The following is a 72,089-nucleotide window of genomic DNA, read 5'->3' as shown; positions in this document are numbered from 1 at the left end:
GGTCTGGTGACCGATCAGGAAACACTCAGTAGCACACTGAGTGTAATATGATCGGTCTGGTGAAGATGCTATTGCGAAGAGAAGAGGGAAGGATCGGTCATGGAGACCGATCCAGCTGCGGCCTGATCGGTCTCCACGACCGATCAGGTAAGCTATGGACCGATCAGGATGTGTCCTGATTGGTCCATGGATCGGTCTGGTGACCGATCCACACCTAATCTGATTTGTTCGATGTTCTGCGATTTCTCCACTGCATCTGATTTGTCTGATTCATGTGATATAAACCTCTGTGCTGTTAGCTTTTGAGTTTGCAGGATTACATGCACCATTCCAAGCATAATTTCAAATTAAGTCCATAAGAGGAATACGACAAATGGACTTTCTGCTGTGATTCGTGACGCATGGTGCATTTGAAGCATCAACGGCTACTGGTGAGATCTGGCTGCGATCCGCTTTACTCCTGGTGATTGGTTCGAGCTCAGAAGACACCAGTGAAGACTGTGATTTCATTGGTGTGAGTTCAGAGGACCAGGTAAGGAGGAAAAGGGATTGGCTGCAGCGATGATTTTGTGCAGATTTACCACGATCCATGACAGCAGGGAACAGGGCTTAAGAAGCAGAAAACAGCGAGAGTAAAGAAGATGAAGCTAGCAAGAAAGTGAAAAAAGTTCTGTTGATCGTTCTTGAGCTCTCGTGTGAAAAACTGCGATCTGTGAGTTCTTGTTTCCACTGATCCTTGCGTGGTTGTAAGCTTAGTTCATTCTTCTTTGCCACCGAGCTCTGTAAGTCTTGTGCTTTAACATATATATTTCTTGAGACTTTGTGGAGAGGTAACTCCACCGAGAAGGAGGATCTTTAGACGGAATTTATCCGGGGTGCGATCTACCGAAGATCAAGGATTCGTCCACCTTATGGACACGCCGAGGAGTAGGGGCAAGTTATCCCCGAACCTCGTAAATTCGTGTGTTAGTGTCCTTGTTTCTTTTTGTTTTAGTTTCCTAATTCCGCTGTGCTAACAAGTTTCCTTGTAGAAATTGTGTTTAAGTTTTTAAAGAGGCTATTCACCCCCCCTCTAGCCATCTAAGATCCTAACAAGTGGTATCAGAGCCCGATGCTCTTCATCTGGACTAACATCCAAGGAGCAAGAAGATGGCCATGAAGGAAGGATTCAGCACAAACAGACCACCCTTCTTCGATGGAGCAGATTTCCAGTACTGGAAGAGCCGCATGGAGTATTACCTCAAGACTGATATCTCCATGTGGTTCTCGGTCAAGGAAGGATTCACACCACCGAAGGACGAAGAAGGTAAGGAATTCGATTCATCAAGGTGGTCTACTGAACAAACTCGTAAAGGGCAAGCCGATGCAAAGGCTGTAGTCACCTTACAATGTGGGATTGCCAAGGACCAACTCGTCAAGGTAGGTCCATTCTCGAGTGCAAAAGATTTATGGAACAAGCTTATCGAGCTCCAAGAAGGAACTCGTGATTCTCGGATAGCCAAGAGGGACCTATTCTTGAATCAACTACAAAATCTCACCATGAAGGAAAACGAAACGGTAAGTGAACTACATGGGAGGTTCAAGGAAATCATCAATGGTCTACATTCCGTGGATGAACAAATGGAGAATCGCGATCTAGTAAGGTACGCTCTTAAATCCTTTCCAAGGAATGCCTTGTGGTCATCTATGGTAGATGCCTACAAGGTTTCCAAGGATCTTTCCATTATAAAGCTAGATGAATTCTTTTGTGAAATGGAACTTCATGAACTTGCTAACAAAGGTCAAAAGGAGAAAGGTATAGCTTTGGTTGCAGGAGAAAAGAGCAAGGATGGGAGAAGAAAGAAAGGAAAGAAGAAGGAGAAAGGGATTCTTTCATCTTCATCCTCCTCTGAGTCTGATGATGAAGGCGGATCATCATCAAGCGAGATGGCCAACTTCGTGAGAAGAATTATGAGGAGAAGTCGAAGATACAAAGGAAAAGGTAAACCTAATGATCAAAATATCGATAAGACTAATGTTACATGTTATGAGTGTAGCAAAAAAGGCCACTACCGGAGTGAGTGTTCAAAACTCAAGAAGGAGGAACGGACCAAAAAGAAGGAGGAAAGAGCCAAGAAGAAGAAAGCTCTCAAGGCCACTTGGGATGAATCTTCCTCAAGCTCATCGGAGGAGGAAGAGAAGAAGGAGAAGAGTACTCGGCAATTGGCACTTATAGCAAGGGAGGAGTCCGAGTCCGAGAGTGATGACTCAAGCACTTCAGCCGCGGCTTCATCATCTTCGGATGATGAAGAGGTAACCTCTTCACATTTAGAAAAATGTTATAAGACTATTACACACTTGTCTACCTTGCTTAAAAAATCAAAAACAGAAAATAAATCATTAAAAGAAGAAGTAGAAAACTTGAGGGCCCTTAGGGAAGATGAGGTTGATGACCTACATTTAGAGGTCCTTGAGGATGAGAACAAGGCCTTGAAGGGTGAGGTTGAGAAACTCAAGAAAATGCTTGAAAAATTCTCAACTAGCTCTAAGACCCTAGACATAATTCTAAATGCCCAAAGGGCGGTCTATAGCAAGGCTGGATTAGGATACCAACCTAAGGAGTCTAGCTTTATTTCTTTAGTATCAAGAACCCAATTTCATAGATCGCATGTTTCTAGGGTTCATGAGACTAGGAAGAAGGTAACAAAGGCATGGGTGCCTAAGTCTTTCATTGTAGATACATTAGGTCCCAAGATTTGGGTACCTAAAACATCTATCTTTCGTGTCTTGTAGGCATTGGTAAAGGGGGAGCGTCTATCAACTTGGTTTGTTGATAGTGGATGCTCCAAGCACATGACCGGGGACAAGTCACTATTTTCTACCATTCAAAACAAAAATAGAGGTAATGTGTCATTTGGTAACAATGGTAGTCTTAAGGTTATAGGAGTTGGAGACATTCATATATCCGAATGCCTCCAAATCAAGAATGTCCTTCTAGTCAAGGGGATGACTTTTAATCTCCTAAGTGTCAGTCAATTGTGTGATACGGGTTACACAATTGAGTTTCATTCGAGTCAATGTCTAGTCAAAAACATTGACACACTTGACACGGTACTAGTAGGCACAAGGGTAGATAACATTTATCAAGTTTCTTTTAAAAGTGCTACTAATGCTCTTGATAAGTGTTTCATGTCAAAAGAAGAAGAATCGTGGCTTTGGCATAGGAGATTGGCTCATGTGAACATGAAAAATATCCGGAAGCTGGTCAACAAAGGGTTAGTGCGAGGCTTACCAAGCATCAAGTACCAAAAGACCAAATTGTGTGATGCATGTCAGAAGGGTAAGCAAACTAAAGCGCCTCATAAAGGTAAAAGCGTTGTAAGTACAACTACTACCTTAGACTTATTACATATGGATTTGTTTGATTGCAGTAGTGTTATTTCATTAAATGGAAGTAGATACTGTTTAGTGATTATTGATGACTTTACTAGGTATACATGGACCTTCTTTTTGAAAACTAAGGATCAAACCATAGATATTTTTATTTCCTTTTGTAGAAGAACTGAAAATGAAAAATCAAGAACAATTAAAACCATTAGAAGTGATCATGGTGGGGAATTTCAAAATCATAGGTTCTTAGAATTCTGTCAAGAAAAGGGATATAGGCATGAGTTCTCTACTCCAAGGACCCCCACAACAAAATGGGGTTGTGGAGAGAAAGAACCGAGTCTTACAAGAGGCTGCACGAAGTATGCTCAATGAGTACTCACTACCGAGTTACTTATGGGCTGAAGCTGTAAATACAGCTTGCAAAACCGAATCCTGATACATAGGTTTTTAGGAAAGACTCCCCATGAACTTTGGTTTGGAAAACCCCCTACAATTAAACATCTTAGGGTGTTTGGTTGTAAGGTGTTTATTTTGAACACCAAGGACCATCTTGGAAAATTTTCGGCCAAGGCTGATGAAGGGATACTGGTTGGGTACTCGCTCACCGGTAAAGCCTATCGAGTCTACAATAATAGGACTAAATTGATTGAAGAGTCCTCTGATGTAGCTTTTGAAGAAATCCCTAACTTAAATGATCAATCAAGGGATGTAGGAGAAATTCAATTTGAACTTAAAAGGCTAAGTTTGAATGATCGAAACATAGAAAGAGTCGAAGTTGACTCTGATGTTGATGAGCAAAGGCAACAAAGAACTCAATCTGATCCTTTGCCTGATATTGAGTCCTTGCCTGTGCCTAGTGAGACCATTCATGAGGCACCACCAACACCAAGACAATCTAGGATAGCCACTAGTCATCCCCAAGATCAAATTGTGGGAGACATCCAACAAGGGGTTAGGACTAGGTCATTCTTTAGAAATGAGTTTAATGAAGTCGCATTGATTTCAGAGGTTGATCCAAAATTAGTTGATGAGGCATTGCGCGATCCTGATTGGATCATAGCTATGCAAGATGAGTTAGGTCAATTTGAAAGGAGCCAAGTGTGGGACTTAGTTCCTAGACCTAAGAAGACCAACATTATTGGAACTAAATGGGTCTTCAAAAATAAGTTAAATCAAAAGGGAGAAGTTGTAAGAAACAAGGCAAGACTTGTAGCCAAGGGCTATAGTCAAGTCGAAGGTCTCGATTATGATGAGACTTATGCTCCCGTGGCCCGATTAGAGTCCATTCGTTTGATGCTAGCTTTTGCTACACATAGAGGTTTCAAGCTCTATCAAATGGATGTTAAATCTGCCTTCTTAAATGGCTTTATTAAAGAAGAAGTCTATGTTAAACAACCACCGGGGTTTGTGAATACCGAAGCTCCAAACCACGTGTACAAGCTCAAGAAAGCACTTTATGAGCTTAAACAAGCACCACGAGCTTGGTACGAAAGGTTGTCAACATATTTACTAGAAAAGGGTTTTGTAAGAGGCCAAATAGACCCAACACTATTTCTGCGTAGAGATAGTGAAAATATTTTCGTAGCCTAAGTGTATGTCGATGACATAATTTGTGGCTCAAATAACAAGGGCTATTTGAATGAATTTATTTCTCACATGGAAAGTGAGTTTGAGATGAGTCTAGTAGGAGAATTGACTTTCTTCCTTGGACTTGAAATCAAGCAAACTCGAGATGGAATTTATGTCCATCAAACGAAATACACTCAAGAGATGCTCAAAAAATTCAACATGAATGACTCTAAGGAAGTGTCCACTCCAATGGCGACAAACACTCGTCTTGACAATGATGAGAGTGGGAAACCAGTTGATCTAACGCAATATAGAAGCATGATTGGTACATGCTTCTATATCTCACAGCTAGTCGACCGGACATACTTTTTGCTGTGGGCATGTGCGCTAGATATCAAGTTTGTGCCAAGGAATCTCATTTAACTGCAGTTAAGAGAATTCTAAGATATCTCAAGGGCACAATTAGAGTAGGACTGTGGTACCCTCGTACGGAGTCTTTTGATTTGATAGGCTATACCGATTCCGATTATGCTGGATGCAAATTGGATCGGAAAAGCACTAGTGGGGGTTGCCAATTTTTAGGTTCATCGTTGATTAGTTGGTCAAGTCGGAAGCAACATTGTGTTGCTCTCTCCACGATCGAGGCTGAATACATTGCCATGGGAGAGAGTGTATCACAATTGTTGTTGATGATTCACACTCTAGAAGATTATGGACTTTCATATAAAGAAGTGCAACTGTTGTGTGACAACATTAGCACAATAAACCTAACGAAAAATCCAGTCCATCATTCTAGGACCAAACACATTGAAGTGCGTCACCACTTCATTAGAGATCACGTAGCTAGGGGAGACATTGCACTCACGTATGTTGAGTCAAAGTCAAACTTAGCCGATATTTTCACCAAACCCCTTCCGGTAAATGAATTTAGTCATTTAAGGAGGGAATTGGGAATGTGTTTGGCTCAATAGGTCATTTTGACCACATCATGATCAATAAGAACCATTAAAATGACAAGAGAAATTGGAAAATTAATTTGGGCAACTTGGGGACATCTCACACAAATTATAAGGTTTAACAAAATATTTTTGTTTGCTAGAAATGGGGTGAGATGCTAGGATTAACCAAATTATTCAAAATGTATCATGCATCCCTTGAATAATTAGGTTGAAGAAACATAAATTGAGTATGGGGAAGGCCATTACATAATTCATGTGTATTTGGCTCCTAGATCTTACTCATATATTCCAACCAAGGAATCTTGGTTGGATCTGTGTCTAGAAATCATCTAACCTGGTTGATGTGTTGATTGATACCCTTGATTGATACCTTCTTGATTTTGATTGAAAATAGGACAAGTTGGTGAAGAAATGTAACATATTTTGACAAACTTGTAACTACTCATAGGAAGGATATATCGTGAACCGATAGCCTGAGTCAGATTTATTACCTTGGTTCACTATAAATCATAGTTTCAGCAAACAACTAACATAAACTTCTCTCTTGAAACTTTGAGATTCAACACATTTGTTATGAAGTGTCTGAAACTTTCGAGCCCTTGATAATTCAAAATCATTAGAGCTCATTATTAGGAAATATTCATTGGTATCACTGAATATAATCTGTGGGCTCTTCAGATCCTAGGTTCTGAACTTGGAAGTTGTTGAACCAAGTTTCGTGAGTCGCCGATACTAATTTCGAGAATGAAGTCACCGATTATCAGACACGATCGGTCCAGGACCCATCAGATGATATCTCGATCGGTCTCACGACCGATCGGAGAGTTCTTCGATATCCGATCGGTGCACCGATCGCTGGTTCCGCACGACGCGCCATTCGATCGACTTGATCGGTCTAGGGACCGATTAGAGCTTCCCGATCGGTCTCCACGACCGATCGGGAGGTTCCACTGTGGCACCTCTGATCGGTCCGGGACCGATCAGGAGGCTCGATCGGTCTCCACGACCGATCGGAGACTCATCCACCTCTCGGTCCAGGATCGATCGGGAAGCTCTCGATCGGTCTCGCGACCGATCGAACACTTCCTGACCGATCAGGACGTTCCCTGATCGATCAGGATTTCTCCTGATCGGATAGCCGTCCGATCATTTCATCAACTGTATACCCATCAGTAAACCATTAAAACTTCCCGATCTCTTCTTTTCCTCTTTCACGCAGAACCCTAGCCGACTCCTTCCCTCACCTCACTCTTTCTCTTCTCGTTGCACGCGGACCTCTAGCCGAACCCTAGCTGAAGCTCTAGCACTCTGAAACTCTAGCCAAAAGTTCAATGGCACCAAGGTAACTCTCTACCTCTCTAGAACTTTGGCAGTTCGATTTCATTTCTCACCATATATGTTTTTTTTTGGTGTTGGTGGCTCCGGTGCTCACTCATTGCCCCATTTTACCACTTTGATAACCCTTAGAAAGAAAGTAGTGGGTGAAGGGACCTCTAAATCTAAGTCACCTGAGAAATCCAAGTCCCAGGCACCCTCCCGACCTCAACCTTCTTCTTCTTCAAGATTCCCGAACCGCCAATTTGAGCAAGCATTTCAACAGAGGACATTCAAGCTGCTTCCATGTCGATCTGTGGATCGAAAGTACATGGATGAATTTTGTCCCTCTATATCCGAAACCCTAGCCTATTATAAACTTGACTCGGTAGTCTACTTAGAAAGGGACATCAACCTTGACCTAGTTTCTGAGTTCTATAATAATCTTCATCAGAACAGTGATGGTGTTTATAAAACCCGAGTCGCTAAACGAACTATCGATTTCTCCATCACAGAATTCTTTGGGTATCTAGGTTGTCGGATGTGTTCAGGAGATCTTTTCCCATATATCCTGATTTACCAGAGTCATTACCTCCTCCACTTGATGTCTCACCCGATTCCATCTATGAGTATTTCTTTGGGCACCCTAGACCGGATGGACTAGATGAGCTAGATGTTGACTTCCCTACTTTTGCAGCCTTGAGATTATCTCCTCAAGACTACATTCTTTTTAAGATTGTCACGAACTGCCTTCTACCTATTACATCTAAACCATTATCTGAGATCCGATCATATCATTGTCTTATGCTTTATGGTTTACGTCGGCGTCTCGATTTTGATATCATGTCGAGCATCTATTTTTCGATCATTTCATATTCTCAGCCTAGCAGCTCCACTGTTTATATGCCTTATGGGCATATAATTACAGATTGGCTCGAGACCCTTCAGATTGATGTCTCTAAGGGTAGAACAGTCAAGATGGTCAGACAGGATTGCAGACTTGGGAAGCGGGCATTTTCCAAGTCTGGAATCGTAGGACAAAATGGGGATGTTCGGTGGAAGGATGGGAGAGCTCTAGGTGAGTTACCACGGGGACCTCCATGACAGGTTGCTCCTGTTGCTGCTCCTCCTGCTGCTGACGATGGAGAGGCCGATCCTGATCTGCGCTGGCAGATCGCCGAGCTGGAGAGTCGCTTTGATCGACACGATGAGCTGCTGGCTGCTGAGCTCCATGGACTGCGCGTTCGGATCGACCAGCGCTACGATGATCTACGCAGTCAGCAGCTGGTGACGCGGCAGCTGCTTCTGGGCTGGATGGCCAACTACCCACCTCCACAGCATTACTCGGGCCATCCGCCTTCGAGCTCCAGCATGCCGCCTCAGGGTTACGAGCCTCCCGCGGATGATGATGAGTTTCCTCGTGTTGAGGAAATTGATTGATACATTCTATGTGTTATTTTGCCTGTCTGTATGTTGGATGATATTTGTTGAATATCTTTGTCTGACCTGGATACTTATGATACTCCTATAATTTTGCTATTCATTTGTCCATCTCTCGTTTTTCCTTATGCTTCAGTTCATATTAATATGTTGTTCCTATGCCATGACTTGATTGTATCTTATCTCTTTCTTACTGTCACATAGTACACTTCGAGGGAACTCTAGGTGCATTAAGAAAAGACAGTATGGGTTAAGGGGGAGTCTTTTGAGTCTTATCACCCCATTCGCACCTTTTCGGTGTTTGACAAAGGGGGAGAGATATCTAAGTTTAGAGGTGTATGAAGGTTTGATTTTAGGGGAGAAGATAACGGGGAGGATCTTGATTCTCGTTATTGACTTCCTTACATCATGGTATATTCATCTTAGGGGGAGGATCTTGATTCCCCTAAAATTATGAAAATAAGAACATTTCTGATCTAAACTTAAATCGTGTTGTCAAACAACAAAAAGGGGGAGATTGTTGATACAGTCTGACCTGGCTGTTGTTTTGATGTTGACACTGATTTAAGTTTGTATCAGATGTTATTTGAACTCGGATTGATTACTGATCAAGGTTGATCGTGTGGAAGGGAAAAGTCCAAGTTGGAAACTTGGCACGCGAAGTCGGAGAGGGCTCGGTAGCTCGTTCTCCGGACTAGGTCAGAGAGGGCTCGGTAGCTCGTTCTCTGGACCTGACGGAGTCGGAGAGGGCTCGGTAGCTCGTTCTCCGGACTAGGTCAGAGAGGGCTCGGTAGCTCGTTCTCTGGACCTGACAAAGTCGGAGAGGGCTCGGTAGCTCGTTCTCCGGACTAGGTCAGAGAGGGCTCGGTAGCTCGTTCTCTGGACTTGACAAAGTCGGAGAGGGCTCGGTAGCTCGTTCTCCGGACTAGGTCAGAGAGGGCTCGGTAGCTCGTTCTCTGAACCTGACAAAGTCAGAGAGGGCTCAGAAGCTCGTTCTCCGGATTAGGTCAGAGAGGGCTCGGTAGCTCGTTCTCTGGACCGGACAAAGTCGGAGAGGGCTCGGTAGTTTGTTCTCCGGATTAGGTCAGAGAGGGATCTAAGGGGATACTCCATGGTGCATTGGATCGGTCGGCAGACCGATCCAGTGGTACATGAGACAGTGGATCGGTCGGAAGACCGATCCAGTGAAACTAAGTTCCTGATCGGTCTGGTGACCGATCAGGAAACACTCAGTAGCGCATGAGTGTAATCTGATCGGTCTGGTGACCGATCAGGTAACACTCAGTAGCACATGAGTGTAATCTGATCGGTCTGTGGATCGATCAGGAAACACCCAGCAGCACACTGAGTGTAATCTGATCGGTCTGGTGACCGATCAGGAAACACTCAGTAGCACACTGAGTGTAATCTGATCGGTCTGGTGACCGATCAGGAGATGCTATTGCGAAGAGAAGAGGGAAGGATCGGTCATGGAGACCGATCCAGCTGCGGCCTGATCGGTCTCCACGACCGATCAGGTAAGCTATGGACCGATCAGGATGTGTCCTGATTGGTCCATGGATCGGTCTGGTGACCGATCCACACCTAATCTGATTTGTTCGATGTTCTGCGATTTCTCCACTGCATCTGATTTGTCTGATTCATGTGATATAAACCTCTGTGCTGTTAGCTTTTGAGTTTGCAGGATTACATGCACCATTCCAAGCATAATTTCAAATTAAGTCCATAAGAGGAATACGACAAATGGACTTTCTGCTGTGATTCGCGGCGCATGGTGCATTTGAAGCATCAACGGCTACTGGTGAGATCTGGCTGCGATCCGCTTTACTCCTGGTGATTGGTTCGAGCTCAGAAGACACCAGTGAAGACTGTGATTTCATTGGTGTGAGTTCAGAGGACCAGGTAAGGAGGAAAAGGGATTGGCTGCAGCGATGATTTTGTGCAGATTTACCACGATCCGTGACAGCAGGGAACAGAGCTTAAGAAGCAGAAAACAGCGAGAGTAAAGAAGATGAAGCTAGCAAGAAAGTGAAAAAAGTTCTGTTGATCGTTCTTGAGCTCTCGTGTGAAAAACTGCGATCTGTGAGTTCTTGTTTCCACTGATCCTTGCGTGGTTGTAAGCTTAGTTCATTCTTCTTTGCCACCGAACTCTGTAAGTCTTGTGCTTTAACATATATATTTCTTGAGACTTTGTGGAGAGGTAACTCCACCGAGAAGGAGGATCTTTAGCCGGAATTTATCCGGGGTGCGATCTACCGAAGATCAAGGATTCGTCCACCTTACGGACACGCCGAGGAGTAGGGGCAAGTTATCCCCGAACCTCGTAAATTCGTGTGTTAGTGTCCTTGTTTCTTTTTGTTTTAGTTTCCTAATTCCGCTGTGCTAACAAGTTTCCTTGTAGAAATTGTGTTTAAGTTTTTAAAGAGGCTATTCACCCCCCCTCTAGCCATCTAAGATCCTAACAACCCGAACCCAATTTCTGGCCTTCTCCTCGAGCAGCCTTCCTCCCCGGCTTAACGTCCCTCGAACGTTGTGCACGTTCTTCTCGTCCACCGGTGTACTCTTTCGCAGATCTCTCATCCTTCAGACGCACCGAATTCGTCGGCTCCCTTCCCGTGTCGTCCTTCTCGCCAGCTGCATCTTCCGCTCGACTTCCTGCGCTCCTATGCTCCTGCTCACTCAGACACAGGGATCAAATACAAAGCAGGACCTAACCAACTTGGTTGATCACATCAAAACATCCACGGGGTCCAACACAAAGTTCACAAACTCTTCAACTTCAATAATAAAATCATCTCTAATAAATCTATTTTCTAATTGATTGTACATCCAAGCTTTGTTCATAGACATTTTCACCTAAACTAGTAAATTGAGAATTAAAAATTAGCTTAGATTAACATATTAGCATAAAATAAACAAAAAGACTATATTGTGTTATAGATTAACATACTAACATAACATATATCTAAATTGAACCATATTAAATAACATAAAGTACAATTTACTAAATTATACCTGAAGATTATGTAGTTCAACCAGAGAAGGGCAGCAAATGCTATCCGTTTACAAAATAAAAATAATTTAGATCAAATTTATCATAAAAAAGATAAGTTCAAAGCAGGAACTTGTTGGTCCAAGGTAGGACGGAGGGAGAAGAGGTGAACTGGCTATTAAGAAAAACCTTCCTTGACTTTTAACTCAGATTAAAGGAAAACAGAATAAATGAACAATAAAAAAATGAGGTCAAAAGAGTTACTTGGTTATAATTGGAGAGGTTGTTAATGTTAGTTGATACTCGGAATATCATACCGGTTCCCCTGTACAAAAATTTTGTACAAGTCCTGAACCTTTCTTAACAACCTATTGTGTTCTTTACAAATTAAATTAGGAATCACAAGCGGAACTTAATATTATTGATTCCAAATTTAACTTATATGTTCTTAGAGGTTTAGACTTGGATCACAAACGATACTTAACATTATTGATCCAAATCCACCCATGTTACAAATTTAATTAAATATTAATTTCAGATATTGGCTTTCAGGTTAAACATAGCGAGGCACTAGGCCTTCTTGGGTATGGGAGCATCCATCACTTCCTAGACAAAGTCTTTCAATAAAATTTAATATTTAATTTCCTTATGGTAACCCTAGGTTTAACCAAAAGGAACAATCGAATCACAAGATCGAAAAAAATAAAAGAACACAAACTCGAATCACAAAGTTAAAATCTAGAATCATATGCCTCTTGTGTTTGGTATTTCAAAATCTATACAAAGAAAACTAGTATGATGCAGAATAGAATTACTACTTATACCTTTCTTTGTAAGCAACAACCTCTTGATCTTCTATCGTATTCCTCTTCTTATCTCGGACGTCATGTGAGCGACGATCTATCGAGACGAGAACCACCCAAGCTTCCTTCTTCTCCAAGCAAGTTTCGGCCACCACAAGAACTCCAAGAGAAGATGAGGTTCGGCCACCACCAAGCTCCAAGGGATACTAAGAAACAAGACCTCCTATCTCTCCTTCTTCCTTTAGCAAGATCCGGCCACCAACCAAGCTCCTTGAGATGAAGATACCACCGGCCAAGGAAGAAGAATAAGAGAGGGAGAGGAAGAGGAAGAGAGGGGTCGGCCACCAACCAAGGAAGAGAGAAAATAATAGAAAAGATATTGTTATGAGGTGAGACACCTCTACCCTCTCTTTTATATTCCTTGGTCTTGGCAAATAAGCAAAGTTTTATTAAAACTTCCTTATTCTCTTTGCCAATGAAAGGAAAGTTTAATAAAATTTCCCTTTCAAACTATATATGGTCAGCCACCTTAATCCCTTCAAATAAGGAAAGTTTTAAACATAAAATTAAAACTTCCTAATTTGTTTCCGAAAATTTTTAAATAAAAATTTCTCTTTTGAAAATTCCCTTCATGGTTGGTCGTAAAAGGAAATTTAATCTCTCTATTAAAATATGTGGATGATTTACAAAAAGAAAAGTTTTCTCTAAAATTAAAATCTTCATTTCGATCTACAAATAAGGAAAGATATCAAATATTTTCTTAATCTTTTGTAGAAACTATAAAGGAAAGATTTAATTTTAAAAATCTCTTTTAAAATCATGAGGATGGTTACAAAAAAGGAAAGTTTTATAAAAAATTAAATCTTCCTTTTAACTACAATTAAGGAAAGATATCAAACCTTTCTCTTAATCTTTTGTAGAAAACTATAAAAGGAAAGATTTAAATTTTAAACTCTCTTGTAAAACCATGGCTTCCACATAAGAAAAGATTTTAAAAAATAAAATCCTTTTATTTTAATGTGGTCGGCCACACCAAGCTTGGGTTCAAGCTAGGGTCGGTCACCTAATGAAACCAACTCACCTTGGTTTGGTCGACCCTAGCTTGGGCTCCAAGCTAGGCTTGGCCGGCCACCTTAAGGTGGGTATGGGTGAGTATAATACTTTATAAATAAGAGGCTACGATAGGGACCGAGAGGAGGAATTAGTTTTGGTCTCCCGATGAAATTAAGCTTCCCGTGTTCGCCCCGAACACCCAACTTAATTTCATCAATAATAATTCATACCACTAAAGAATTATTATTGAACTACCGCACCAATCCCAAATTACATTTTAGACTCCTTCTTATCATGAGTGTGTTAGTCTCCCTGTATTTAAGATATAGAATGCCCACTAATTAAATGAGTTACTGACAACTCACTTAATTAATATCTAGCTCCAAGAGTAGTACCACTCAACCTTATCGTCATGTCGGACTAAGTCCACCTGCAGGGTTTACATGACAATTCTTATGAGCTCCCCTTGGGACATCATCAACCTAGATTACTAGGGCACAGTTTCCTTCTATAATCAACAACACACTATAAATAATATCATTTCCCAACTTATCGGGCCTATTGATTTATCAAACTAAATCGCACCCTTTGATAAGTCAAAGAAATAAATATTAGATATATGTGCTTGTTATTATATTAGGATTAAGAGCACACACTTCCATAATAACAAAGGTCTTGTTCTTTTATGTAGTCAGTATAAAGAGAACTTACCTTAAATGGTCCAGCTCAATACACTCTGAGTGTACTAGTGTAATTTTATAGTTAAGATAAACTAATATCAAATTATACTATGATTATTCTAATGGTTTGTTCCTTTCCATCTTAGTCGTTAGCTACTGTTTATAATTTATAAGGAATTGATAACATGATCTTCTAGGTGTGACACCACACATCATGTTATCTACAATATAAATTAATTGAACAACTACACTTAGTATATAAATGTAGACATTTGACCAATGTGATTCTTTATTTCAAAAATAAATATTTACAAAAAGCTAGGCTTTTAGTATACACTCTAACAGTTAATCCAAGGCAAGTAAATGCATCTCCTTCTTTAAAGGCAGAGAAGCCTCTTACACTCGTTGAAAGCTCAGAAAATAGCTAGGAAATGAATATAGCAGTTGTTACATATTTCCTAAGTCCAGGGGTCTTTTTATAGTCCTTGTAAAATCTTATTCGTGGTTGGAAGGCGCCTCCAGCGAGGCGCAGTGGATAAAAATTTATTCACTGCTAACAACAAAATTTGCTTGGTCGAAGGCACCTTCCATGGGTTGGAAGGCGCCTTCTATGGCTGGTTGAAGGCGCCTTCTATGGCTGGTTGAAGGCGCCTTCAACCCAGCTGAAGGTGTCTTCTGCCTGAAGGTCATCGAGTCACCTTCAACTCCTGTTGAAGGTGCCTCCAGCAGCTCCATAGCTCCATTTTAGCTCTTCCGCTGCTTCGATCGCCTTGGTGATTTCAGCCAACCGAAATAGGGGTCACCCGAACCCAATTTCTGGCCTTCTCCTCGAGCAGGCTTCCACTCCGACTTCTCGTCTCTCAAATGTCGCGCAAGTCCTTCTTGTTCACCGGTGTACTCTTCCGTAGCACCTTATCCCTCGGATGCACGGAGCCCGTCGGCTCCCTTCCTGTGGCATCCTTCTCGCTAGCTGCGTCTTCCGCTCGACTTCTTGTGTTCCTAAGCTCCTATACACTTAGACACAAGGGTTAAATACTAACATGACCTAACCTGACTTAGTTGATTACATCAAAACTACCATAGGGTACTAGCAGAACTGCTACCATCGTTGGTATAGCAAGTGTTGGCAGCTGGCACAGGCCGGTTGTGCCGGCCCTAGCTACCTCTTTCAGTGGTGAAGAGGATATTCAGATATTTCAAAAGGATAACAGATTATTATCTCTATTTCTAAGGATTAAATTTGAGCCTAAGTGGTTACACAAATGCAGATTGGGTGGAAGACCTTGATGATAGAAAATCAACAGTTGGGTATACCTTACTAAATGGTGGAGTCATCTCATGAAATAGCAAGAAACATGCTTGTGTAGTGTTGTCAACAACGGAAGTTGAGTATGTGGCTTGTGTAGCGGTTGTACAAGAGACTGTCTGGTTAAGAAGGTTTCTGAAGCATCTGGATATTGCTGAGGACAATGGGAGTCCTGTTACAGTGTACTGTAACAATCAAACTGCTATAGCTTTTTTTCAATAATCTCAAATATTAGAGAAAAGGTAAACATATAGAAATTAAGTATAGTTTTGTAAGAGATATTATTGACAAGCAAAATATAATTTTTGAGTACATCCTTACACGTAATATGTTTATAGATTCTTTTACTAAACCATTAACTAAAGAGTCATTTTAATAACATATAAAATCTTTGGGACTTCGAAGAATGTAACATATTGTAAAGACAATTATATATATATAAATATCATGATCTATTTGGTGTATATGTCTCTGATACATTTGAATAAAGTCTCGATAAACATGTTAGTAAATTGAGATTGGTTCATTCACATGGGCAATCATCTCTATTTGTTAAGTATAAATAGATGTAAAACTGTTACTTATGGGACAACTTATATAGCTGTGAATAGAGACATACCCATAAGTTAAGGTCGCCTTGATAACATTAATATACAAGAACAATATTAATGTGTTGAGACTAGCACGTAGGTCAATTGATAACTTAATCTCACAAGTCATAGATATAAGATATCAAGTTGATATATGGGTATATATTAGAGAATATGTACTGAATTGACCGACCATGAGAATATTTTATAGATTATTATATGAGTGTCATAAATATTCTCATGTGATATTGATATGAATAGTTCTTAGACTTGAAGTCACAACGATTTCTTACATAATGAGTTGTATACTTTGGTATCAACAAACGTCACCTGTAACAAGGTAGACTATAAAGTCGATCACTGGATATGTAATAAATTATGTGAAGATATATGAGTGATGTAGATGGGATGTATCCCTTCTATATGACGGAAGTGATATCTATGGACCCCTTGATTAAGTATGATTACTAAAATGCATAGTCATGCTTAAATAAGTCAATATGAGATATTTAACTTATTTGGTAAAATGAGTCTACTTAGAGATCAAAAAATACAAAGATTGATAAGAGAATGACATGGTCTATGCCTCATTGATCAATTTAGATATCGAGGATAGGAGGACAGAGTTATATAAGATAATAGACACAGAAAGATCAGGTTGAATCTCAACATTCTTGTCACTTGAGTAGCAATGATGCATTGCTAGATGTCACTCATTGCTTATGTATCTAAAATGGTTTTAAATATATTTCTAACGTTATGACAATCTATTGGGTTACACACAAAGAACATGTTGATTTAAAGATAGATTTATTTTAATTTGACTAAAATGTGATAAACCCTAAGATTATTGGATTGAGTTGAGTTAGACTCAAGTGAATCCAACCATTAGATCATTGGATTGAGTCTAATCCGAATTAGATTCAATGAATTTGACTTAACCACTAAGGATTGATGTCTATTAAATAGCTTAATAGAGCATTAATCAAAAGAAGACCAAGAGGCAAAAACTTTTGGTATTCCTTGGATGAGTACAAAAGACTTTTTGGAATTCATTTTCATGTAAATGAATTTGATTCTTCTTCCTCTCCTTCCTCTCTTGGCCGAACTTCACTTGTTGCTAGTACAACAAGATTGTTTTCTTCTCCAAGTCGTGAGTTCAGGAGACGGACAGAAAATGTGTTCATGTGGATATCGTAAAGGCGCGGACGTGCTGATCGCGCTGAGATCTGCATCCGAGTCAAAGTTGCTATCGGGAGTACTGGTTCACACAGCAAAGGTAACGATTCTATGTGATAAAGTAGGAAAACGTAATATACAGTATTCGCAAGGATTTATGGAGGGATTCTTTTTTCGCTGTGCTATGTATTATTTTATACATAAGATCCCTAAAAATAAATCCCTACTTCTCTACTATGTGAGACCCTTGAGATTATATATTATTCTCAATCTTACCCTAAGTGATTTTTTAGCTGTCTACTTAAAATTCTGATTAACGTCTGCTATTTTAGCATGTTTCCTATTGGATATGAATGATTCAGTCTATGGAGCATAACTAGGAAAACGACTGATTAAAATAGATAAATTCTAGCTAAAAAGGAAGATTAAAATTGATTTATATCTTTGACATTTATTCACTAGTCAACCAGTTACATTTTTTATTGAGTACTTAAAATAAGATTATGAATAATTGTATTGATTGAAGATGTGGAACATGCTCTTGACACAATAGTTATTATGAGGGATTAGAGGTGTTCATATTGATGTAAATGATTAATCTGGAGTAAAGACAAGTTTTTGATGTCTCATATTCGTTCTATAAAGAAGCTAAGCTAAGTGTAACAATTTTCTTAGCATTAATTGCTCAGTGTGCTTGCTGTCGCACGAACTATTTTCCTGGAAGTATGAATTGAGTGTTCTTATATGACCTTTGTGACCATCGGTCTTTATTCTTCATGATCTTTGTGATCATTCACCTTTGTAGTTTAACTTGGACGAGTGGAAGATGTTGGCATTACTATGTGCTTAAAACACATCTTGCCAAGCTCTCCTCCATGACGTTTACTGTTGCGGCAGTAATATAAGGCAATTACAACCTCTTACTATATGCACGTAACGTATACAACGTCCAAGTTATAAAAGAGAAGAAGAAGAACACAAAGATGACAAGGTTCAGTTCGGGATTTGGTTTGTGAAGCTTGAAGGGTTCTTCGGTTCATTTGTGATTGCTCTTCCATTAGTAAAGGATGAAGAACTAGATCTATCGGCCACCATCCATCGATGTAACTATTTACATTTTGAGTTTGTTACCTGCTTTACAAGATTCTACATGAAAGATTCCAAGATAGAATTTCGCTAAATGCTCAAAGTTGTGATGCATTTGGTGTTTCTTGAAAAGATAAGGGTCCGGGAGTTCGACTTTGCAAAATTCATCTTGATGCTTATCTTATCTACTTGCCAATTTTTTGGCTCAGGACATCTTCAAAAAGAGGTAGAGGAGGATCATATTTCTTCAAAAATTCTTGTATAAATTTTTAATAATTGATTATAATTATTACGGTGAAATCCGGATGCTCGTTGTCAAGTACTTCTCGTGATCTCTAAATCCAAAAGACAAGTTCGTGTCAAGGTCAACACATATTATCCCGATGTAGGTCCTCTCATGCTTAGGACATTTTCAATAGTTAGTGTTCTAAATGAACTTTTTTCATGATTCAAATATGCCATATCAATAATATGAAAGCTTATTAAATATCTCCAATGGTCAAAGCTCTAAATGAGTTTTTTTATGATCTCATTCATGGCATGAGTTACATGACTTCATACATATTACATCAAATTTGAGATAAAAAAAATATGTTTATATTTTTACTACTGCTCTTAAACTACAAATCCCAAACTTTACCTCTAAAATAATTTAAAACTTTTTATTCAATTTTTTAAATTTTATAAATCTCTGATAAATTTTTCATTGGAGATGCCTTTAAATGAGATGGTGAAAGAGTAAAAAAAAACAGAGATACTCAACACGTGTATATATCTCATTTTTCAATCATCATTCTTCTTTTATAGCTTTTACCTAGAAATGACTCTCATTATGATATTTCTTCTTCAACCACCGTCAACCTCCATTAATGGCTTCCTCCTCACAACGGCTCCAACATTCACTCCTCTACATAACGACAAATGTTCTCCATTACTAACTATCTTTATTAACGATCATCCCTTTCCTAACATTTGTCATCTTAAGATTAGATTTTCGTTCATGAACTCCTCCAAATTTAAGAGCATCTTCAATGGTCAAATCTCTCAATAAACTATTTTGCAATTCTCAATATGTCATGCTAATACAATATCACATGTATAAAAACTTCTTAGGACATCTCCAATGATTAAATCTCTCAATAAATTTTTTTTAGTTTTCACATTATAAATGATATATTTTTATTTATTATTTTTTCATTTAATATCTCTATATAATTTTCATTTGATATTTTAATTAATTATGATCTTTAATTTAATTTATTTATAATTAATAAATTAATTAATTTATGATTTTTAATTTAATTTATAATTTTCATTTAATATTTAATTAACTTATAAATTTATTTAATTATAATCATTTATATATTTTTTATTTATCTCAAATATATTTATTTTCAAAAGAAAAAAACACCACTTTAATATTACTAAGTGATCCTGTCCGAGTCGCTGAATCGACAGACGCTGGGCACGTGGCGCTCTCCTCTGTCTCCGGCCAGCTGCACCGACCTCCGGCGAACCTGCACAGAAGTCGGGCCGGGGAGGGGTCCCCGGCGACGACCCTCCGACACTCAAGTCAGGCAAGCAGACAGCAGATATGAGGCTCCAATATGCGAGAGAGCGTCGGAACCCCGACTCCCCGCCGGGGTGTATCGCTTCCGCTCGGAAGCTTCAGCCGGTTGTCACCATCATAATCAGCTCGGCCAAGCTTCTGGTTGGCCTTTTACCTTTCGACCTCCTCGTGGCGTTGACTCTGCTAAATGGGGTCCCCCATTCTTACCGCCGGATCACTTGCCTCCCCTTCAAGTCTAGTCGAAGGAGGCAGTGAGTCCGACTGACTGGACTATGTGTCCGAGCGGACGGTCGTCGCCTTACCGTCGCTTATAATATCCCTTGAGCCGTTCAACCTTTATGCCAAATTCAGCCGCTCGGCTCTTCGTTTTGGATGTCTTGGCGCTCAACGTGGATGTTTGCTTGTCTAAATCTTCTCGAAAATCACGCAAATCCTTTTCATTAAGTCGAAGCATGCGCGGTATGGGCGCATTAATTGCGCCTGGTGGCTCTTCTCACGTGGCGGTGATGATCCGTACGATGGGACGCCGATTATTTTGAAATGGACGGTTAGATGATGACCTCATCTCTCGTGACCTACATCTGACGGACGAGGCCAACCAGCCTCGTTCGCATAAAGCCTTCGTCTTCGCCTCTATGCTGCATTCTCTGTTTCATTGTGCGTCCTCCGTCGAAGGTGCCCGCGGCTGCATCATTCCGGCTGTCCTAGTTCTTGCCTCTTGGTGGTTTTCGGCTTTCTGGTGATCCTCTCCGTTCATCTTCCCTCAGTAAGCTTCTCCCTTCCTTTCGTTCGGCCTTTCCCTTTCGCGGGGAACTCCTTTCGTCCCCTTGCTTGCGAACTTTTATCTGTCCTCCGTTTCCGAGTTTCTTTCGGCTTCCTTCTTTCTTTTTCTGGGTACTTTAGTCATGGCGAGCACTTCCGTGCCCGCTGTTGATGTTCATGGTCCCTGGTATATGACCATGGAGAGTAAATTTGACGAGGAGGGCGCTCGGCGTCTTGTTCGGACGTTCGGGATCCCGGACGACCATGAAATAGTTGTAGCCGGCCCGACCGATCGGCCCCATAACCCGCCGATCGGTACCATTTGCTTTTTTCTAGACCAATTCCAGGGCGGCCTTAGATTTCCTACCCATCCATTTATTTTGGAAGTTTGTAATTATTTCCGCATCCCGCTCGGCCAACTTGTGCCGAATTCCTTTAGGCTGCTGAGCGGGGTGGTCGTCCTCTTTAGGCTGCACAGTATTCCACTTGACCCCAAAATATTCCACTTCTTCTTCTATCCCAAGCAATCCGAGTTGGGCACTTTTATTTTCCAAAGTAGAATAGGTTTCAAATTTTTTGATAATATGCCGACCTCCAACAAGCACTGGAAGGAGTTCTTCTTCTATATACGACTTCCCGAGCGGCCAGCATTCCGAACCAAATGGCAGACCGCTGTGCCGACCCAGCCGGAACTCGGCAAATTCAGAAGCAATCTGGCCTACCTTCATGCGGCAAACTGGTTGTCCGGTCAGCGATACAAAATCGACCAGTTGCTTCTCAAGGGAGTGTTGTACATTTTTGGCTTATCTCCCGTTCGGGCCAATCTTCCCTACCGCATGGGTAAGGACTCTTTACTCACTTCGCCTTTTTTGTCTAACTGATTTTAATTTTTTCTACTGCAGCTGAAGTCATGTGGCGCTCCAAGGCTACTGATCATCTGAAATTGAAAGCCGTGGAGATTGAGGCGGCTACAAAAAAAGAACTCGCTGAGCGGGGTCTAATCCCCAGCCGCCCGGCAGCTACAGGAGAGGGGGGGACGCAGTCCGCCCCTGAAACAGAAGTTACCCAATCCGCTTCAACGGAGGTTGAGGCGGATCCTATTTCCTCTGCTCCAGCCGAGTTGGGAGTCCCCCAGGCCGGGGATTCACCACTGGAAGTTCGGCGGAAACGTCGAAGAGACCCCTGCCTTCCGCCGACCCAAGAGGGAGAACCACAGGCGCCGATCGAGGTCGCTTCACCAGATCGCACGCCGTCTCAGATCGGGACCTCAGTGGCCTCGCCCACCGCACAGCCCTCTGGCTCTCCTCCTCGGACTCGTCGTCGCTTACGACGGTTGGGCGAAACATCAACCATAGGGGAGTCCTCGGGCCAGGCGACGGCGGCTGAGGAAGTGCCGGCCGGCCACCCGACCGTCAAGACTACCCTTCGATTCCCATCGGAGGAATATTTATTGTCTGCCGATCGACCATCAAGCCCCGTTCATGAAATAACCTTGACGGGTCCGCTCGCCAAACTTTTCGAGGACGCCCAGATTCGGGTGGCCCTCATGACGCCCAAGCAGCTCGGCGATAACCACATGCAGCAGGCCACTCAGGTAGGTTCATTTTTCTTCTTGTGCCTTGCTACTGTTTGGTTCCTGATTTTATTATTTCCCTTACAGCATTGGGCCGAGCAAATCGCCACTAGCCATCGGCTAGCCGAGCTGGAGGATCTCATGGAAAAACTCCAAGTCTTGGGGGGTCCATCGGCCGAGCGGGGGAAACAAGCCCTTGAGGCCGAACAGAAGAAGGCCGCCGACCTGGCTACAGAGGTGGCTCGACTTGAAGGCCTGGTGAAGAAACGCGACGCAGACGTGAAGCGCGCCAGTAGCCGGAAGAAGCGGGCGATTGCTGATCTGGACAAAATGAAAGTTGAAGTCCGAGCCCTAGATCAGCAATCTAAGGATCTAGAAGCCCAATTAACTGCCGAACGGGATGGGTGCTCAGCTGAACGCACTAAAGCGGAGGTGGACCAAAAAGTTCTCCAAGATTCACTAATTGCCTCCCGAGCGGCGCTCAGAAAGTACAAGGAGGGGGAGCCGAGCAGCGCGCCAAGAATACCTCCGCTAGGAGCGGTTCGGCGAAAGTTCGGTGGCAACGTCTCCTCCTCGAGGCGGTCAAGGTCACCGTGGCGTGCTTGAAGAAGGGTGGCCACCTCCGGAAATGCACATTCCGCCTCCGATCTGGCGACCATGATGGCGACATCCGGACGGTTTCTTTAACCGAAGACTCGGAATGGCGAGTTCTTCCAATACTTCAGATTTCATCCGCTGCGGATGTAAAATTTTATCTGCGGCATCATTGTCTTCCTTTGCCTCTGTTTTTGTTTGCCCTTCATTGCCGTCTTTTGTTTGGTGCTTATTCGTAGAGTCGGTTAAGCTCCACGTGTTTCCCACTAGACGGCCGATCGGGTCAATCAATTGATTCGATTTCCTTGAAATCGTTTAGCGATCGGCTATCTTGTTTGCATTCGGTGAGTGCGAAGTATTGGCAAACCGATGGTCGATCGGACTTAATTAATTTAGTACTTGCGAACGCTCGTTATTTGGCGTCCTTAGTTCCGTCGGCGCGATCGCGGGTTCGGCGTGGATATTTATAGCCGATCGGTGGCTCTCGATCTTTAACGACGGAGCTCGTCGGTAGCGGATATTTATAGCCGGTCGGCTCTCGATTTTTAACGCGGAGCTCGTCGGTCGTCGGTCTTACGCTCGGGATTTATAGGCCTCGTCTCTCTGGTTTAACGTCTGGGCTAAGCGGTCTTTCGCTCGGAGAGTTTATAGAGGCTCGTCTCTACGTTTAACGTCTGGGCTAGACGGTCTTGGCGGATATTTATAGCCGGTCGGTGAAGTTTAGTCGTCCAGCTGTCTTGGTAGCGGATATTTATAGCCGTCGGCTCTACGGTTTAACGTCTGGCTGGGCGCGGATATTTATAGCCGGTTGGCGCGGCTCTATGGTTTAACGTCAGGCTAGGCGGTCTTGGTGAGGATATTTATAGCGGTCGGTAGCTCTGATTTAATGTCAGGCTAGGCAGCGCGAATATTTATAGCCGGTCGGTCTCTGATTTAACGTCTGGGCTAGACGGTCTTGGCGGATATTTATAGCCGGTCGGCTCTGGTTTAACGTCTGGGCTAGGCAGGCGGATATTTATAGCTTGATCGGCGGCTCTGATTTAACGTCTGGGCTGGGCGCGGATATTTATAGCCGATCGACGCGGCTCTACGGTTTAACGTCTGGGCTAGACGGCGCGGATATTTATAGCCGGTCGGCGCGGCTCTACGGTTTAACGTCTGGGCTAGACGGTTTTCGGCGCGGATATTTATAGCCGGTCGGCGCGGCTCTACGGTTTAACGTCTGGGCTAGACGGCGCGGCTCTACGGTTTAACGTCTGGGCTAGACGGTCTTCAGCGCGGATATTTATAGCCGGTCGGCTCTGGTTTAACGTCTGGGCTAGACGGTCTTGGCGCGGATATTTATAGCCGGTGGCGCCGATTTAACGTCTGGGCTAGGCAGCGCGGATATTTATAGCCGGTGGCGGCTCTGATTTAACGTCTGGCTATACTGGTCTTGGCGGATATTTATAATCGGCTCTGTTTAACGTCTGGCTAGGGCGGATATTTATAGCCGGCGGATCTCTGGTTTAACGTCTGGGCTAGACGGTTTCCGCTCGGATATTTATAGACGCGGCGCCGGCGCGGCTCTACGGTTTAACGTCTGGGCTAGACGGTCTTCAGCGCGGATATTTATAGCCGGTCGGCGCGGCTCTCGTTCTTTAACGACGGAGCTCGTCGGGCTTTTAAGCCTAATTTGGACAACGTTTACCTGGCCGCACGGCATAGGGACTTCGGAATCGAGCCTTTGGCTCGTACAATATACCTCCGGCTGAGCAGCTCGGGGCCTTCGTCGTCGAGTGCTTGGCTCCGATAATTTACCTCCGGCCGAGCGGCACGGGGCCTTTGAAATTGAGCCTTTGGCTCGTACAATATACCTCCGGCTGAGCAGCTCGGGGCCTTCGTCGTCGAGTGCTTGGCTCCGATAATTTACCTCCGGCCGAGCGGCACGGGGCCTTTGAAATTGAGCCTTTGGCTCGTACAATATACCTCCGGCTGAGCAGCTCGGGGGTCTTCGTCCTCGAGCTCCCAGCTCGGATATAAACCTCCCGGCCGATCGGCTCGGGGGCCTTCGCTCTTCGAGCGCCTGGCTCGGATATAAACCTCCCGGCCGATCGGCTCGGGGGCCTTCGCTCTTCGAGCGCCTGGCTCGGATATAAACCTCCCGGCCGATCGGCTCGGGGGGCCTTCGCTCTTCGAGCACCTGGCTCGGATATAAACCTCCCGGCCGATCGACTCGGGGGCCTTCGCTCTTCGAGCGCCTGGCTCGGATATAAACCTCCCGGCCGATCGGCTCGGGGGCCTTCGCTCTTGAGCATTTTGCATGAATAATTTACCTCCGGCTGAACGGCTCGGGGCCTTCGTTTTTTCGAGCGTGTAGCTCGTTCAATATACCTCCGGCCGAATGGCTCGGGGCCTTCGATCCTTGAGCGTGCGGCTCGATCAATACACCTCCGGCCGAACGGTCCGGGGTCTTCCCATCGAGCCTGGCTTGACTAACATATTCCCGACCGAGCGGCACGGGCTTCCCATCGAGCCTTTGGCTCGGCTAATACTCCCCCGGCCGAGCGACACGGGGTCTTCCCATCGAGCTTGGGGCTCGGTTAATATGCTCCCGGCCGAGCGGCACGGGATTTATCCCATCGAGCCTTTAGCTCGGTTTCTATACTCCCGGCTGAGCAGCACGGGGTCTTCCTATCGAGCCTTTGGCTCGGTTAACATACTCCCGGCCGAGCGGCACGGGGTCTTCCCATCGAGCTTGGGGCTCGGTTAATATGCTCCCGGCCGAGCGGCACGGGATTTATCCCATCGGGTCTTTGGCTCGGTTTCTATACTCCCGGCCGAGCAACACGGGGTCTTTCTATCGAGCCTTTGGCTCAGTTAACATACTCCCGCCCGAGCGGCACGGGGTCTTCCCATCGAGCTTGGGGCTCGGTTAATATGCTCCCGGTCGAGCGGCACGGGATTTATCCCATCGAGCCTTTGGCTCGGTTTCTATACTCCCGGCCGAGCAGCACGGGGTCTTTCTATCGAGCCTTTGGCTCGGTTAACATACTCCCGGCCGAGCGGCACGGGAGTTCTTAAACTACCAATCTATGAGCAATAGGTAATTGAAAGAACTGACCTATCGATCGGCACGACTATGACCCAATTTCTCAACTCCCGAATACCCGTGGAGTGAGGAGCATACGTTATACTTGTCGAAACTTATTGGCCAGTTGCCTCGCCTGATGAAGACCCCTTTGTCGGACCGATATCGGGGCAGGAGTTGCTCCCACCTGAGGGCCGATTGGACCCTTATTTTGCTCCCATTTCTAATGTTTCTCCGGTCGATCCTCCTGGGTCGCTCGGATATCCGCTCAGCCTGAGCCTTTTGTCTCTGTTGCTCCACGAGCTTAGCTGCTCTTGCGTCCGTTGGAGCGTCGAGTTTCTCCTGGGGGAGCATCACGGTGTGAGGTCATCCAGCCTCGTCCATCTATTCCGCTCGGATACAGGCGCGTTCCCACAGACGACGCCAATTTGATCCTGTCCAAGTCGCTGAATCGACGGACGCTGGGCACGTGGCGCTCTCCTCTGTCTCCGGCCAGCTGCACCGATCTCCGGCGAACCTGCACAGAAGTCGGGCCGGGGAGGGGTCCCCGGCGACGACCCTCCGACGCTCAAGTCAGGCAAGCAGACAACATATATGAGGCTCCAATATGCGAGAGAGCGTCGGAACCCCGACTCCCCGCCGGGGTGTATCGCTTCCGCTCGGAAGCTTCAGCCGGTCGTCACCATCATAATCAGCTCGGCCAAGCTTCTGGTTGGCCTTTTACCTTTCGACCTCCTCATGGCGTTGACTCTACTAAATGGGGTCCCCCATTCTTACCGCCGGATCACTAAGTATTTATTAAATGAAACATTATAATTAAATGTTTCATCAAATATATATATTTTTAATTATTTGAAAAGAGTCAATCATGTACATTAATTAATGACTTCACCTTCGAGAGAAAAAATAGATTTGAAAACTTAAATATGCTCTTGAATTAAAAACCCCAAATCTCACTTACATAGTCATAAAAGTTTTTTTGGTTAAGTTTTTCAATTTTACAAATCTTTAACAAAACTTGCATTGGAGATGCTCTAAGTGACTAAGTCTAAGATGTTTAGTACCCAACATTCTTGGAGTATATACATGATTTTCAAGCACCAAGCTCAAACAACCCCAAGTACTCACTTGCCCAATGCCCGAGTGTCAAGCATCGTATCCTCCCTCTATCTCTTGGTTCAATCCAATCAAATTCATCTTTTAACCCCCATCACATATCCTATTTTTCTTGGACTTCCCGACTCCATAATCATGAATTAATATAGGAATATCAGTAATATTTTTTAGATTTTGTATATATAGACACAATAAAATGTTGTGTTATATACCTATATGTGAGCACTTTGTTTTCTTAAACGTAGGTTAATTTTGTAAATATGGTAATATAGTAAAATATTAAAGTAGGTTATTCATTAAAATCTTCAAATAAATAAATTTTTATTACATTATCTATGTTGAACCAAACAACATTTAATTATGTTTTATTCCCTATAACTTTGATTATATAATTATCTGATAATCACATAATCAAAATTATACATGATAATTTGAACCAAACGCACCCTAAAAATTTAGAGTGAAAAAAACACCTATCTTAAATTACAACTCAAAGTAACCCAACCACAAATAAAAGTTGTTTTCTCTAATAAATATCTATATATTAAGATAAAATATAAAAGACGCATCAATTATATTTTTAAAATATATATTTCTTTAAAAAAACATTATCTATTAAGATGTGATGAATTTTCTTAATAATTTTGAAAGTGAAGGTTTTGTTGATAATATTGAAAAACAATGCAGACAGAGGAAATTCCGAGTAAATGTAATTAACGCTCCAGATGATCTGTAGAACGATCGGACGGTAGCTTCGTTTTCGAGCACGGTAAGATCTATTCCACTCTTTTTAAGCTTCCGTTCCTGACTCCCAGGCGGCCAGGCCCAAGAGCTATTTTTTGGAACCCTAGCTCGAGACTGCCCTCCTTTTCGGCTCTTCTGTGATTGGTCCAAGATGAAGCTCGTCAGGTGAGCCGCCCTCAACCTCTTCGTTGCTTTGTTTATCGTGATTTTCCTGCATTTTTATTCATTTTCTGGCCTCTGATGGATCTCCCGCTCGAAATGGCGCTAGGTTTTTGATGAAGCTGAGCAACGAAACTGTCTCGATCGAGCTCAAGAACGGGACCATTGTCCATGGCACCGTCACCGGTATGTCTCTTCGCCCCTCTTGTTGGTCAAAAGCTGAGTTTTTAGCGAGACCCTTCGCCAGGGTTTAGGGTTTTTTATTCGTGCTAATTCTATATGGTTTCAACGTCGTACAACAATTTAGAAGCGATTGTTTTAGAGGTTTGGTTCTGGTATGGATTGGGATCTGAGGTGCATTAGCTTGGTTTCTGCTTCAGAGGTGTTGGTTTTTTAGAGCATCCGCACCGCCGCGTTATAATAATAGTGTAGCTTTAACGCGGCGTTGTAGATAGCCGCGTTAAAGGCATCCACAAGGACCACAATGCTATAATATTATAACACCCATCACCTCATCAAAAAACATGGGGTCCACTACCACATACTCATTATAACATCTTTTTTTCACTCACATTCCTTTTAACATTAACACTCATTATTTATGGGTCCCATAATCCACTCAATCATCTTAAAATTATATCATATTAAATAAATATATTTTAAATATGTTTTAAAATATTTAAATTATTATTATTATTATTTTTAATAATACTATTACTCTTAAAAATATAATTATATTATTTTTCAAAAATAATATTAATTTTTTTAAATATATTTATTAAATAAAATAGATAGTTGTGAGAAATCGAAATTACAATGTTAGGAAAACGAAATTATAAAATTGGAAAAACGAAATTACAACTGAGCGTCTAAAATTATAAAGTTGAGAAAACGAAATTACAACTGAGCGGCTAAAATTACAAAGTTGGGAAAATATAATTTCACGAAATTACAACTGAGCGCTTAAAATTATAAAGTTGGAAAAATGAAATTACAACTGAGCGACTAAAATTATAAAGTTGGGAAAACAAAATTTATTTTAAATTACCATGTAATTATGAAATTGAAATGTAATAATCACTTAAATAAACCATACAATTATGAAAATAAAAATAATATATGAAATACTAATTCACAGATTGTTGTTGTATTGCCCCCAGATATGCTCAACTAAGTCGGCGCGAAGTTGGTGATGAACTTGAGTGTCACGTAACTCATAATTTGTTCGAAGATAATTCTGAAATTCTCGGTTTGAGCCATGGATAGGTTGTGTGGGTTTGTCACCTTCATCGTTGTACCAATTTGTCACGTGACCTCTCTCATCCTCAACAATCATATTATGTAAAATAATGCATGTTAACATGATTTGTTTTAACTTTTTCCTATATCAATAACAAGTTGGACCTCTGACAATTGCCCATTGAGATTGGAGCACCCCAAATGCCCGTTCAACATCATTTCTTGCAGACTTCTGTCTTTCCTTAAACAACTTCCTCTTGGGATCCTCCGGGCAAGAAAAAGCCTTAACAAAAGTAGTCCATTCGGGATATATTCCATCTGTTAGATGATAGCCCTTCGTATATGCAGTGTCGTTCACTGTGAAATTAATCTTGAAGCATTTCCTTGTAAAACGTTGTTGAATATGGAAGATCCATATAACACGTTAATATCGTTACGTGAACCGATGACCCCAAAAAATGCATGTCATATCCACAAGTCATGAGACGCAACCGCTTCAAGTACGATTGTTGGTGACCTATGTCCCCTTGTAAATTGACATTTCCAAGCAACTGGACAATTTTTCCATTTCCAGTGCATACAATCAAGGCTACCTAACATGCCAGGGAAGTCATATCTCTCATCATACATTTGAAGAAGACGTTGAAAATCATCAACATTTGGTCTTCTCAAGTACCTATCACCAAATATTTCAACCACGTATTCGCAGAACTTGAAAAGACATCTGATGGCAATTGATTCACCCATACGTAGGTACTCGTCAAGATGTGTCTATATATATTATTTTTCTCATGCAACGGCTAGTTTGCAACGGTAAGTTTGCAATGGCTAGTTTACCACGGCTAATTTGCAACGGTTAGTTTGCAACGGCTAATTTGCAACGGTTAGTTTGTAACGCCTAGTTTCCAACGGTTAGTTGTAACAACTATTTTTCAAGGCTTGTATATAACGATTATTTTACAAAATTATAATAATTAAAAATCACATTAATCGAAATGAGAAATACAATAATTAAAAATTACAATCACTCGAAAATATAATAATAATAGAAAATGAACGTTGAGTAAACAATTTAGATATTCCATCTCGACCTAATATCCTGGCATAAACATTCATGTATGATAAGCTGTTCCTTTGTCATCTGCGAGGTGTCTTTGTTCAATATTTCGTACTCCTTCAACTTCAAGCGACGATTCTTAGCTTCAGATTTAGACAATGCAGCTTTTGCCTTAATCTCCTCTACTTCGAGTTGATTTTGTTTCAAATTGACTTCGGACTTCTTCACGCTTATATACTCAGTGAACTTTGTGATAATATTATTGTAGTTTACTGTTAGATCCTTCATGGTCAATTTTACTTTGTCTTTTCCCTTTCTTTTTGCTGCCTTTTATCCCATTGGACGAGTATCTTCATAATCCAGGTCTATACTCACATCTTGGTTGGAGGAGGTATTGCTTGCTCCTGACTCTGAGGTTCTTGTATTCTTTGTGACCATAAAGTGATCAGTGAACTGTGGAGTAAATATTGGGCGATCTTTGACAATTCTCCACACATGTTCGAGATTGAATGCAACGCCATTGTTTTCGGATCGATATTTTTCGTACGCAAACCTCAATATATCTTCATCATTGTGACCACTTCGATATGAACTATAAACACTATTGTAATTTGTGTTGAATCGATATACCTTTTTTTGAATTGTATTGTGTCAATGTGACCATATAACATTTGTACTTCTGGTGTTTGAACCTAGGGGAAGATTCTCATTGTAGTAGCTTGCAACCCGCCCCCAAAAAGCATCCGTCTTTTGATCATTGCAGATTATTGGATCATCACTGATAGTGACAGATCATCCCTAATAGTGACAAAACTTCTCACTAAGACCTCGTCTTCAACCTTTATCCAACTTAAACGCTTTTTTATACCCTTAGCATTTGAAACCGTCTTTTCTAAATTGACCACCTTAATTGGGGATTCACGGTCGGAAAGTTGAGTTTCTGGGACAAAAATCGGAGTTGCAGGTTCATTCGACATCAAAGGAGTGAAAGACATACCAGTTGTGAGTGGGGTACTATATCCATGAACAACCGACGGCGTGAAATACGGATGACTCATGTTTTGCCAATATTCGGCTGGAAGCGGTTGATATGGACCTCGAGGGACATAATTTAGATGAGTCATAAAATTTCCAAAACCTTGAAAATTTTGAAGATTTTGTAGAGGAAACGACATATTCGGAAATGAATGTGAGTATTGATAATTTGGTGGATTTGGAGAAGATGAATATTCTTGCGAGTTGTTTGTAGAATTTAAGAAATTTGTAAAAAAATATCCTATTATTTTCAATCATTTCGGATAGAAAATAAGATGGTAGGAACTTGAAAAAATAGATGAGAGAATTTAGAGAGTATAATTGAAAGAATAGTGAGTTGGAATGAAAATATATATACATATTGATGAATATTTATAGATGAAATTTCAAATTAGTCGTTAATTAACCGTTAAAAAATAATCGTTAAAAAACTAATCATTTTATTATCTTTTTTATTTTAAAATTTATAATTTTTTAATAAATAAAATTAAAAAATTATATATATAACATGGGGTGGGCCAACCCCTAGCCCACCCCATGCAGCTTGAATGCATTCAAGCTTCTGAACGCGTTCAAGCGATGAATATTAGATCGTTGTAGCTTTAACGCAGCATGAACGCGTTCAAGCTGCATGGGGTGGGCCAGGGGCTGGCCCACCCCATGTTATATATATAATTTTTTTAATTTTATTTATTAAAAAAATTATAAATTTAAAAATTAAAAAAGTAATAAAACGGTTAGTTTTTTAATGGCTAATTCGAAATTTCATCTATAAATATCCATTAATATGTACACATATTTTCATTCCAACTCACTATTCTTTCAATTATACTCTCTAAATTCTCTCCCCATATATGTTTTTCAAGCTCGTACCATTTATTTTCTATCCGAAATGGATGAAAATAATAGGATATTTTTTACAAATTTCTTGAATTCTACAAACAACTCGCAAGAATATTCATCTTCCCAAAATCCACAAATTCCACCAAATTATCAATACTCACATTCATTTTCGAATATGTCGTTTCCTCCATAAAATTTTCAAGGTTTTGAAAATTTTATGAATCATCAGAATTATGCCCCTCGAGGTCCATATCAACCGCTTCCAGCCGAATATTGGCAAAACATGAGTCATCCGTATTTCACACCGTCGGTTGTTCATGGCTATGGTACCCCACTCACAACTAAAATGTCTTTCACTCCTTCGATGTTGAATGAACCTGCAACTCCAACTTTTGTCCCGGATACTCAACTTTCCAATCGTGAATCCCCAATTGAGGTGGTCAATTTAAAAAAGGCGGTTTCAAATGCTGAGGGTATAAGAAAGCGTTCAAGTTGGACAAAGGTTGAAGACGAGGTCTTAGCAAGAAGTTTTGTCACTATCAGTGATGATCCGTCACTATTAGTGATGATCCAATAATCTGCAATGATCAAAAGGCGAATGCTTTTTGGGGGCAGGTTGCAAGCTACTACAATGAGAATATTCCCCTAGGTTCAAACACCAGAAGTACAAATGTTATACGGTCACATTGGCACAATACAATTCAAAAGAAGGTATATTGATTCAACGCAAATTACAATAGTGTTTATAGTTCATATCGAAGTGGTCACAGTGATGAAGATATATTGACGTTTGCGTACGGAAAATATCGATCCGAAAACAATGGCGTTGCATTCAATCTCGAACATATGTGGAGAATTGTCAAAGATCACCCAATGTTTACTCCATAGTTCGCTGATCACTTTGTGGCCACAAAGAAGACAAGGACCTCAGAGTCGGGAGCAAGTAACACCTCCTCCAACCAAGATGTGAGTATAGACCTGGATTATGAAGATACTCGTCCAATAGGACAAAAGGCAGCAAAAAGAAAGGGAAAAGACAAAGTAAAATCGACCATGGAGGATCTGACAATAAACTACAACAATATTATCACAAAGTTCAATGAGTACACAAGCGTGAAGAAGTTCGAAGTCGATTTGAAACAAAATCAACTCGAAGTAGAGGAGATTAAGGCAAAAGCTGCATTGTCTAAATTTGAAGCTAAGAATCGTCGCTTGAAGCTGAAGGAGTACGAAATATTGAACAAAGACACCTCGCAAATGACAAAGGAGCAGCTTATCATACATGAATGTCTATATTATATTTTTCGAGTAATTGTAATTTTTAATTATTATATTTCTCATTTCGATTAATGTGATTTTTAATTATTATAATTTTGTAAAATAAACAAGCCTTGAAAACTAGCTGTTACAACTAGCCGTTGGAAACTAGGCGTTACAAATTAGCCGTTGCATGAAAAAAACAATATATATAGACACATTGTGCTACAAGATTTTCATTCGACTATCATACCATTTCTCAAACACATATACTAAAACGTGTTTTCTCTAAAAATGTCTCATTCTACAGGCAACTCTAACCCAAGTTCCAACTCGACAAGCGAAGACGAAGTCCATGTTGAAATCGATAAGCAAGCTTATGATCCGGATGAAGAATTGATGTTATTGGTTCTTCTACAATACCAACAACTTATGAAAGCATATCAGAGGAGGGGCACGCGCAGAAGAAAGTTCGTCCAAAGAAATCGTGGCATGAGAGGCTCGTCAATGATTATTTCTCTATAACCCCGATATCATGATGAAATATTTCGAAGACGATTTCGAATGCAAAGAGAGTTATTCCTCCGCATAGTGAGTGCATTAGAGAATCATTCAACATTTTTTCAACATAGGGGCGATGTTGTACGAAGAAAAGGGTTGTCACCACTACAAAAATGCACCACCGCGATTCGTCAACTAGCTTACGGAGTCCCTGCCGATCATCTTGACGAGTACTTACGTATGAGTGAATCAACTGCCATCAAGTGTCTTTTCAAGTTCTGCGAATACGTGGTTGAAATATTTGATGATAGATACTTGAGAAGACCAAATGTTGATGATGTTCAACGTCTTCTTCAAATGTATGATGAGAGATATGACTTCCCTGGCATGTTAGGTAACCTTGATTGTATGCACTGGAAATGGAAAAATTGTCCAATTGCTTGGAAAGGTCAATTTACAAGGGAATATAGGTCACCAACAATCGTACTTGAAGCGGTTGCGTTTCATGACTTGTGGATATGACATGCATTTTTTGGGGTCGTCGGTTCACGTAACATTAACGTGTTATATGGATCTCCCATATTCAACAACGTTTTGCAAGGAAATATGCGGGAGATTAATTTCACAATGAACGACACTGCATATACGAAGGGCTATCATCTAACAGATGGAATTTATCCCGAGTAGACTACTTTTGTTAAGGCTTTTCCTTGTCCGGAGGATCCCAAGAGAAAGTTGTTTAAGGAAAGACAGAAGTCTGTAAGAAAAGATGTTGAACGGGCATTTGGGGTGTTCCAATGTCAATGGGCAATTGTCAGAGGCCCAGCTTGTTATTGGTATAGGAAAAAGTTAAAACAAATCATGTTAACATGCATTATTTTGCATAATATGATTGTTGAGGATAAGGGAGGTCACGTGACAAATTGGTACAACGATGAAGGTGACGAACCCGCGCAACCTATCCATGGCTCAAACCGAGGATTTCAGAATTATTTTCGAACAAATTCTGAGCTACGTGATACTCAAATTCATCACCAACTTCGCGCCGACTTAGTTGAGCATATCTGGAGGCAATACAATAACAATCCGTGAATTAGTATTTCATATATTATTTTTAATTTCATAATTGTATGGTTTATTTAAGTGATCGTTACATTTCAATTTCATAATTACATGGTAATTTAAAAGAAATTTTGTTTTCCCAGTTTTGTAATTTTAGTCATTCAGTTGTAATTTCGTTTTCCCAACTTTATAATTTTAGGCGCTCTGTTGTAATTTCGTTTTCCCAACTTTATAATTTCATTTTCCTAACATTGTAATTTCGTTTTCTCACAACCATCTATTTTATTTAATAAATATATTTAAAAAAGTAATAATATTATTAAAAATAATAATTAACATTGTAATTTCGTTTTCTCACAACCATCTATTTTATTTAATAAATATATTTAAAAAAGTAATAATATTATTAAAAATAATAATAATATTTTAAAACATATTTAAAATATATTTATTTAATATGATATAATTTTAAGATGGTTGAGTGGATTGTGGGACCAATAAATAATGAGTGTTAATGTTAAAAGGGATGTGGGTGAAAGAAGGATGTTATAATGAGTATGTGACAGTGGACCCCATGCTTTTTGATGAGGTGGTGGGTGTTATAACATTATAGCATTGTGGATGTCCTTAGAACATCTGAGCTCTTGGATCCTTACAATGTCACGTCAAAACAACAATCTCACCCGGAGAACACCTCTGAATTTTAATTTTCACTTCATTTGGGGATGACATGTAGCACCAGGGAGCATCTAATATTATTTCTTTAATTTTCACTACATTTAGCCTAAATATTATATCCTAAATCCTGATTTTTTTTTAAAAAAAATAACACTTAAGTATTCACGGATAGGTATATATATATATATAATTGACAAAATATGATTAAAATTTTATAAAATTAAATTCATATAATTGCTAGCAGTGAATGACATTAATAATTAAAAAGTGGATTACATAAATATTGTAGTCAATCAAATAAAAGACAAATTATAACAATATATAAAGATAAGTTAAACACACCTACTGTGTAATTTTTTTTTAATCTATTTTCTCATGTATACAAAGTTGTGTCGGTGACTTCTCATTAGTATCTTTCATAAAAATTTTATAATCTTATGAAAAACCTCAGCTGCAAAGATATTTTTTTATATTTGAAATTCTTTAATATCTTGTCAATCCATGTTGTTGCTTTGTTCCATTTTGTCGCTCTCTCTGACTTTCAAGTTACTTGTCCTCTTCGTTGCCTTTTGTCCTATTGGACAAATGTGGACTTTACAGTTATCCACATTAACACTTGTATTTAGATTTGATGTGGAAGTCTGGCCCTTGATTCGGATGTCCTTGCCTGTGTCGATGCTGATAGTGACCCATAACTTCGCAAGGATCACGTCTTCATCGAGAGCGCTCTATTTTCGATTTATATTTGTGCTCTATATGTGATGAGTATGGTGGCCACTGAGTTCTTGAAATAGAAGATGGTGTTACGGATTCTTTGTCGTTGACAGATGCATTAACACTAGCCCTTCTTAATTCATTTGAAGGCATGATTGATGGTTGAGGAGAAGAAATACGTACGACAGAGATGACATCCTAAATTGGCTACCTATGGTTGACCAATCTTGGGGTGGATACATACCAAATGGAGCCGGAGTGACATTATTCAGATTTGTCAATTTTTTTTAAAAATTTTAAAAATTTAGAGGATATTGTGGAACATATAAAATATTTTGAAAATTTAGAGGGTATTGTGTGCGAGAGCAAAATTGAGAATATTGGACATTTGGATGAATGTGAAAAATTTTGGTAAGAGGTGTTTTCTTCCCTATTGGGAGAATTTAAAAGATTTGTAAAAAAAGCACTAAAATTTTCATCCATTTCGAATAAAAATATAAATATAGAATGGAAAGAAGAAGGAAGAAGTAGAAAGTGGTATGATGAATGAAAAAATAAAGATGAATGAAAAAATAAAGATATGAAGATGTATTTATAAGTTTTTTTTTAAAAAAAATAATTAACTGCTGAAATAATGACAAACAATGGCTAAAAATTAGTCGTTGAACAATGACTAATTTTTGCCATTGTTCAACTGTCTTTTTTTCTATTTTAATTTTTTCCAAAAGAAATAAAAATTAATTTTAAAAAAATAACAAAGAGATAGTTATTGATTTTTTTGGGATCGGGTTTATATTGTTATTAATATTTTGTTCACCCATAAAGTTGGATTAGTCACTCCTTCACTAAGTTGGAATTCAATCTTTTTATCATTCAAAGTCACTAGAGATAGTTATTGATTTCTTTAGATTGATTGAGCTATAAACTATCAGAAAAATGTTCAAGCAAACTAATTTTGACTTTTTGAGCAAATATTACATGTTTCCCCGTTCAACCTTTAGATCTTTGCCTTTTCGGATCGGGTTTCTATTGTGGTAGTGAAAGTAGCGTGTCATATCTTTTCTTTTAGAGCTTGAGTTCTTTCAATATATTTTAGGTTCTTTGATTTTCCGAATTTTGGGAAATTTGACAATTTTTGAACTTTCAGGAGTTTCATTAGATTCAAATTGTCAAACTCACGATGTTATGCTTTAAGAAGCTAGCACATACAATTCTTCACAATCAACTTTAACAACCCTCATTGTTTAATCACGCTTAATCTTTTCTGCTTATTACAGGTGTGGATATCAGCATGAACACACACTTGAAGACTGTGAAACTAACATTCAAGGGGAAAAATCCTGTTTCCCTTGATCACCTCAGTGTGAGAGGCAATAACATTCGGTACTATATCCTACCTGACAGCCTGAACCTTGAGACTTTACTTGTCGAGGAAACACCTCGGGTGAAGCCGAAAAAGCCTACTGCTGGTATGCTTCTCTCTCGATGTTTTCCCACTTCAATATTATTTCAATCTATCAGGATTCACATCTATGTTATGTTTCGTCCGAAACCAAGGGAGATCACTGGGCCGTGGTCGTGGCCGGGGGCGCGGTCGTGGACGAGGCCGTGGTCGTTAGCCTCATCAATTTTCAGATTTTATTTCTGCATCAGCTTATGTTCAAATACCTTGCTGTTATTGTCAATAGTATTTATGCTCAAGACAGCAAGCAAGGCTGTTTTAGCTCCAAGGAAACTCCGATATTTTAATTAGCCAAACCTCAAATCCACTAGAAGTCATCATGGATTTTGGTTTTAGCATTTTTTGGTGGTTTGTAAAGTGTGTTCTTGTTGGATTAGCTGATATTTAACTTATCCTGCAATTTAATCTTGTTCTTTGTATCTAGTATGATAGTATCTTCATTTTTTATGACTTGTATGATTTGCCATGTATCTTCAAAATATTTATATTTTCTACCCTTAGAATTGAAATAAGGAATTGCTAAGAACAACATATCAAAACCTGACCTCATTATGAAACCAACAAAGATGATGATCCGGAGCAATCAGCTAAACTGAGAACAGCCGGAGGCAGCATCCACAAAAAATGAAGCACAAAAGAGCATTGTGCATTGCATAGGCCTCTCTCTTCAAACATCACCTACAAAACATACTACAAAACATAAAGAAGAAGAATAACTCACTTAAAGAAAATATAGACAACGTGAAACTCTATTTGATCTTAGCAATCTCATTACTTCTTTACTCACATATTATCACTTGGCAACTGATGCTAGTTCCAAGTAAACCCTTAAATGGCCCCCAGGCACCGCTCAAGTGGCAAGGTAATAGTGGCACAGAACATCTAGGATCAATTCCTAGTAAGGTATTCGCACAGTGTGATTAATTTCAGAAAGTTCGGCTGCGATTGTCAGACCACTTGGTGTTTTCTGGATTTATCTTGGTGGCTTGAAAAACTTTCATGGAACTAAATTAATCGCCTCTAAGATTAATCGGTTGGATACCTAGATTATCAAAAATAAATAACCCTTAAATGACCGGACAAGTAATTCGAATGTTCACAGTTTGCGATAATGAAAACTAAAGAAGGTTATCCATTAGGAATGGAGTAAATTAATATAGGTGGTCCTAAATAGTTGGGATACACACCAAAATGAAGTTAGATGCATGTCGTGAATGCCCTCAAGCTTCTGATACTCAAGAAATGCGAACTTGGGTGGAGTTATATTTTGTATCAGTTGATAGTGGATATCAACTCCAGTAAGTTCATAGTGGATATTGGGAAGCATAACCATAGAGCATTTTGTAAAACAAAGAGTAAAGCAATGAAATGGGAGATGAAGACTGACAATGTACACTGTCTCTATAGTTCATTGAACAACTTACCAAGTTTTTTTTTTGTTAAATTCAGTAAACTAATAAATTTAATTGACCCAATAGCCTTAAGTATTCTTTTCATTTAATCCAAAATCTCAAAAATGCTTTGATCTAATATTCAACACCAGCTTAACGATTGTATCTAGGGTACTTGTTCATAGGAGGTGGACATTGACAGATTCGGTATGCATTCAGACAATTTCTGTTGCGGAGGACTTTCCAATATCAAGCAAGTCTTAGCATTCATATTCATTGAAAAATTTACCGCGTTAGGTAACAGGCTCGACAAATCTAAACAGTAGGAGAGTTCAAATTGTAGATTCATATGCATGTATAACAAGTTCGAACAAAAGACAACAGCTTACCTTGTAAAACTTCCGACTAGTTTGCCATATGGGTTGAAGAGCTCCATTCTCTTCTTGACAAGGGAATCACTGGTATTCCTTCTTCAGAGTTGCTAGATAACGTTAGGATATGGAAGGAAAACTGTGAGGCATCCTGACAAAGGCAGCAGAAAGCTAGCTCAAATAATCTGGGCAATCATCTTTCTTGGCTAATCATGCACAGCTTCAAATAATTCATAAGCTAGATGATATTGCGCGCCTGTTCCATGGAACAATATGATATCCTCTCAAGTAGTTTCTTATTACCAGTAGTCATTACATGAACAAGAACCTTTGCTGAAATGATGAAACCGATTGGTGTCCCTCACAGTGATCTCCCTCTCCATTACCTTGGAGACATGCTTAATTGCGGAATGACAATCGCCGCACATCCTGATGTTTTTCATAATTAGAATAGGTGCCCCTGGGGGCTTGTTGAGTAGAGCAAATGCAAGAGCAAGTTTCTCACTGTGGTATTGCAATTTTGCTTCCCGTTCATGTTCATCCACATGTAATAGCACATAATTTGTGTCCGGAACATATCCCACTTCCTTGATTTTTGCATCAATTTTCTCCCACATGTCATTTATCTCCTTCATTCTTGGATGGGAATCATCATTTGCTACAAACATGTGGGTAGAGTTTTCGATCACCACCCAACTACAAGCAGGCTCCTTCTTAACTCCACCAACTTTCATCATTTTCCTCACTTCAGCTGCATCAGTCCATCTACCAGTACACGCATAGAGGTTGTAAAGCAACACATGAGGACCAGCATCATGCGGGTCGAGTTCAAATAGCTTCTCAGCGGCAAATTTCCCTAACTCTGCATTCTTGTGCATCCTACAAGCACCAAGCAAAGCTCCCCAAACAGCAGCAGTAGATGGAATGGGCATTTCATCAATGAATGTCCGTGCACGAGCAAGAAGACCAGCTCGGCCAAGAAGATCAACAATTGTTACATAATGCTCAATCTCCGGTTCCACGCTGCATCTTACCATCAAGTTGAAGTAGTACTGTCCTTCCCTCACCATTCCACCATGGCTGCAAGCAGTAAGGATGCAGAGGAAGGTAATTTGATTTGGCTGGACTCCAAGACTACGCATCTCCTCAAACCAGTGGATTGCTTCCTTGACAAGCCCATGCTGAGCATACCCAGTAAGCATTGAATTCCAAGAAACAACATCTCGCTTAGACAGTCGATCGAAGATTTTCTTCGCATCTTGAATGCTTCCCGACTTTGCATACATGTCTAAAAGTGTATTGCCGACGAAAGCTGTAAGCTTCTGTCCAGATTTTATCATATGAGCATGCACCCACTTTCCTTGCTCTAGTGCACCAAGACCAGCGCAAGCGCTAAAGATGCTCGAATAGGTGAAATGTGTGGCCTTAAAACAGCTCCTTTGCATCTCTGAGAACTTTCTCATGGTCATTTCGCCTTCTTCTCTCCTCGCGTAGCCTGCAATCAACGCATTCCATGATACCTCGTTCTTTGATTGCAACCGGTCGAACACCAAGCAGGCATCTTTCATCCTTCCACGACGAGCGTACATGTCTAGTATTGCGCTGCCCACGTACACATCCGAGGTGCAGCCAGACTTCACGCTCAGAGCATGGATCTCTTCCCCATGCTTATCAACTGAAGCAGCTCCACAGGCTTTGAAGAGGCTGGCGAAGGTGAACCCATTCGGAGCCATCCGAAGCCGAAGCATCTCCGGAAGCAACGCCAGCGCTTCATTCGGCCTGTTGTTCTGGGCGTAGCCCGTGATGAGGGCGGTCCAGGTGACCATGTCCCTCAGGGGCATATCATCGAACGCTTTACGCGCCTCGTCCAAGCTTCCGCATTTGCAGTACATATTGACGATCGAGTTGTGGAGGAAGATATCGGAGTGGAATCGGGACCGAAGAAGGTGGGAATGGGCGACCCTTCCCTCTTCGATCCTCTTCGAGTCGGCGCATCGCTTAAAGAGGAGGGAGTAGAGGTCGGCGGTGGGACGGAGGGAGCCCGAATCGAGGAGGTCGAGGACGAGGAGCCCACGCGGACTCTTGAGGAGGAGGTCCTTGAGTAAGATCGAGGAGAGGGGAAGGAGGCGGCCGGCGTCGGTTTCGGAGGAGGTGGAGGAAGAGTCGAAGGCGTCCGGAATGGCGGCGGAGGCTGCGGTGGAGGAAGAGTAGTAGGGGGAGAGGAAGGAGAATAAGGAGGGAGAGGAAGCGAATGGAGAGAATGGAAACAACCAGAGCTGCTGCTGCTTCTTCATGGCTTCAATTTTCAAGGAGAAAGAACATTTTGGAACTGACATTTCACTTATTTGTTGGAAAATTTTACCTTACCCCCAACATTTTTCGCTTTTTGTAACTACCCCTGTCATTTCATTATTATCGTTTTATCATCAGTACTATAAGTATGATTAAAAATACCTTTTCTTGCTAAATCAAAAATATGATGATCCCGTCCAAGTTCAGAATAGAGCGGGGATCCTCTGATTCGTAAAACGCGGATCAGAGGATGGATCATTCTCCATTATTGGTGGAGAGTGATGACCCCCACTTATTTGACATATGGGGCCATCACTCTCCACCAATGGTGGAGAGTGGCCCATCCTCTAGTCCGTGTTTTACGGACCAGAGGATCTAAGCTGTTTATTGTTGGCTCTCTCTTGGTCCCATACAAAACTAGTGCATTTATTCATGTGCAATACCCATTTCAAAACGCAAAATCGGTTCATTTACACATGTGCAGTACTCATTTCAAAATGCAAAACCCTAAACCTCCTGTGACCTTCGACGACATTTGAACACAATCGTCCTCTGAAGCTCTGAAGCTTCAAGCAGCATGCCGTCGATGGCCCAAGGCTCTGACTCCTACGATGATGGCTAGCTCTGAGGCCCCGTCCTATCCTCGACCCTCAATGACCCAAGCTCCAAGCTCCGCCCTCTACTCCTCATTTGTAAGTACTATTTATAATAATTTTGGCCATTTCTGTTTTGTCCTAATTTTGGCCATTGCTGTTCTTGAGAGAGGATCCGAAGCATTTGATAACTAAAGATAACATTGACATGCAGAAAATTGACATAAAATTAGAAAAGATCGAACTGTGATACCAATTTGTAAAAAACTTGACCAAGTTATTACATGTAATTATCAACAAACTCTGAAACTTTATAATCAATAACCATGATAGTTGGCATAACTACATAATATGGATGACCAACAGAAGAATTTGGCGAGTTCGATTATTCGAGCAAACCATATAGTCTAACTGGAATAAGACTTCTAGCCAAGATGTTTGAATACAAACTGGCTTAGAGATTGGACAAATAGATTCATAGTCTCAGCCATTCAACATACATTATATTATGATGAATAATAGATTATGATTTGGATCTATATTTAGTGAATGTACTTACTTCTGCTTTTGTGCCTTTTCACAAATTGTTGTTATTTTAAGCTTAGATATGTTAAGTGTGATATTCTACGATAGAATTGAGGTATTTTATACATGTCGAGGGGATGTTGTAAATTTTTTTGTCAAAATTTATATCTTTTAATAAAATTTATGTCTTTTTCATAAATTGGTGCTATTCAGATAAAAGCAATGAAAAATCATGACAACCGGCTCTTTATCAGTATCATCTTTCACTCGACGAAGCATGAACGATGAGCAATGTGAAGCTTCCCACATATTATATTATTATGAGTTAAGAGCTGCTCTCTGGACATCATGGACGAAATCCAATCCAGAAAGATGATTTTTTTTCATGTCCAAAATTTAGAGTAAGTTTTCGTTATACCAACACGGTATTATTATGAGTTTTTTAATTATTGAGTTTTGATTAAGTTGATTTAAAATTCAGGAAAGGATATATGACTTCTTCTTATAGCATGACCCAGATCCGTCAGAGAGAAATAAAATAATTATTAACGAGTTGAAGAGTAATAACAAAAAATTAAAGTTGAAGATTAGTGAATTGAAGAAATATACTGAGTTACGAGAATACAGTTATATACAATGATATACTAGATAATGAGAATAATAATGATGTAACTATGCACTTGAGTGATGAAATATGTTCATTGAATAAAAAATTTAGAATTTGTTATCGTTGTAATTGTATTTACTTGGATTGTGATGATGAGAATGTGGTTGATGTAACTTGTATTGTGAAGTAACTTGTATTTTTACAACTAGGAAACAAATGTGAAGCTTTAAGTTCCTTTTCGCTCATCATTGTGGTAAAAGGTGAATACACTCGCCCCCCGCGCCCCCGCCAACCCGTCCCAAGGTCAACACGGAGGAGGAAAATCACAGGCGGCTACTAGCCTTTGGAATAGTAACTAACACATAAGGGAAGAATTTACCTCGCCTTTGTCGAAATTCGAACCCCATACCTCATTGTGGCAACACCTCATGTGCTAGCCACTAGACTCATCCGATGGGACATTGGGACACTCCTTTTCGCTCATCATTGTGGCATAAAGGCGAATACGCTCGCCTCACAGTGCCCTCACCAACCCGTCCCAAGGCCAACACGGAGGAGGTAAATCACGGGCGGCTACTCCTTTTCGCTCATCATTATGGCAAAAGTCGAATATGCTCGCCCCCAGCGCCCCCGCCAACCTGTCCCAAGGCCAACACGGAGGAGGTAAATCACGGATGGCTACTAGCCCTTGTATTGTGTTGTAACTTATATTTTTACAACTAGGAAACAAATGCAAAGTTTTAAGTTCCTTGATCCGCTCATCATGTTCTGTTTAAGATTGCTTACAACTTATATATCATAACCAGTCGTATACTATTATCCAGAAAGAGAAGCAAGTAACAAAATTAAACCAATTTCTTTGCATCAAAGTCTAGAATAGATCAGGTTTGTAACATCGTTTTGCATGGTTTATAGGTTTATATGCCTTTCTTTACCCAAGATGATAATTTAGTTGGTGTTTAGCAGTTTAATCAAAGTGCTGCTTCCTCACAAATCGTGTTTGAATTGAAGAATATGCAGGTAATATGAAGTGTTCTCCGTTCTCCATTCTCCATTCTCCATTCTCCATTCTCCATTCTCCAACTGATCTGGAGCCGACAACCCGCTTGGCAAATAGCAAAGTCATGCATGTTCTACGATCAAGCTGAGTTTTATATTGCAGTTTCTCGAATGTCTCGTGCATCTTTCTCTGAACTACATCGGATTTTCAAGCAATTGAGTGGGTTGCCTTTGTCATGTCAAGTCATCATCGGCACTCAATTTTCTCAAATCACAAGCTCCACAAGATCTATATTTATCATGCCAAATTTCTGCCCACTTAACACACCATGCGTATTAATTAAAAGAGGAAGACATCAGTTTGAATTAAAAGAAAGCATATATAAGATCAACTGTCAAAACATAATCTCCTCACTTGACGTTTTTTTTTAAATTGCTGCATTGGTTTAATTTGCTTTACAGAGTACTACAACTGCCAAAACACACTAGACTGGAGGGAGCGTCTACAGATTGCAATTGAAGCTGCAGTCTATACGAGAGAACATCAAAATAACTTCTCCTATCAACTCCATGGACAAAACACAAGCCCACGTCCTAAGCCACGAGCACCATTTCACCATACAAACCTAAGAAGAAGCATCGATCCATGTTAAGACAACAAACAAGTATGAAAATTGATTACAAATAACATCTATATATGTTTTCTTGTCTTACTTCTGGATATCTCATCTGCCATCTTAAGCATAGTCTCCTCAATAGCTTCACAAATTTTCTCTTTTGGATTCCTAATAACTACCTTTGTAGCATTATTCCAGGTTATTTGTGTTGAATATGTGTGAATAGAGAAGAGGTGAAAGAGGTTAGAAGCTTCATTATGAACCATGCTGACTCGTGTGCGGGCATGACTTCGTCACATTGTACGTTGGGCATAAAATTTAGAAGTTATGGAGTAGAAATCATTACTCCAGTAGAGTCCTCTTCACCATAATCAAATTCTCAAGATTCTTGGCTCACCTTTGATTTTTGGGTATTTGATTCATTAACTTGTAATTTATCATCCACCATCTTACACAAAGCTCGGCATAACATCTTTAACAACCTTGTAAGTGTCATCCCTTTCTATTGCCTTGGTAACCAATTGAACATTCAACCCACACAACTCTTTGTATTGCATATTTTGAAGTACTTTTGGATTCAAACTAGCATTGTTCGCCATTAAATCTTAACTCCAAAATATCTAATTTTTGCTTTTCTTGTCCACTTTTTCAATACATACTCACTTGGGATCTTCATGATATTTTTTAACGTAAATATTTTTAGAATATGAGAACACAAAATCCCAGCAAATTCATATTTTCTACAGCTACACACAATTTTTTCACACTCTTATCAAGTGTAACTATATATAGGGTTGTAAATGAACCAAACATTCGTGAGCAAGCTTGGTGTTCGGCTTGGTAAAAGCTTGTTTATATTCGTTTAATATACACAAGATTAATTAAATAAACAAGCTTGAACAACTTGTTAAACTAAACAAACAAGCTTGAACACATGTGTTCAGCTCGTTAACGTTCGTGAACAACGTTTGTGAACAATGTTCATGAACCATATTCATTAATAAAACTCTTTTCAATATGATAAATAAATAATAAAATAAAATAAAATAAACAAATAAGTTTAAATTATCAACTCAATAACCAATCAAACAACTAAAGTTTTCAAACAATCAAATAAGCTTAAATTGAGAGTTCGATAACATCTAAACAAACCAATCTTGAACCAAGCTTAAGCCAATCTTGAATTGAGAGCTCGAAAACATCTAAACAAGCCAAGCTCAAGCCAAGCTTCAAACAAGCTCAAGTTCATAAAAAATAAACCAACCTAAGCTTGAACAATTATTTCAAAAGCTTGGTTCATTTTAAGCTCAGCTCGGCTCGGCTCGGTTACCTTATCAAATAAGCTTGAATACCCTAAATCTCGGCTCGGCTTGGCTCATTTACAGCCCTAACTATATGATGATTTCTCTTTTTGTGAAAAGTAACTTTATATTTTGTAAATGTATCAACATCCTCACAAATTTCTAGTCTAGAATCATGAGATAAGCATCACTCCTGTTGAAAATATTTGTATACCTCAGGAGTATAAATTTCACTAGCATGATTTAAAATATCAATTGGAAACATTAACCATGAAACAATTGTACTTAATCTAAAATTAGCTTTTTATTTCTCATATTGATAATCATCAAGGAATCTTTGTAACTGCTTGAAGAAGTCTAAAAACTTATGTTTATAAGTGGCATACCTTTTCACAATATTATTCATGCTCTCACTTCTTTGGGTTGTAGTCATATCGGCACAAAATATTTGCTGCCCATATACTAAAGCACATTTTTCTTTTATGTTGTACATCAACCAATCATTGTCTTCAAGTGCATACTTGGCTAACATCATGTTCCATATTGAAATAAAATCTTCCTCTTCATAAAAATCATATACACATGAGGTAAAATCTTTAGCAAACTCTCTAAATTGAGAAAAAAAACTCTACTCAAATGTATGACGACATTTTGATAAATGTGCCAAATGCACAAACGATGATATATTTCAGACCATCTGAAAGCTAATGCCTTCATCATTGCTGCATCTTGATCTGTAAGAATAGCTTTAGTAAATGTATCAAATAATCACTCAAACGTCAAATTAATTTCATCATATAATAAAAGCTACACCAAAAAGTATGAATTGTTTATGATGCTTAACACCTACAAACAACGCAATTGGATGATTTTCATTGTTCTTTTTGTATGTTGTGTCAAAGCAGACAACATCTCCAAAATTAACATAATCAGCTCTGATCTTAGTATCAAACCAAAATATATTAGTAATCAAATCATCTTCATCAACTTGAATAACATAAAAAAATTAGGATCATCGAACTGTATTTTCTGTAAATATTCCAATACACCCCTTGTATCCCCAAGTCTCATATTTATTGTTCTTTTGTATCACAAGTAGTTTTTGTAATCCTCAAGAATAAAACCTAAATTCTCCCTTCTACCTATATGCCTCACCATAAGATCATGAGATGTTTTTGGGAGGATTCTCACATCACTTGTCATCTCAATCTGTATTGTTGCAGAAGAATATATATATTCCTATGGTGTATTTTCTGATTTATTTGGTGGTCGGTGGAAAATTTTCGTGGGACCGGGTTTCAATTTATTTTGATGATCGATAAAAAATTTTCATGAAATTGAACCGATCATCCTAGATAATTAATAAAATTAATTAAAATTATTATTTATTTTTATTTAGAAGATGAAGTGGTGACCTCGATTCTTAAGTTATCTTTCATAATTCATACTTGTTATAATTGTCGCATGCTCTTGACAACTTATTATAACTGTCGCGACTTGTTATAACTGTCACGTCCTTGAGCTGATGACGACTTGCGTAACAACTTCATTTTTTTGAAATTGTTGGCCGCCTACATAACGACCACATCTCATGGAGCTACTAAATAGGATGAACATTCGATTAATTTAATATTAATTTTATATAATTTTTTTATTATTATTTTAAATAAATTTAATTAATTCGATATTAACTAAAATAACTAATTCGATTAATTCAATTTTAATAAAATTTAATTTGATTAATTAATATTAAATTGATTTTCAATTAATTCAATTAATTTATTGATCGAATTAACCGAATGTTCCCCTAACTACTAGCTATTAGCTATTAGTGGCTCTACTACGCCAGGCTTTGAAAGGTAGAGTTGAATCGGACGAATTTAAAGCTGATTAGGACCCCGTCGTGCTACTGTTATCTCAGATAATAATTTACAAGGCATATCTGAGGACAATTGCCCTTGAAATTAAAAATTAATATATTAAAAATAAATCTCTCTTAAATTGTTTCCTTAATTGTGCAAGGAGGTCCTCTACATCCATAGTTGCTCCAATTTCTAAACCTCCCTCTTCATCGCCCAACAAGTGTAGAGACGGTCTTAATGGCAGGAGTCTCTCTCCACGTCACCTCCCTCTACTCCTCTTCTCCTCCCATGGACCCCACCTCCATCCACCAACCCCCGCCATGACCCACACCTTGGACATTCCTCTGCCCGCCGCCGCCGCAGCTACCGCCGGTGACAAGGCCTCCGCCCTCCCCGTCTCCATCCCTCCCCTGCGCCCACCTCCCTACCGCCGTGCCCTCCCCTCCTACCTATCTGGCCGCCACTCCTCCTCGAAGTGCGGCCGCGGCCGGTGTCTCTGCTCCGCCCTCCTTGCCGTCCTCCTCTTCGTCGTCGTCTTCCTCCTCCTCCTGGGTATCTGCTTCGATCCTCGGGCACCGGCCTTCTTCGTCGAGCACCTCGAGCTCCGCCGCGTCGCCGCCAACTCCGCCGACCTCGGCCTCGCCCTGCTCCTTGTAAACCCCAGCAGCAGGGTGCTCCTCAGGTACAGCCACGGCGGCTCCGTGGCGGTGAGCTTCCGGGGGGGCAGGCTTGGCTCCGGCGACCTGCCGGCCTTCCTCCAGCGGCCGCGCAACGCGACGAAGATCGCAGTGGCGGTGCGCGGGCGGGGCGCCAGAGCAGCCGCGGCGGCGGTCGTGAGCGGGAAGAAGGGGAAGGGTGACGTCGCTCTAAGGATCCACGTGCGGGCCCCGGTCCAGTTCGGCCTGGGCCGCTTGGATTTGGTGAAGGCGACGGTGGTCGTCGACTACACCGTGGTCGTCCACGGGTTCATTCCCGGCAAAGAAGTCGACATAAAGTCAACGGAACACACAAGAAAAATAGAATTTTAGATTCGAGTTTTCTTCATATAGCATAAAGTCAAAATGATTTTTGTGTTTTTTTTAGGGTTTGCAAATTCAATTGGAGATGCATCTTTGTAATATGTGTGAAGGAGTACAGCGATCATGACATCGGAGCGTCTCCATCAATTGTGATTGAAATCATGACATCTTTGGAGCTGCATCTGAATTGTGATTGTCCAGTTTTCCCTGCACGAGTTTTGGATCTAGCTTATCAAACAAGATTTTAAAAAAAGAGCTTTAAGAAAGAATTTGTTGTCACAACATAGATATTTAACTTCATCAAACCATCCAGCATTTGTTATCCAACATCATAACTCAATCTTAACGACAAGCAGGTTAGTACATATCGAGATTAGCAGGCATGTGTGCAAGTTCACATGAATTCAATGACAATGGGACAATTATCTGATATCTTACAACAACAATTACTTTCTTAAATGGAAAGGAGGCTGAGAACTGGAAGCAGGGAAGCAGCTTCGCAGACAGCAAAGAAAGCCTTTTTGCAGAATGCATTGGCGACAACAGTTCTTGTCGCAAGATCATCAGAATGTACACATTCTTCTACAATTCATTAACATACTGACTGGACAAAGACGAAGGAAGAAAGCACTAACTGTTGCGTGCTGCTTTGAGTCTCTTGGATGCTCGTGAAGATTCCTCACTGATGTTTCTGGCAACGCAGGGTGCGGCAGCGACTGCTTGTTTAGTTAGCGCAGTCTCATCAGGACCCTATGAACATTAAGGGGAAGGAAAAGGTGAAGTGATCATGTGAATCACTCATATTACAGGTTTGTGATACATGTAAGATATTGAAACGCAGATTACATGCCTTATGCAAGAGATATATTTGTTTGCTGTTTCAAATTTTCAACAAAGGAAACATGGAGAAGAGTACATGCAATTTATACCTTGGAATTGGACAATGTAGCAGCCGTATCAGATCGCTTGTTGGATGCACGCTTTCCAAGATTAATCTGAACGGAGATACTGACTTGTGATAGATCCATACCGGAGCTTTGTAATGCTTGAGAGAGAGTTGTCAGAAGGCTGTTTGGCAGCATGCATTTTTAGTTATAGTTCATGAACTCAGGCTAGATAGAATTCTGATAAAGTGCATAAAGGAACAAGCCACATAGGGAAAATTGAGTAACAAGTTTTGATTCAGTTTATGCACACGAAACCGTACCAAATGTATCTAAATATGTTAAATACATCATCATCGTAAATGTTATAATATTTCAAGGATAACTCTCATAATTAGCAAAAAAAAGGAAATGAAGATAAGGCAAATGGTGCTATTGCATGAAGATTAATCTATTGACTAATTTAGAACACACCTTTGAGAGTAGTTAGAAGACGCATTAATTGTGCCTTCATCAATTATCAGGTCGTCTTGGCCATTCAACATCTCATTACTGGCAGCACAATCAGCAGGGCTGGATGACCCTAACCAAAGTGACTGAGCCTGAGCTGGCATGTTAGCTGCAATACAAAGTAAATATTCAGTGTGTCGTAGAAAGACCAATTGCATTAAAAGAAATTTAAACTTAGGAGCAAAAACAGAGATTACATCCTACTTACGAACACAACCTGTAGCACTATCAATCATGTACTGTACACCACCAGTTGCGTCTGATTCTATTTGGTTCTGTGCATTTGGGATCAAAGTTGGTGTAACAGGGATATCTCCTTCATCGAAATGTTCTGAGAATGCATGAGTAGAACCACTCCCAATAACTTGCGACGGATCAGGTAAACCATCTATAGGGATTTGGTTAACCTGTGAGTAGGAGAATTTCAATGCACGCTGCAAATACTGGTTTCATGATAAGTCATAAAGAGAGATGCACTAAAATGTATATCTCTAATATTCCAGTTCTTTAATAACAGGCACCTCTGCATTTTTCCAGAATGATCTGAAATAAACTTTTACCTGCCAAAGAAATTTAAAAGCCAAAGAAAAAAAATTAGTCTGGTTCCCTTGATGTCCATAACTAATTAGGACTTCGAACCTAATTTGGACTCATCTAGAAAGAACAAATTTGAAACTTCAACCAACTAAATATGTGCTCCTGGATGTCATAAGGCAAAGACGGAAACAACAAAATAGTTGTGACAATATATTCTGTTGACTTTGATGAACCATAAAGTGAATGATCGATCCAAAAGATAATTAGCTTCGAAACAAATGAGTCCCAAAGTAAAAAAGTATGAAGTAGAGGGAAAGAACAGCTATGCCAAACTTTACTTTTACAATATAAAGCATATAAAATGTATTTCCCTTGTTCCTAGCACAATATATATGTTTATAGTATATATATGTATGAAGTAATGTTCGCCAAGGTCACTGAACCTTTTGAGAGTATTTTTATGTTAGCAAAAGATGATCCATTAGTGTAATAATTAGCAAACATGATAGTTCTTGTGCTGGCTGACCTGAGATGATCCACCAGTCGAGGTGATATGGTGTTTCCTCTTTTCTATTATTTTAAAAATATTAACTACTTCGGATTAGTAGTATAATCCAAAATCTGCATTTTAGTACTAGGTTGACCTTCAAAGTAAAGATCTTTTCAGGAAAAAAGATGTATTAACAGACGTTTTATCACAGCTATAAATCATAAATGCCATAGCACACAAAGCTGATACAATTAAAATTCAAAAGAAAATAAATAAATAAAACTACTGGACACTAGGAGTTGAGTGTTTCAAGGAATACTATGCATTGTCATGTACAAGCATAACAGAGCTTAATGAACTATTACCCAAGGCATTAATTTGGGATTCTCCTGATTCCATCCTGGGAAAGATGATTCATACTTTTGTACCTTCTCTTGTAAAAACTGTATGTATTCAATGACCTGGCACATGATATAATTAGAAGTGTAGCAATATAAGAACTGGATAACAGAATGAAAAGAGAAGTTTGCTGGAAATTGTCAGCGTCATATATACCTCCAAAAGGAATGATGCTTTATCTCTCTTTTGATCGCTATGTGGTATGAGTTCACAAAGTATCTGAAATCTACTAGCACAAAAAGTTCACATACAAATAAGTAAAAAAATAGCAAGTATTGAATCATGTTTATCTGAACAAAGAAATACCTATAACACTATAAACAGAGAATAAATTATGCAGAGATACTATACGATTACAATCAAATTCATTGGTATAGCACAAGAGGATTGATAGAGAAATAAAGATAAATTCAGTCAAACACTCACTAATATCAATCTTCTTCAGTTCCAAGTTTGATAAAGTTTTAATTTGTAAAATGAATTCTCCAATTTCTGATTTAAGAACAAATGGCCTTAAACATATCAAATAGAGAACTAAGCTGTCAGTTGACACTTGTATTCCAAATAAGAAAAGACTAGAAAATAGCATTGGTGCAAAACCAAACATGACCTTATATTCATATCTACGTGGATCATAGAATGAGTTAATGCCATTTCACAAATCAAAGAATAAGAAGCAGTTCAAAGATAATGTCTAAAGATCTAATTTCAATTGCCCATCAAATTAGTTGTTGGATCCATCAATCAAATGAAAGTCCTCGTGGGATTCTAAAACTCTAAATTATGAATCATAATAGCAAACAAACACTCAAAATGCTAAACTGCATGAGACGATGTAAAATTTAAAAATAAATGTTCGATGGAAATATCTGTTGGTGCAGCGGAGGCCGGCAAGAGGGGGGTGAATTGCCTAAAAAATAAGGTATACCCTCCTCGGAATTTTCAACTCAAAATAAAAGCAACTATAATAATAAAAAACAAAACAGAATTAAATCAGAGACTCGGGAGTTAACCTAGTTACAACCAAGAAGGTTGTTAATCCAGGACGATGAAAAACGCGCACTAAGAAAGTCTCCTTTACTGTAGGCGGAGAAGCCTTTTTACACACTTAGAAAGCTCACAAGTTGCTAGGAATTGATTACAGAGTTGAATACTGAGTTGTTGATTATTTCCTAGCTTCAGGGGCCTTTATATAGCTCCTGAAAAGTCTATCCCGAGGGTCTAAGGCGCCTCCAACAAGGTTCCAGGCGCCTCAAAGAGGTTTGACCGGATAAATATCTATCCGATCGCAAACGGCCATTTTGGCCAAGTCTGAGGCGCCTCAAACAACCTTGGAGGCGCCTCGGACTGTTTGAGGCGCCTCAGACCAGGTTGGAGGCGCCTCAAGACTGCAAGCCAGCGCTGAACGTGCCTCCAGCTAGCTTTCCAGCTCCTTTTGACTTCCTCTTCGCTTCTGATGCTCCGATAACTTGGGTGATTGCGGCCAACCGGAATAAGGCTCACTCGAACTCAATTCCCGACCTTTTCCTCGAGCAGTCTTCCGTCCCGGCTTAACGTCCCTAAAACGCCGCGCACATTCTTCTCGCCCACCGGTGTACTCTTCCGCAGCTCTCTCGTCCTTCGGACGCACCGAGCTCGTCGGCTCCCTTCCCGTGCCGTCCTTCTCGCTAGCGTCTTCCGCTCGACTTCCTGTACTCCTAAGCTCCTGCACACTCAGATACAGGAATCAAACACAAAGCAGGACCTAACCAACTTGGTTGATCACATCAAAACAACCACGGGGTTCAACAATATCTAATGAAAATATGTATTGCAGTTATGTCAGAGATCCCCTATAACATTCCTTCCAAGTTTCAAACTATCCTTCCTAGCCCCTTTCACTAATTTGTTTATCTTCAAATATATGTTTATAGCAGTTAGAAAATGAATTGAATTAAAATTTTGTAGCAACAAGTTACAAAAACATAACAAATTATATATGATTAATACCAAAATGAGAGTTGTACATCACATGAGAACATTCATTCTTGTTACATCCTGACTAGATCAACCTCATAATTTAAGATACATATTAAATAATACTTCTAAAACATTTAACATTGGAAGTGATTTCTCCATATTTCCATAGTATATTCAGTTATCTACAAGGCGTTGAATTTGAACTAACACATATGAAATAAAATAAACACAAGTACAAGTAGACGAAATAGAAACATCTCGATCCTCTACTTCTAATATCACTTCTACATGTTGCTGGTGGTGCTTCTTTTTTTGTGCCTCCCTTCCCCTCTTGTTTTACAATGTTTCATCTTCTCCCTATAACAGACAGACTGAAATGAAGGATGAGTAATTAGGAAGAGAACCTTTCTATTTTTGTCAGTATTGTCCTATCCTAGATAAGTTTCACCTTGATTGATACTATACTAGACAAGATAATCCTCGATCAGTATCACCAAAACTATATTGGCCAACACAATCACATTTACTCATGCCAACATAGTATTGGTATCTGTATTGGTTGGCAAAGGAAACAATATCTTTCAGCTATGAGCCTATGACAATCAATGAGTCATACAAACTTTGGAAAAGAGTAAACGAAAAAAGATTAAGGAAACCACAGTCACAGAAAATAAATATTTAGATTCATGCTTAGAAGGTTGACAATAGAAGCTATACATCTTTTCAGACAACTAATAGAAAAGTATCATGAGCAAAAACAAAATCTACACATGGAATTCATTGACTTAGAAATTATATGAAGAATTATAGAAAAGAGAGGTATTAACGTAATATATATTGAACTAATTAAGGATATGTATGAGGATGCAACGACCAGAGTGACCGAAAAATAAATATTTGGATTCATGCCTAGAAGGTTGACAATAGAAGCTATACATCTTCTCAAACAACTAATTGAAAAAAACAAGATCTACACATGGAATTCATTGACTTAGAAATTATATGGAGAATTCTAGAAAAGAGAGGTATTAACGTAACATATATTGAACTAATTAAGGATTTGTACGAGGATGTAACGACTAGAGTGAAGAATTTAGGTGGATTAACTGAAACATTTCCAATAAAGATAGGATTACATCAATGATCAACTCTAAGTCTATCTTTTTATACTAATTATGGGCAAACTGGACACATTCAAAATACAGTATCGTGGTGTATGTTGTTTAGAGATGATATTATTTTGGTAGATGAGACACGTGAAAGAGTAAATGTTAAACTAGAATCTTGGTGGGAAACATTAGAAGTGAAAAGTTTTAGGCTTAGTAGAGTAAAGATAAAATATATAGAATTTAAGTTTAGCAATATTAGACATAATGAGACAATTGTTAAGATAGGAGATAACGAGTTGTCTGAAACATAAATCTTTAAGTATTTAGAATCATTTTTGCAAAATGATGAGGGATTGAGAGACGTGTCTTACATAGAATACAAGTACGATAGTTGAAATGGAGAAGAGCGTCGAGTGTTTTATGACGTTAGACCTGTTATGTTATATGACGCTGAATGTTAGGCAATGACTTGAGTGCATGAGTAGAAGATAAGAGAGATGAGAATGTCAAGGTAGATGTGTGGGCATAAGAGGATGGATAAAATAAGAAATGATAGCATTAGAGAGAAAGTCGGAGTTACATCTATTGAAGAAAAACTTCGAGAGATACGTTTAAGATGGTACGTACATGTAACGACTAATAAATGCTCCAGTTTGGCGATGTGAAACTATGACAAATACGCACATCAAACGAAGAAGAGAATACCAAAAAATACTTGGTTAGTAACAATAAAATTAGATAAAATTTATTTAAGTATAGATGATGACATAGTAGGAGACGAATCCCAATGACGATCTATACAACCGACCCCACTTAGTGGATAAGGCTTGGTTGTTGTTATTGTAATATGACAATCAACACTTAGCCTTGAAACATTGATTTATTCTTCCACCTACTTGGCCTAATAGGATTGCTCTAGAATCACTCCCTTCTCAAAGAGATTAAGATGTGATAAGGATTTTTTTGAAGCATAGACAACGAACTCTCCAATTACTTCTACTTTATCCAAGTTGCCTTGTAAGACTTCAAAGTAGATTTGTTAGCACGACAAATAGAATAGGAGAAATTGCCTAACCTAGTTCTTTATCTAGTTCATTCAAAGCTCTAAAAGGTACCATTCTCTCATACTTAAAACTTTTCATTTACATGTTTATAGTTGTGTTGGACATGTGACATTTGATACTAACACTTTGAGTTGGGCATCAACAATTTCCTGTGTACTTTTTTTTTTAAAAAAAATAGTCATGTTGATTCATAACCTTGTCTGATATTTGTGGAAAATTGCAACTAATAGTGTGATTTGATTTTCTTAAATTTTGTGGAAAATTGCATATTGGTTAAGGAAATTGCATATTTGTGGAAAATCCAGACTCGTTCTTTATTCTTTTTTTAAAAATATTTACTTTAAATCCAACTAATAGTATGATTTGATTTTCTTCCCTTCCTGACTTTTTAGTTTTCCTTGCATCATTAATCATGTACACTTCTACCAATTAGTTCAAGGCACTTCATTGAGCATCATTTAAGAATTAAGATACATTAATGGTACATTATAGTCAAAAAGAAGTTGCAAAATGGTCATCTTTTCATTAAGAGGTTTAGAATCCAATATAAGTCCAATAAAAGAAACTCCAAATATGACTGGGCGTTATGTGGCAGACAATCGCATCACATCTGTACATGGAATATTGTCAGCACATGGAATCCAATTACTTGTTCTACAAATGTGACAGAAACAGCGACCCACTATACAAGATGCAAAATGAGCAAACACTCCACAACTTGGTGAACCTAGACTGAGGAATGAGGGGAATTTGAACCACCATGCTCCATGCCTATAAATCTCACTGTTTGCTCATTTTAACATATCAATTTCAACCCTTGTAATCCGTGATGCTTCAGAATAGCAGCCAAGAATACATATTGGCATCTTCTCACCTAAGCTAAGAAAGTTTATTGTATGTTGGAATAACCATAGCAATACAAGTAGCAAAAGTACCACACCTCAGGTCAAGAAATGAATACAGCCAAATGGCATCTGCTTCTTCAACTCCTTTCCTTCAATCATTTCAGTGAACTAAGACTAAAATTCTAGCACTATATGTTCCTATGCTAAAAGAGCATAGGAACAGTTATTTTATCTGTCAATATCAATAGTCCAGCTGACTCCCGTCCAAAGAAAAAGTATCAAAACAGGCTTTCTCTGAGCACGTCAATCATTTCCAAAAGTATCAAAACTAATGCCATTTTTTATCATTAAGTCAAACTATAACCACATTCCTGGCTTTTCTTACTTAAATCAACTTGATTAGTTTGCCGGAAGACCAAAAACAAAACACTGTAGTAACAATTAGGATCCAAAATCACATGTAACTGTATTTTGTCTAGTACTTTTACCGATTGAGAATTAAAAAAGCCAAAGTGCAAATCATCAATTGGTCAGTAAAGTATTCCTCTCGTGCAGTATGCAAAGTTGCATATAATGCCACTCCACATAAGACAAACAGTGAGCAAAGCATATCACATACAGTTACATCAACTGTCAGAAGGATGAGAATAGACAAGACAGCTCAATATGAAATTTGGAATTAGGCATACGTTACTGAACGGTTACTCGCCTGTCATTAATTTTGTTTCTTCTCCGCTGCTCCATCGCAGAATGCTTTGACCTTGGCGAAGTGGGAAGGTCATCGGTGCCACTTCCCTTCCCATCTACTTTGATGGTCAAATCTACTACCATCGATAAGATAAGATTAAGAATTCAGGAGATCTCTTAACAACCAAAAGAAAGCAACGTCCCAGAGAAACATTTGAAGTGCACCCATCAACAAATTTAATGCTAAGAAAATCCCCAAAACAATGCCTTCCCCGTTCGCAACAACTTAAAATGTATTTGCATTCAGGAAAACCGGAGCATAAATTTCCACATTATTTACCAGCCAATACTCTTAGGCTAGTAGTGATCACATATAGAAGAGGCAAAACAAGCATAGCATCGCGATCAGAAAGCAAGGGTTAACCGGGCAAAGGAGTTTCACCTCTATGCGAGGAGCCTTCCCTCCTGCCAAATTCCGACGACTCCTCGTCCTCATCATCGAATCCTTTGCTGGATCTAGAAGCAGAAGCCTCCATGTCTCTCTTCTCCACCGGCGTCGAGCGGCTCCCGCGCAAAACAGCTAACCACTTGGAAACCCGGAGAAGACGAACTGCAGCACGAAGAGGAGAACAAAAAGGAGGGGGGACGGAAGGAAGAGGAAGAACTCTGTCGGAGCTGCAGCAAATTCTTAGGACGGCGAAGGAAGGGGGAACCGGCGCTGCCCTGTGAAAGAGGAGCACCGCGAAGGGAATGGAGAAGACGACCAAACCTATATTAATTTCTTATCTAAGAGAAATTTAGCAATATTTACTTTCACCTCTCAGAGTTTACCTATTTTTTAAAATGCCCCCAGTTATATTTAACATAATGTATTATTTCTGAAAATATAATACTTATTTAAAAAATGAACAATTTTAAATATTATACATTTAAAATGAAATGAACAAAACATTGATAAGACTAGCGTATTCACTATATTTTCATCTTATCAGATGACTAACCATGCTAATATTTTTTTTTAGAATAGTATAAAGTTGATCTGATTGAAAATAAAAAAAATATTCAGATTAATTTTTGTTTATCGATATTAAAAAAAAATACACTTTATATATATTATAATTACAGTAAAAATTACCCAGAAATAATTAAAATAAAAGACACTATTTTCATACTTGTATAAATTGATTGGAAGAAAATTATTTAAAAAATACGAACGCACTAGACAAGGCTAAGGAAAAATCCTATGAATTTTTTAAAAAATTGATAATTGCTCCCCCGGTCGTTAAATGACATTTTTACCCCTTTTAAAAAAATAACAAGTTTTTTTATTTTTTCAATTTTATTTACTTCTTTAATTTTATTTTTTAAAAATTTTATTTACTTCTTTAGTTTTATTTTTTTTATTTATTATTTTTTCATCATTTTTTATTTTTTATCCATATTTTACTTTTAATTTTTTTACAAATAATAACCTCTAAAATCTACTATTAAAAAAATCAAAAAAATTATAAAAGATCGAATCCTCTATCCCAATATCACATGTCCCCGTGTCTCATTCATCACCCCAGCCCACCGCTAGTGGCCTCCGATCGTCATCCTGATTAAAAATATATCATAGGAGAAGGTGAACGCAGTGAGATCATCATTGGCACGTTCGGCGTCGAAATCCGGCCGGATCTAAGCAGACTTTCTTTCACAGTCGATCTGAGTCCCTTCTTAGATTCGGCGGAATTTCGACGTCGATTGTGATCCCCTGGGTTCATCTTTCCTCTAGGGTATAGTTATGGTCAAGGCGACGACCGAAGGCCGCCGATAGTGAACTGTAGATGACGAATGGGACATGGGGATAGAAAATTAGGGGCAGAGGATCCGATCTCATATTACAAATATAAAAAATAGCATAATATTCTTGCTAAGAAAATACTTAATAAAAAACAAAAAAAAAATTTGGTATAAAGGTAAATAATAAAGGGATTGGGAAGGGAGTGTGATGCGGAAATCTACCACTAAAAATAAATAAAAAGATTATAAATATATAATAAAAAATCATTGAAAAGAATAAAATTGATAAAAAAAACCTGATTAAAAAACAAAAATCAATAAACAAAACAAAATAAAATAAAATGTGGATAATAGGAAGAGGTACCAGGGTGTCTCTAATTGGGATATTGGAGGAGATATTTCTCTAACTATTTCCCCTCTCAAATATCTCTATTATGGGAGAAATTTGAGAGGTGAATAGAAATCACCGGGCATAAAGTATGCTCGGTGATTTTATTTTAGGTGGCATGCAAGTGGGTCCCACAAAGGGACAATGATTAATTTATTAAGATATTTTATTATATAATTTGAGATATATGAGAGTAAGATATTTAGTAGGTGGGACTCATAAATATTTAGTTGAGGAGATATTTGATTATGAGATTTGGGATATTTAGGAAGTGAGATATTTGATTGATGATGTGGACGTAGGGACCATAAATATTTGGGAGAAATATTTAGTGTTATTATGGATACTCTTAAGCAGTAGGGATCCTCTGGTCCGCAAATTACGGACCAAGGGATGGTCTATTGATGCGGACCCTTGATTTGGATGGATCCCATCTATTTAAAGATGGGGTCCATCTAAATCAAGGATCCTCATATAATGGATCATCCTCTGGTCCGTAAATTGTAGACCAGAGGATCTGCTCTCACTCTTAAGGGTAAAAAAAAATAATAAGTGGGGCCAAGAGGGGAGAGTATCATAGGGGTGGGAAAAGCACATATCTTTAAAATTGTATAAAAAATATTTTTAAAAATAAATGAATTTTAAAGGATAATTTATATTTAAAAAAATAGCTCATCATTTCACTTTCAAACTATTTTCATCATTTCACTTTCAAAGTATTCATAATTGTTGAGTTATTATTCGGCATGACCCGCCAATTGAAAATTATTTAATCATATTAAATACTCTAAATCCGATTTGATCCTTTTTGTTGAATTAATTATTACAATAATAAAATTCCATTTAATTTTTTTGTAAAATTTAGTATTTTTTAAATTCACTATTTAAGCCGTCAATTGACTCATGATAAGGAAACCTCGTTCTTAATTATTATTATTTTAGGGTGCTGATAAGCAAAAAGAGCATATTTTGAAATTAATTGTTAACAGATATAAAATACTATCCGACTTTCCAGAATCACTGTATCATAAGAAATTACCCTATGATTTATAATGGTAATGGAACCGACAATACTAAATCACATACATACCGTATTTGTACCAGGGCAATTATATATATATATATTAAAATAAATATGTTATTAAATCTCTCAAACACAAAGTATTGCACAGTCACCATCCTCTGGTGCGGATTTTTTAGCGACCTTAAAAACACATAGTATAGTTTTCGACAGCGGGAGTGAGATCCGAAATCGTTCGGACGCCTGGTTGTAACGCGTTTGTCACTGAATTTGAGACAGAATGACACGTGGCCAGCAGGAAGAACATTGGTGTTCTTTCGGGTACATCGAGATAGGTACCAAGTGTTTTGCATCGGTTGCGGTTGGATGGTCGCGCTGTCGACGGGTCCGGCTTGTCGTGGGTCGCGTGATCTCACGGGCTAGTCACGTGAATGACAAGTGACTCTGGCTTCCCTACCACCACATATTTCAACTATAAAATAACAAAATTACTAATTTTTACTTATTATGCATTAGTTTTTGGGTTTTTAGATATATATATTATAATACTAATTAACAGAAAGAAATTAATAATTAATTTGTCGTCCAATTTCAATTTAAAATTGTAATAAAAAAAAAATCAAAAGAGCCTCTAATTCTTGCAATCATGGGTGTTTTTATTTATTTATTAAATAAAATACCTTAAATGAATTTTTTAGAATTATTCCTCAAAGAGATAATCTGTTTTCAGTATTTTAGATAATTTACAAAATTATAAAAATGCTAAAATACATTGAAGGCTTGAACCATTGTGTTTTCTATCCAATACATTTTGCCACATGTGTTTAAAAAATAATATTTAACTTTCCTTTCGTCACATCAAATGTGAGAATTTTTTTAAAAGATAATTATACACTTATTTTTTTTATTTTTTTAATAATAACATGAAGAGGGGAAAATATATTAAATTGATAATTATATTCTTTGATATAAATATTTATAAAATTCATACATACTGGCATAACAATAGAAAAGCAATAATTCTGAAAGGGATAATCAGCCAAAAACTCATTTCACCGCTCTGACCAAATAAAAAGAATCAGAATTATAAATTGATAAATCAAAATCAAATGAAGATGGAACAAAGTTCATTATTAAAAATCTCCTTTTCATCATTAAATATTATGGCAAAAGGTGAATACGTTCGCCCCATCACCCTTTTCATCATCAAATATGACGTACACTGAAGTAGTAGTGATTTTGATTAATCAATTTAGAATCTGACTCTTTTTTGATTTGATGAGAGTGGTGGAATGAGTTTTTGGTTGATTATCCTTTTCAGAGTTGATGTTTTTCTGTTATTTATACAGGTACATGTATGAATTTTATGAGAATTTTTATCGAAGAATATAATAGTCAATTTAATGTGATTATTATCAAAAATAATAAACAAAATAATGACACAATTATCTTTTATTCATTGTATGTCACATTTGATGACAAGAAGGAGATTTTTAATGATGAACTTTGTTCCCTTTGCATTTGATTTTAGTTCATCAATTTAGAATTTTCTCTTTTTTTTTTTCATTTAGTGAGGATTGTGTAATAAGTTTTTGGCTGATTATCCTTTTCAGAATTATTATTTTCTATTGTTAATACTGTTGCATGTATGAATTTCATGAGGATTTTTATCGAAGAATATAATAGTCAATTCAATGTGACTTTTCCCTCTTGAGGTTATTATTAAAATTAATTAAAAGAAGACAAAAGTATAATTATTTTTTATAAGATTTCTCACATTTGACTTTTGGTCAAAGGGGTTTAAATATTATTTTTTAAACATAGCAAGGGGGCAAAATGCTATGGCAAAAAAAAACATAGGGGGTTAAAGGTATTTTAACCATATAAAAATTATATGGGATGGGGGTAAGGATGTGGATACAAAATGGGAGAGGGAATATTTCACAGTGATGCCCCTTTTTTAGGGCTCGGCTTTGACGAAGCTGAGGCCCTTTTTCCTTTTCTTGGGCGTAGCTGCCTATTGGATGACTACCACCGGATTTGCTCTCTAGCCACCGGTGACTACTGGATCTGCTCTCTAGCCTCCGATGACCGCCAGATCCGCTCCATCACCACCCCTCTCTCGCTTCCATCGCTGCTAGGGAACTTGACGCCAACGCCTCCGGCCCTTTGGTACTCTGATGACCACCCTCCAATCGCCTCCTCACAAGCGCGCCAGCAACCTAAGCATCACCTCTATCTTCCTCTACACGCTGGTAGCCCAAGCATCGCCTTCGGCGCTACCTCCATCTCCCTCAGCGCCACCTCTCCCTTTACTCTCTCCCGGGAGGCCCTGTCATCGCAGGGGCACTCATCGTCTCCCCCTTTTTCAGACGCCGATGCCACCCCTTCTCTTCGACGCACAAGGCTCTACCGCCTTTGGTTTGACGTCATCCGTAGCCCTTCGCCATCTCCGCTCCTTCATGACTCACGCCGATCCGACTGTCGTCGCTGCCTATCTGGCCCCCGGATAGCTATTGTCGTGCACCCCTTGTGGTGATTCACATTGATCTGGCCTCAGGCCGCTTTCATAGCCTCGACCAGCAGCCCTCAGGCGTCGGATCTAACTTGCCGGCCTTCAGATTCGACATTGATGATCCAGCACCGATCTACGTAGTCAAAAGATTCCAACTCCAATCTAACCTTTGATCTACGTTGTCGTTGTACTTAGAGCATCCACAGTGATTTATGTTGGATGAAGATGCACGTGAGAGGAGAGGTGAATCATGTGGCTTTTAAAAACTTTTCTTTTTGATTTTAAAATCAAAGTAAGTGCAGTAGAAATAAAAATAGAAATAGAAAAGGACAAGAACGCAAACGGTTTTACTTGATTCGGAGTCTTCGGTGACTCTTGCTCCAAGACCCAAGTTCTACGGACCTATCAACTGGTTATTCACTAAGTACCTCTACTGGAACTGCCAGAAGAGAAAATCAAGTACAAGAAGAGTAGGAACAAATGTAACACACTACACTTTTTCTTTTGCATAAAGTAAATACAGAATTTAAATTTGTTACCCAATACTTTTGACGATGATCTGATTGCTCAGTATTGGACGGCTCCTCAATAGTGGTCGAGCGTAGCAACGTTGTAGCATAGCAGTAGTAGGAAGCCAAAGGCCGGAGCAATCGGAACCCCAATCGAATGTGTAAAAGCTCGTAGAGTTGATGTTATAAAAGCCTTGGACAAGCAACTCTTTTATAGAGTGTGGAAAGCGTCTTCCATAGATAAAAGTTCATCCCTAAAAGCACTGATCATTATTGCCAACGAAGTCAGATTTTATCCGATAGAAGGCGTCTTCCAAGCCTTTGAAGGCGTCTTCCATGAACAGTATGACACCTTCCGTCTCTTGGAAGACGCCTCAGGTACTGTTCATTTGAGGTATTTTATGCTTCCTTTGCTCTGCAAAATGTGTTAGTTCAACATAAAAATATTTAACCTGCAAAACAAAAGTAACACAATATTAATATAATTAATTTATGACTTAGACCCTGTCCTTCAGACCAACATCTAGTCAGGGTCTCAATTTAAGTTTTTGAAATAGACCTAAATTAGACTGACGCCTGCTGTCTCCTCAACCAAGATGTGTTCGTCACTCTTCTCTAGTGACTTACCTTCACTTACCAAGTATTGAGTTACCTTCTCGACGTCCAATCTGACCCACCAGGTCTTCCTACCAGAATCGCACATCCGAACTTCCTCCCATCGTGAATTGAACTTCCTCCCATCGTGAATTGAACATCCCGACTTCTTGCCAGAATCCTGCATCTGGACTTCGTCAATCGAGAATTGGACATCCTGACTGGACTTCCTGCCTGATGTCAGGTCCTCTTAACCCGTCAAATTAGTCAACCCTGTACACTCGATAAATGCATTAGATCATGATAACACCTAATACAACTCACTTGTCATTCATTAAAACTTGAGTTAGACCATTAATGCAAATTACACCAACAGTTTAACTCACGTCAAAAGTAAAAAACCTCACACATCTCTCCACTATAAAAAAAACTCTCAACAACTCTGGTATGAATGCCATCCTTTCTTATAAATTATTTAAACATAATATAAGATAATAAAATATAACATAACATAAGATAATTAAATTTATTATAATTAATAAATTATTTTTTCATGAATGACAACCATAGCCTGCCCATATATGCTCAACCAAGTCAGCTCGAATTGATGATACAGTTGATTATCACGTAGCTTACAATTTCTTCGAACGCATTCTTGAAATTCTTAGATGGAACATTGAAATATTTATGGAGGATCTCCTTCATTATCTGACCAATTGACTATTGCATCTCCCTCATTCTCAATAATTATGTTGTGTAAAATAATACATGTATACATAATGTTCTTCAAATTATTCTTGTATCAAAATCATCCTGGACCTCTAATTATTGCCCATCAAGATTAGAGTATCCCAAATTCTCACTCGACATCCTTTCTCACAACCTCTTGTCATTCCTTAAACATTTTTCTCTTGAGATCCTGGAGGCATGGAAAGCTCTTGACGAAAGTAGCTCATTCTGGATAGATCCCATTAGTCATATAGTATCCTTTTGTATATTATGTATTGTTAACCGTAAAATTAACCTCGAATGCATTTCCTTGTAAGACGTTGTTGAATAAAGGTAATTCATCTTAATCCTAAAAAAAGGCATGCCATATCCATTAGTCCGCAGATGCAACTGCTTCAAGTATAATCATTGGGACGCCATGATCTCCCTGAGTAAACCAACCTTTCCAAGCGACGAAAATTTTTTTCCATTGTTAATGCATACAATCAAGACTACTCAACATACTAAGGAAGTTGTATCTGTTAGAGTGTATATTAAAAGACTAGTTTTTTATAAACATTTATTTTGAAATAAAGAATCACATTGGTCAAATGTCTATATTTATATGCTAAGTGTAGTCGTTCAATTAATTTATATTGTAGATAACATGGTGTGTGGTGTCACATACAGAAGATCATGTTATCAATTCCTTATAAATTATAAACAGTAGCTCACGACTAAGATGGAAAGGAACAAACCATTGGAATAATCGTAATGTAATTTGGTATTCGTTTATCTTAACTATAAAATTACACTAGTACACTCTGAGTGTATTGATCAGGACCATTTAAGGTAAGTTCTTTTTATACTTACTGCATAAAAAAATAAGACTTTTGTTATTATGGAAGTGTGTGCTCTTAATCATGGTATAATAACAAGCACATATACTCAATATTCATTTCTTTAATTTATCAAAGGGTGTGATTTAGTTCGATAAATCAATAGGCCCGATAAATTGAGAAATGGTATTATTTATATAGTGTGTTGTTGATTATAGAATGAAACTGTGTCCTAGTAATCTAGGTTGATGATATCCCCAAGAGGAGCTCATAAAGATTGTCATGTAAACCCTGCAGGTGAACTTAGTCCAACATGATGATAAGGTTGAGTGGTACTACTCTTGGAGCTAGATATTAATTAAAGTGAGTTGTCAGTAACTCATTTAATTAGTGGATATTCTATATCTTAAATACAGGGAGATTAACACACTCATGATAAGAATGAGCTCATATAGTAATATGAGATTGGTGCGGTAGTGCAATAATAACTCTTTAGTGGAATGAGATATTATTGATGAACTCGAGTTGGGTGTTCGGGGCGAACACGGGAAGCTCAAGTTTATCGAGAAACCAAAACCAATTCCTCCTCTCAGTCTCTGTCGTAGTCTCATATTTATAAAGTCTTATACCCACCCATACCCACCTTTTTACCCATCCTTAGGTGGCCTGCCAAGCCAAGCTTAGAGCCCAAGCAAAGGTCGCCCACATCAAGGCTTGGAAGGATCAAGTGGTGGATGACCCTAGCTTGGAGCCAAAGCTTAGGTGGTCGGCCAAAATAAAATAAAAGGGATTTTAATTTTTAAAATCTTGCCTTATGTGGAAGTCATGGTTTTAAAAGAGAGTTTAAAATTTAAATCTTTCCTTTTATAGCTTTCTAAAAAAATTAAGAGAAAGGTTTGATATCTTTCCTTATTTGTAGTTAAAAGGAAGATTTTAATTTTTTGATAAAACTTTTCTTTTTTATAACCATCCTCATGAGAGTTTTAAAATTATAAATCTTTCCTTTTATAGTTTTCTACAAAAGATTAAGAGAAATATTTGATATCTTTCCTTATTTGTAGTTAAAAGGAAGATTTTAATTTTGGAGAAAACTTTCCTTTTTGTAATCATCCACATGTTTTAATAGAGAGATTTTAATTTATAAAAGTTTCCTTTTATAACCAATCATGAATGGAATTTTAAAAGAGAAATTTTTATTTTAAAAATTTATAGAAACAAATTAGGAAGTTTTAATTTTGTGTTTAAAACTTTCCTTGTTTGGAGTGCATGGTGGTGGTCGGCCATTAAGAGTTTATAAGGAAATTTTTAATTAAATTTTCCTTCTTAAACATTGGCAAGGAATATAAGGAAATTTTATTTATTAAACTTTCCTTATTTGCCAAGACAAAGGAATATAACAGAGAGAGTAGAGGTGCCTCACCTTATAACAATACATCTATTATCTCCTCTCCTCTCTTCCTTGGTGGTGGTCGACCCTCATCCTCTCCTCCTTTTCTTCTTCTTTGGCCGGCGACATTAACTCTCTAGGAGACTCTTGGTGGCTGGATTTTGCTTGGAGAAGAAGTAGAGAAAGGAGGATTTGTTTCTTTGCATCCCTTGGAGCTTGGTTGTTGGCCGAAACTTGCAAGGAGAAGAAGGAGGCTTGGGTGGATTCTTGTCTCGGTAGATCATCGCTCACACGACGTCCGAGATAAGAAGAGGAATATGACAGAAGATCGTGACGTCTATAAGCTATAAAAGGTATAACTAGTTATTAGTTTCTGTATCATAACTAATTCATCCTTTTATTTAGATCTTGAAATACCAAACATAAGAAGCTAATGAATCTAGGTTATCGAATTTATGTTTTCGATTTTGTGTTTCTTTTATTTTTCGAACTTGTGATTCGATTGTTCTTTTTGGTCGAACCTAGTGTTACTATAAGGAAATTAAATATTGAATTTCATTGAAAGACTTTGTCTAGGAAGTGGTGGATGCTCTCATACCCAAGAAGGCCTAGTGTCTCGCCATGTTTAACCTGGAAGCCGATTTCTGAAATTAATATTTAATTGAATTTGTAACATGGGTGGATTTGGATCAATAATGTTAAGCATCGTTCGCGATCCAAGTCTAAACCACTAAGAACAGATAAATTGAATTTGGAATCAATAATGTTAAGTTCTGTTTGCGATTCCAAATTTAATTTCTAAAGAACACAATAGGTTGTTAAGAAAGGTTTAGGACTTGTACAATATTTTTGTACAGGGGAACCAATATGATATTCCAAGTAGCAACCAACAGTATCTCTACTCATGCATTTCAAGTAAGTGTTGGATAGCATCAGGTCTTCTCGAATATTGGGCCACGAACACTTAAATTACACATCGACAAAAGTTAAAAAGCATTGGATGGTAGTTGTTTTAGCAATTCATAGGTACTCATTGTAATGATTAGCAGGGACTCCATACGCCAATTTACTGATAGCCGTTGTACATTTCTAAAGTGGCAACAAATATTTTTTTTTCTGTCGCATCGATCTTCCATTGAAAATATTCTAAATAATTTTTCAAGGCATCGACTATACAAAGGAACAACCCTCTTTGCATTCAGAATCGACATCAAAATATATCATTATGATATACTAGCTCATCAAAAAAGTAATCATTGAAAAGGCGAGTATGTTCGACTTCACGATCTCGATTCAAATACCTTCTCCTCTGTATTCTAGTAGAAGAACTTTGAGCTCTTTGACATACCATTTGTCACTGCTAATATAACCGAAGCATTCTTTGTTCATCTATATCCTCCGCATCTTCTATCAATTTATTTCTTCAAAATTCACGAAGCATAGATCGATATGGATTTTCAGCCATTTAAAATAAATCAAAATATTTTCATGGTTGAAAGAAGTAAAGAATTGAGAAAATGATAAAAATAATGAAAGATTGAGAATATATTTATAGATAATTTTATAAATAAAAAAATAAAAATTAATCATTGAACAACAACTAAAAATTAATGATTTTTGAACAGCTAAAATTTTTCAATGGCTAAAAATTAGCCGTTCTTGAGGCTGATTTTTTTAAAATTTTACAAATATTAAAAAAAATTATTTTAATATAAAAAATAAAAAATTTGAAGAAGAGGCTTCATAACAATAGAGCTGCTTCTTCATTAAATCCAAGAATCTCCCTCCCACTATGGTAGGGAGTTCCTTCCCATTTGCCACATAAACAATGGGAGCTTCGAAGGAGCTCTCACTGTGGATGCCCTTAGTTGACCTGCAGATCTAGCATCTTTGCTCGACCCGTCGATGGGACACCCCTTTTGGGCCTACGGACCTAGTATGCTTTTACATTCAGTTTTTATATATTTTATTACAGTATTAATTATCTGCTTCATATATTTCGTCGAAAACTGACTTGAGTATCAGAGTGGATGAGCCAGGGCACCCTCGATCTCTATTCTAATCCCTCCTTCACTCCATTATCCCTTACAGGGTCTCTCTAAGTGATTTTTCTCTCCCTGTGGGCTTGATGACTTCCTTCTACAACTTCGCAGAGATATCCGATGGTCCCACCTTTCCCCTAGTCATGGCAACATCGTTAGTGTTTCAAATAGCTCATCAATGGCTCGTCCTTCGAGGGGTCTCGACTCATGATCAAATTAACACCATCTGTGGGAACATACACCTAAGCTAAGACACTTAGAAGGATGACATGGAAAACTATTTAACATCACCATATCTCTGAAAAATTCTGACAAACTCATCGCCGCTACAACGCAAGGATCCTCAGTAAGCATAGGAGATCCAAATTTCATCGAATTCCCTATGTTAGCGGGATCAAGTCATTCCTTCAGATGAATCAGGCTATTCTCTCGATAAGAGAGAGTTATTTTTTACCTTAATGGGATCTAGTTTATTATGTTCTCTCGCTCAGTAGGATTGAGTGTCGCCTCGACTCCATGGATCTTCGGGAGTCAGAGAATCGAGTTATTATATTCAGTGTGAATTAGTACTTTACTATCAACTCGACTTTGCGGACACTTGGAAGTCAAGCGATAGAGATATTATCTCCAACGAGGATTGATAATATTACTATTTTCTCCTCGACTTCGCGGAGTTATAGTATAAAACTATTATTTCCAAGATAATTGCAGGGTCACCTTCAAACTACGCATCAAGTTAGATTGAATATAGTTCTATTTTTTTGAATATGTATTGTAGTTCTTCTTCGTAGCTTTACTTGGAGATGTTTTGCCTCCCTCGACTCGGACATAGTCGAGATTGAGTTTTTATATTCTCCACTGGTCTCGGACCAGTATATTGACCTATTCAAGGCTCAACCTCCCCCATTCAGAGTCGAATAAGCTCCACTGGTCTCAGACCAACATACTCCACTAGTCTAGGACCAACATATTATCCTTTTCAGGGGTTCAATCTCTCCCATTCAGGATAGAACTATCTCCACTATTCTCGAACCAGTGATTCACCACCAGTCTCAGACCAACATATTGTCCTTCTCAGGGCTCAACCTCCCCTATTCAGGGTAATTGAGCTGGCTCCACTGGTCTTACACTAACATATTATCCTTTTCAGGGCTCAACCTCCTTGAGCGGGAGCTAACAAAGTGTCATCATGGCTCAACCTCCTTGAGCAAATAAAGCGTTATCACCCTCTTAAGAGCTCAACCATTACATTATTTTGGTTTTCTATTACATTATCCCCTGATCTTGGACCAGTGGCATCCACCTATATATTATCCTGTTTAGGGCTCAATCTTCCCCGTTCATGGTCAAGCTAGCTCCACTGGTCTCGGACCAGCATATTCTCCACTAGTCTCAGACCAACATATTCAGGATTCAACCTCTCCCATTCGGGGTCGAGCTAGTTCCACTAGTCTTAGATCAACATATTCTTTATTGGTCTCGGACTATCATATTGTCTGTTACGCACTGTAAGTGTATGGTTACGTCGTCGATAATAAAAGAATATCAAATCCACAGAGACTGGTTATAATCACTAAGGATGTCTCAAAAGCGAATTAGCTAAACAATCGAACAAGAGATTATATGACCTAAGAAATGACTAAGAATTAGAGGTAAAGGTTAAATGCATAAATTCAATTTTGTGAAGGTTCTAGGAGTTTTGGTTTCTTTGCAATATTCACTAATATAATACAACCTACCAATTCCCTATCCTCAATTGCAATATATTCGTAAGAAGTCCTCGGTTATCTCCTGCAGAAAACACCGGTCAAGGACTCTCATCTAAATCTTAAGCAATTAAAGAGTTATGATTCCTATGAAGTCCATTAGTGGGGCAGTCCTACCACGACACCCCTCGGTCATACAACATAGAAACACATCACTAATTAATTCACATTAAGATATAGAATTCAGCTCGTCAATCCATCCTACTTCTTTGCAGGTTCTTGTTTCGCCCCTCAAGGTGATCCCCTAAACGTCCGTTAGCAGAGCAGCCCTGCCATGACGCCCCTCGGTCATACAATTTCAAGAATTCCTCTACACAATTCCACAAGAAATACAAACAACCAATCAAGAATGGTAATTAGGTACAAAACACAACAATTCATACAAGATTGATTGATACGAAATAAAACAACATCATTGGATCAAGAAGATGGCAAATCTTTGAATCTTACATCAATTTACATCGCAAATACTCCCTCCGTCCTAGAACAAAAGGAACTACTCCATAGAATACAAGAAAAGAACCGAAGACAAGAAGATCGTCAACATTCCGATCTCAATCAAGAAGATAGAATAGTAATGCTTATCTCAATTCGACGAGTGATTTTCGGAACCAATCCACCGCTCTTAGAGTCGAATCTTGGACGGAAAACTCCTCTTGAATGCTGGAAATTACGCCCAAGAATTGATCTCCCCAAAAGGG

The 72,089-nt window shown here is 38.9% G+C and overlaps 4 protein-coding genes across 6 annotated transcripts; 2 read left to right on the top strand and 2 right to left on the bottom strand.

Moving 5' to 3' along the window:
- Positions 1-27,843: 27,843 nt before the first annotated feature.
- Positions 27,844-38,242, top strand: LOC121997299 (small nuclear ribonucleoprotein SmD1a-like). Its single transcript, XM_042551647.1, has 4 exons — positions 27,844-27,934; positions 28,038-28,114; positions 37,592-37,783; positions 37,872-38,242. Exons 1-4 carry the CDS (start codon positions 27,921-27,923, stop codon positions 37,931-37,933), a joined length of 345 nt encoding a protein of 114 aa, XP_042407581.1. The 5' UTR covers positions 27,844-27,920; the 3' UTR covers positions 37,934-38,242.
- Positions 38,243-38,269: 27 nt separating this feature from the next.
- On the bottom strand, positions 38,270-41,845 carry LOC121997298 (pentatricopeptide repeat-containing protein At3g24000, mitochondrial-like). Its single transcript, XM_042551646.1, has 2 exons — positions 39,557-41,845; positions 38,270-38,454 (listed from the first exon to the last, which is right to left on the bottom strand). The coding sequence occupies exon 1, from the start codon at positions 41,830-41,832 to the stop codon at positions 39,838-39,840; it is 1,995 nt and encodes a 664-aa protein (XP_042407580.1). The 5' UTR covers positions 41,833-41,845; the 3' UTR covers positions 38,270-38,454; positions 39,557-39,837.
- Positions 41,846-48,516: 6,671 nt separating this feature from the next.
- On the top strand, positions 48,517-49,752 carry LOC121997297 (NDR1/HIN1-like protein 6). Its single transcript, XM_042551644.1, has one exon. It carries the CDS (start codon positions 48,655-48,657, stop codon positions 49,360-49,362), a length of 708 nt encoding a protein of 235 aa, XP_042407578.1. The 5' UTR covers positions 48,517-48,654; the 3' UTR covers positions 49,363-49,752.
- On the bottom strand, positions 49,350-58,587 carry LOC121997296 (transcription factor BIM2-like). Of its 3 annotated transcripts, none has more exons than XM_042551643.1 (10): positions 58,280-58,587; positions 57,860-57,974; positions 52,330-52,399; positions 52,140-52,235; positions 51,269-51,307; positions 50,956-51,190; positions 50,712-50,856; positions 50,283-50,421; positions 49,989-50,103; positions 49,350-49,560 (listed from the first exon to the last, which is right to left on the bottom strand). In XM_042551643.1, exons 1-10 carry the CDS (start codon positions 58,371-58,373, stop codon positions 49,475-49,477), a joined length of 1,134 nt encoding a protein of 377 aa, XP_042407577.1. In that variant the 5' UTR covers positions 58,374-58,587; the 3' UTR covers positions 49,350-49,474. The 3 variants fall into 3 exon arrangements, with proteins under 3 accessions (XP_042407577.1, XP_042407575.1, XP_042407576.1); XM_042551641.1 differs by having other exon boundaries at positions 50,965-51,190; positions 58,280-58,509; XM_042551642.1 differs by having other exon boundaries at positions 50,956-51,154; positions 58,280-58,509.
- Positions 58,588-72,089: the final 13,502 nt, after the last annotated feature.

The sequence above is a fragment of the Zingiber officinale genome, chromosome 6A (assembly GCF_018446385.1).
Source record: "Zingiber officinale cultivar Zhangliang chromosome 6A, Zo_v1.1, whole genome shotgun sequence".
In the NCBI taxonomy this organism is placed as follows: domain Eukaryota; kingdom Viridiplantae; phylum Streptophyta; class Magnoliopsida; order Zingiberales; family Zingiberaceae; genus Zingiber; species Zingiber officinale.
Note: the sequence above shows the minus strand (reverse complement) of the source record. Positions and strands in the feature narration are given on the sequence as shown.

What these genes read in the sequence shown, in the direction of transcription:
- LOC121997299 (XM_042551647.1), top strand. An exon ending in TGTCCATGGCACCGTCACCG is followed by an intron (nt 28,115 to 37,591) that starts GTATGTCTCTTC and finishes TGCTTATTACAG; the next exon opens with GTGTGGATATCAGCATGAAC. An exon ending in GCCGAAAAAGCCTACTGCTG is followed by an intron (nt 37,784 to 37,871) that starts GTATGCTTCTCT and finishes TCCGAAACCAAG; the next exon opens with GGAGATCACTGGGCCGTGGT.
- LOC121997298 (XM_042551646.1), bottom strand. Translation starts at nt 41,832, where the DNA reads ATGAAGAAGCAGCAGCAGCTCTGGTTGTTTCCATTCTCTCCATTCGCT.
- LOC121997297 (XM_042551644.1), top strand. Translation starts at nt 48,655, where the DNA reads ATGACCCACACCTTGGACATTCCTCTGCCCGCCGCCGCCGCAGCTACC.
- LOC121997296 (XM_042551643.1), bottom strand. Translation starts at nt 58,373, where the DNA reads ATGGAGGCTTCTGCTTCTAGATCCAGCAAAGGATTCGATGATGAGGAC. An exon ending in TAGTGCTACAGGTTGTGTTC is followed by an intron (nt 50,857 to 50,955) that starts GTAAGTAGGATG and finishes TTTGTATTGCAG; the next exon opens with CTAACATGCCAGCTCAGGCT. An exon ending in TCTTCTAACTACTCTCAAAG is followed by an intron (nt 50,422 to 50,711) that starts GTGTGTTCTAAA and finishes GCTGCCAAACAG; the next exon opens with CCTTCTGACAACTCTCTCTC.